Source organism: Globicephala melas, chromosome 14, assembly GCF_963455315.2.
Source record: "Globicephala melas chromosome 14, mGloMel1.2, whole genome shotgun sequence".
Taxonomy (NCBI): Eukaryota; Metazoa; Chordata; class Mammalia; order Artiodactyla; family Delphinidae; genus Globicephala; species Globicephala melas.
In genome coordinates, this window is record NC_083327.1 from 13511396 (window position 1) to 13583484 (window position 72089).

A 72089-nucleotide genomic window follows, 5' to 3' on the forward strand; every position below is an offset into this window, starting at 1 on the left:
AGAGGTTATGTAGTTAGTATGCAGACAGGATGTAAAGTCAAGTCTACTTCTGGTAGACCTCGTCTGAGCCTCTTTAGTTTTCCTGCCCCTGATCTCATCAAACAGCTCCTCTCCTGCCTGGGGATTTCTCTAGATGCTGCTCCCGTGTGCCCCATGGAGTTTCCCTGTCTCCCCGGAAGAATGAAGCCTGCATGGATAGAAACAGCATCTTGTTCACCGTGGTCTCCCCTAAGCCTAGGACTATACCTGGCATATAACAGACAATAAATATTTGATGAATGAATAAATTATACATTTTTAAATGCTGCCTCCATAGTTACTTATCTTACCATTTTATTAGTCCCCCATGTTATGTAACTATGGCTAATTCAAACTTCAAAAGAGTTATTTAGAACTCTGTGATACCTGAGTTCTCTCTCCAGGTAGGGGAAAGGCACTACAGGAAGCTAAACAAGACTTAAAAATCACGTTTAAGATATCACCTGCCGGGAGGGAGGGAGATGCAAGAGGGAAGAGATATGGGGACATATGTATATGTGTAACTGATTCACTTTGTTATAGAGCAGAAACTAACACACCACTGTAAAGCAATTATACTCCAATAAAGATGTTAAAAATATATATATATCACCTGCCATGTTGCATTTAGGGAAATACCATGCCTTTAGCTTTCCCAGGTAGTTTCCTGGCCTCCCCTGAGGCCACCCTGCGTGCAGTGGACAGGTAGCTGCAGAGCACAAGGCAGCCACCAAACCAGTCCACTGGCTGAAGAAAGTTTGCTGGGAAGGAGAAGTCAGGTAGAGCAGTAGCTAGAAGAAGCAGGGTAAAAGAGTTCTTTCTTTTGTTGCTGCTGTTGTTTTAATATAAGAAAGATTAAATTTAAATGCTTCTATGAAAACAGCTTAATGAGGAAGAAGCTGAAGAAAGAATGAGAAGTGACGACAGTGGGGGGAGGTTCCTAAGGTGTTTGGAGGGGAAGGGACCCAGAGCCCAGGTTGGGATCACTTTAGTTACAGGCTCAGGGACATCTGGTAGAAGTGGCAATGGAGAGGGCCTTGAGAGCCAAGGGGGAGGGAGACAGAGTCACCTACAACCACATCTGGTGAGGACACTCAACCACGACACACTATTAATGGTTCTTGATAGATCTGACATCTTCTAGTGTGTCTGCATATTGCTGATTCTTCAATTCACAGCCAGAAAGCCAAGTTCAATAAATCATTTCATGTTTAACCTCCTCCGATCAAGGCATAAAGTTTATTTGATGGAACCAAAAATACAATTTTCTAGAATCAGAAAGTTAGAAACAGACAGATAATGATTAATTCACTAATTTTAGAGAATTTGGTCTTTATTCAAAACATATGTTTCTTGACTGTGATTAACAGGGACAATTGTATTCATTTCAAAAATGAAAATCATACAGTGACAAGAAGAGCAGGGAAGACTTTAAGCATTATTACCACACAATGAATCATCATAGCACATCCAACCTTAAAACAGCTTCAGAATTTTAAGAACCTAGGTTACTTGCTTGAGATCAAAGAGCAAATTCAATTTTATCTGTTACTGTAACTCAGAATCGAAATGTTATGTTATCATGTCAAATGTAGACCCCATGTTTTGGATTGTATTTTCCGGACTTTTTTTTTTTGGTGGTGGGGCAGGGGGCCTGCAGTTTGGCTCAAAATTGCATGAATCAGTCTCTTATGGAACTGCAGTTGAATGTATAGGCCCTTCACCCACACAGAGAAAATCAGCCATTGTGCCATCGGGAGGTATTTTGTCACTTAACAACCTACAGTAGAAGTAAACAAGAAAGTAAATTTTTCATGTCTTTTTTTTCTTTTAAGTCTTTCACAGAGACCTACAAACCATTATATTGTAAATATATCCTTTGGCACATAACCAATATATTTCTTTTCTGTCTCTAGCTCCAGTAACTCCTGTCTTTGTTGAGAGGACAGCATGCTACCAGTGCCTTCTGGGGTCTATAATTTATCTATATGACATTTTGTGGTGCAGAGAATTTTCTATCAGTCTTTCCTCCAACTGATTTAGAGCAAAATAAGGGGTGTATGCAATGTGAATTTTAACACCGTTACTACAAAGGGAAGAGAAATGAACACAAAAGCCTGTAATTTTTTTTAATAAGACATTGAATTTATCTCAAAGTAGAGAAAGGAAGTTAGGAGTTGTCAACCCAGCATCTTAAAAGCAATGCAAAAGCAATGATAATCTAAGACAACATTTGTAACTGTTGTTTTATCAACTTTTAGCTTCAGAAGGAAACTGTTGGAGAGAGCACAGCATTCTGCAAAATGAAGTAGTACCTCCCTAAAAGGGCTGTTGAGCGGATTCAATGAGATTACATTTCTAAAGCACATATCATGACACAAGGAAAACACAGGATACATAGCAGCTGAGAGAAGTAGTGGCAACAGTAGTCAAAAGATCAGGATCTCAGTGTATTGTCTTTACCTACTGTTGGCCTTGAGCATGTCATGTAACATGTCTGATCCTCATATATAGAAAAAAATTATAATCCCTACTCAAGAGACCTTCCTCACATTGTTGTGAAATCAAATGAGAAAATCAACATCACACGCAATAGAGAAATCATTTCTAAAGAATCTCTGGAACATAGTCATTCAGATTATGATTGAATGTCAGAATGATTAATAACTCACTACTTACAGTTCCAGCCAGCTCAAGGCAGGCAGGGACACACACACCCACAGACATTGAAGCATTTGTAATTTCCGCCTTTTGTAAGTAACCCAGGATCCATCTTACTGGGTGGTCAATGGTAGCTAGAATTAGAAAAAAGGGCATGGGAATGCATCGCAAAGCCTTTCATTCTTCTCTGAGTCCATTCACAGACTACAATGTATGTAGTTTAAACATATGATTAAAAATAAAGTACATGAGAGTTAAAGGGAAGAGAAGTCTGTGAGCTATTACTGTCTTCCAAGTCTTGACTTTACAGGCAAGAATATCTGGGGGAGTTTGTTTGAGTCAGGAAATAATTGATGTTCCATTAAAATTTCTTATTTATTTGGTTAGTGCATGCTAGCTGACCCTAATGAAAATAATTTACTTTCTCTTTCAGGTATGTGTACCTTTTGTTAAAGTTGAAAACACAATAGTAGTATAAAATTAGATAATCAGATAGATTATAAAGCCATAGAGAGACAGAGAGAAAGAAAAAAGAGATAATATTTGCAAATGCTTTTAGAGTATGCTAATATTGACCAATCTCTGAAAGTTAGTTAAGACAACAGGAAACTGAGAAACTAAACCAACTCTTCATTTTCTTTGAAGTCTAAATGGCATATTGATCTGTGCATTGGGTTATAGGTTTAAAAGGAGACACACACTGATTAAGACTGTGACAGTGGAATAACTGTTCTTCTGTGCTCCATTATGGAGCTGTTTATACATGAAAGTAAGTGCCGCTCTTCACCTTAAACATAAATAATTACACTCTACCAGATAATCAAGAGGTACATACCAGTATACTGCTAGTGTGTTATTAAAACAGCCACTTAAATGTTGTACTATTTGACAGTTATATGGCATAATTACATGCTAGATGAGAACATTCATTTTACAAAGTGTCTGTATAAAAAAATTTTAAGTATTTTTAAAAACGTCAAACATTTTAAAATAATGCCCGAGTCAAACTAAAAACTGCAAATAGCAATGAAACCATGACAAGACTGATCATATACTCAAGGCTAAAATGACGATGTGCCTGTGAATTAACATCTCTACAAGAATAAACTTAGAACGACATCTACATTGATCTGATCCAAAAATGTTCCTAGCATCAGACTGGGTGTGTGATAGACAATCATGAAAGAATCTAAGACATTTTAGACAAAACATAAAAGGATCATTATTAAATATTTCTGCTTTATTATTCAGACTCAAGCAAGATATTAATGGAATTCACAGTTGAACTAAATGTGAAACAAACTGGAAAGTTTAATTGATGTTGATGTTAGAAAGAGTTGACCAGAGTTTTGAGAGAAACTTTTAAAATCATCATCGTCAAGTAAAAATGACACATGTATTGGTTTGAGGAAACCCCAGTATGCCCTCCAATAAAGCCTATCCCCACATATAACCTTGTTTAGAAAATGGCATTTACTAGAATTGAAATGTGGCTGATGAATAAAACATTTTGGAATACAGAAAATTAAAACCAACCTATTTGCTTTCCAGCTAACCTGGTTGGTGAGTAATAGCCTCAGATTAAAACACAAAAATGTAGCTTGCAATATAAAATGGTATGTATTTTTAACAACAAGGTTTATTGTAGAAGGAAATGAATGAAAACAGAAGTTCAATAGTCAAAATCACTAAAATTATATGACTTTTCCTTTTGAATAAGTTAGGTATGTTCAAATAATTAATTTATTTCAAAATTGCCTGAAAGGAAACAAAGTTGGGTTTAGCAATCTGACTGCTACTCTCTCTTTTTCAAATCTGGAAGGTATCACTGTTTTCCATCTGCAGCTGAGGGCCTAAGCAGTATATCACCACATATATTCAATATAAACACATGATAGAATCCTGTATATGAAGGAGGCCTGAGAGTTCCTTACTATGGCCTGAGGAATAGTTCAGCAGACTACAAAAGATCACATTATCCAAGAAAGGTGACTGCACGACCTTGGTAATCATTAGAGCATTTTCCTACTCCAGCCCATGTCAGAGGTCTTTGTTGTACCTGACCTTGCTAACACCTGGGCTTATTCTCCCTCATTGGAAAAGTCCAATGACAGGCAAAAGTCAGTAGTAGAACTGAAAAGATTTAGAAATATATGACCAAGCTTTCCATTCTCTCTGGGCTCCACCTAAATTAATAATGTAATATTTGACTTTCAGAGTCAAAAATTAATAGAGAAGCTTTTATCTCTAGAAGCAGGAAAAAGTTGTCTTTAGATTTTTAGATTCATATTCCTCATGCTCATTTGTCATTGGTCAACTTCATCGTAGAGTTGGTTGCATATTTTGGGGGAGAAATGGAATATTGTAATGAGTAGAATGAAAGCATGAAGTGTTATAACTTTTAAAGAGAGTTAAATCAATCATTTATGTGCAAGATTAAAGTTCCATGTTAATAAGATACTACACCGTATTGCGTTTATAAGCACCTCATCTTTTCCTCCCAAAGTGAGTATACACACACACACACACACACACACACACACACACACGCATGTGTATGTTGGAAGAGAAGGAGGGAAGATAAATTGGGGTTTTTGGGGAAAAAAACATAATCTATAAAAATTAAAAATCTATACCATTCTATGGAATTCGTATCTTATGGGGTGGGGGGGTAGCATATATTTCATAGAAGAGGGATCAGTGACTGAAAAACTAAACTCAAAGGCAGGTGAGACGGCGAAAGAACTGGGATTAGAAAAATTAGAGTTTGAATCTTGTAAGTGTAACCAAGTTCCCTTTATACTAGATTAGGTCCTCTTTGGAAAGCATTATTTCAAGTTAACAGGACAGCAACACTCCCGTTATTTAAAAAAAGTGATGCCCTCTAGTGGCTGCCTTTAAAATAGCATTAAATTAAATTTACAAGGTCATCTTTACTCCAAATGGTGAACACCAAAAAAGTCTACTTGGATACAGTGGGACAAGAATTATTGAACGACAAGAATCTAATACACCACCCCATTTAAAGCAATAGTGTTATCTGGAGGGAAGAACATTGGTGTGGAGGCCTCAGTCCTTGCCCTGATCTATAGTCGTCATTGAGCCATACTGAGTACATTCCTGCCATGAAATTCAAGAAGTAACTATTCAGATCGACAATAAGTAAAATCCATTAGACATTTATTCAAAAATCCATTGTCTATACTTTTTCACTAATCAATCTTCAATGCTTTTGACAGTCCTCTTTTCTCTTATTGATAATAAATCTAATACTCTCTTTATTCCTTTTCACCTTCTTTCTGGAACATTTGATCATATTAACAATTCTTTCTTTTTATAAACTCTCCCCAAATAAACTCTGTGGTGTGTTCTCTTGCCTCTCTCCCTTCATACCAAAACCAAATGGCACTTCTCCTCTGTGTACCTAAAGCACTTCCATCTCTGAATATCCAAAGTCTACATGTCACTCAGGACTTATTCTAATGTCATCCTCATGAGGTTTTCATTGCCCCTCCTAGGCAGTACTTTCTCGATTCATTGGAACTTCCATAGCACTCTATACATGCCTCTTTTAGAATATCTACAATTTCCTGCGAGCATGCACTTGCCGCCAGAAGAGTTTTGCATATGACCACCACCACCAGCACCAACTGTTTCCGAGTATCCTGGAATAAAAATGTAGCCACCTAGCACATCACACCTCCTTGCTGGCCCTAATGCACACTGTTCTTCCTTTGTACCACTGCTTCCACTAATTACCACCTGAATCCACTTTGGGACCCTTGAAGTACCTGCTGCCCGACAGTCCACCTCCAACTGAGAGAGAATTCTTCCAGCCCCTTTCATATCACACTCAAATACAGGGCCATCAAATTAGTTCTGAGGCCCCAATATCTTACCTAAAAAGCACCACACGTCGTGTCCCCATGTGGCTTATCTATGGACATGAGTACATGGTGGTCTGAGCCAGAAACGAATCTGACACATTGAAATCTCTCCTCCCACTGAATAACTAAGGCCTCACTACTAGATTAGGTTGTCTTCCACATAAAATGAGCTCATTTCCAAAAAGCCCCACAGTCCCTATTAAAATAGACTTAGAGCACACTCACCAGTTTGTCACATAAGGCTGTATGTATTTACAGTGTAGACTGAAACTGGATTTTGCTCTCCCATCCCCGCTCCACCTGTGCTAATTCCCAACTGCACTGTGGGCGGTGTGAAGGGGAGGCTCCGCGTCTGTATCACCATTATTTCTCCAATCAACTTCAGCACAGTGCTTCTCATATAGTAGGAAGAATTAATGATAAAATGCAAACCCAAATTCCATTTTTATCTATTTCTCATGAATTAATATACTGTTATATGAGAAATATCACACTCTACAACTGATTTCTATTAAAATCAGAATACATTTAAAGGAAAATGGAGAGCCAGGGGTTTTTGCTTTCCAAAGCCTTGTTCAATTTTAAATAAGTGAGAAGTTTAAATTTTTGTAAATAAATGCGTACAAAATATTTGCATTGAGGTAAATTTTCATTTCTTATGCTTTGAAGCCTCTATTTTTAGTCTCTGTAAGATGAGACTAAGGTAGAAAATGGTATATTTTCTAAGAGTTTTGCTTTGGGTGAGATTTTTCTTGGTTCCACAGAGGGGTAATATTCTTCTGGTAGATGTTTCCATATTAAATATCATTCACTAACGTTAAAATAAAGTACTCAAAAACTCCAGGATTGGGGAACAAATACAAGACACAGTGAGGAAAACAAGAAATAAATGTTTATGAGATAAGATTATTGGATTCTTTTCTCAATTAAACAAAATTGATAGGGGAAAAATCTGGTGTCTTCTGTGCAAGAGACTAACTTAAGAGACTTTTTTTGTCTTATAGCTGTTCTCTTCATCACAAACTAAAAATACAATAAAGACAATCAAAATAGACTTCATTATAATTAGTGGAAATATACCATGCATTTCATTACTCCCATGAAGTGTATTTGGACACCCAATAACTGATTATTATGGCCAGTAGTATCTCTAGTTGGGAATCATCATTATATTAACATTTTTATCCTACATCTAAAAATTTGCAGTAAATCAAGTTATTTTTGCAGGTATGGAAGAGTCTGCTAGATATTTTCCAATAACCACTTTCGTTTTCTTTCTTAGTTGTACTTTAATTTTATTTCAAGATATTGCTACCTGACATAAAAACTATCCTTTCCACTTCTTTGGAGCTAGGTGGCCATATCTTGTTCTATTTCTGTATGCTAAATTTATCACAGTTCAAAATTATATTTTTCCAAACCTTCAGACTTTTTCTCCTTGACTATCTGGTTAAAATACTATACTACATCCTGGCCTCTTGGAGTTTCCAGTCCAAGTTTCCAAAACATCTCTGGTGTGGGATATTGAAGCCAGAAAATTTTTCAGTGTTTCATATTTTGTTTGTATTTAACGTTGTCTGGTTCTTTACTTTTCTGTTTCACTTTCTTTCTTTGTGGCAATTTGGAAGTTCACTAGTTTCATGAATAGGAAAGCCTCAGTATAGAATGGGAACCCAAAACATATGTCCCATGAGATGAATTCTTCTGTGGGGGTGAGACAGGTAGAAGGTTGTTTTTTTTTCCCAACTTTATTGAGATTGGCATATCATGTGAGTTTAACGTGTACAATGTAATGAGTTGATATATGTATATACATTGAGAATGATTACCACAATAAAGTTAGTTAGCACATCCATTGCTCATAGTTATCTTTTTTTGTGTGGTGAGAACTTTTAAAACCTACTCTCCTAGCAACTTTCAAGCGTACACTACAGTATTGTTAACTACAGTAACCCTAGATCCCCCAGGACTTATTTATCTTATAACTGGAAGTTTGTACCCTTTGACCACCTTCCCCCATTTCCCCCATGCTCCTGCCCCTGGCAACCACCAGTCTACTCTGTTTCTATGAGTCTGGCTTTTAGATTCCACAAATAAGTGAGATCATACAGTATTTGTCGTTCTCTGACTTATTTTACTTAGCATAATGTCCTCAAGTCTCAATCCATGTTGTCACAAATGGCTTTTGTATGGCTGAATAATATTTTTATATACATATGTATTTCATATTTTCTTTATCCAATCATCCATCAATGGACACTTAGGATGTTTCCATGTCTTGACTACTGTAAATAATGCTGCAATAAACATGGTGGTGAGACATTTCTTTGAGATAGTGATTTCATTTCCTTCAGATACATCCCCAGATGTGGGATTGCTGGATCATATGGTAGTTTTATTTTTAATTTTTTTGGAGAATCTCCATACTGTTTTCCATCGTGGCTGCACCAATTTACAACACCAACACTGTACAAAGTTTCCCTTTTCTTCACATCCTTGTTATCTTTTGTCTTTTTTATAATAGTCATTCTAACAGGTGTGAAATTATATCTCATTGTAGTTTTGATTCACATTTCCCTGATGACTAGTGATTTTGAGTATTTTTTCATATACCTATGGGTCATTTGTATATCTTCTTTGGAAAAAATGTCTATTCAGGTCCTTTGCCCATTTTTCAATCAGATTATTTGTGGTTTTGTTATTGAGTTATATGAGTTCCTTATATATTTTTATATTAACCCTTTATCAGATATATGATTTGCAAATATTTTCTCCCATTCCATAGGTCACCTTTTCATTTTGTTGATTTTTTTTTCTTTTTGCTGTGCATAAGCCTTTTAATTTGATATAGCCCCACCTATTGGTTTTTTTACTTTGTTTGTGCTTTTGGTGTCATATCCAAAAAGTCTATCTCAAGACTGATGTCAAGGAGTTTTTTACCTATGTTTTCTCCTAGGAGTTTTAGTTTCAGGACTTATGTTTAAGTCTTTGTCCAGTTCAAGTTCATTTTTGTGCGTACTGTAAGATAGGGGTCCAAATTCATTTTTCTATACATTGTTATCCAATTTTCCCAAAACCATTTATTGAATAAGAAATATCCTTTCCCCACAGAGTTCTGGCTCCCTTGTAAAATACTCGTTGACCATTTAATGCAGGGGGTTATTTCAGAGCTCTCAATTCTGTTCCATTAGTCTATGTGTCTGTTTTTATTCTAGCACCATACTCTTTTGTTTATTATAGCTTTGTAGTATAGTTTGAGATCAGAAAGTATAACGCTTCCAGTTGTATTCTTCTTTCTCAAGATTGCTTTGGCTACTCAGTGACATTTGTGATTCCCTACAAATTTTAGGATTTTTTTTCTGTAAAACTGCCATTGGAATTTTGATAGGGATTGCACTGATTCTATAGATGGCATTGGGTAGTATGGACATTTTAACAATATTAAGTCTTCTGATATGTGAACATGATATATCTTTCCATTTCTTTGTGTCTTCTTCAGTTTCTTTCATCAGTGTCTTCTAGTTTTCAGCACACAGATCTCTCATTTCCTTGGTTAAATTTATTCCTAAGTATTGTATTTTTCTGGATAATATTGTCAATGGATTGTTTTTCTTTATTTCTCTTACAGATAGTTTGTTGTTAGTGTATAGAAATGCAATTGAATTTTGTATGTTGATTTTGTATCCTGCAAATTTACTGAATTTGTTTAATAGTTCTAATAGTTTTTTGGTGGTGTCTTTAGAGTTTTCTATGAATAGTATCATGTCATCTACAAACAGTGACAGTTTCACTTCTTCCTTTCCAATCTGGATGCCTTTTTTTTTCTTGTCTGATTGGCTAGGACTTCCAATAATATGTTTTGTTTTTTTGTTTTTTTGGTTTTTTTTTTTTTGCGGTACGCAGGCCTCTCACTGCTGCAGCCTCTCCCGTTGTGGAGCACAGGCTCCGGGCGCGCAGACCCAGTGGCCATGGCTCACGGGCCCAGCGGCTCCGCGGCACGTGAGATCCTCCCGGACCGGGGCACGAACCCGTGTCCCCTGCATTGGCAGGCGGACTCTCAACCACTGCGCCACCAGGGAAGCCCCCAATACTATGTTGAATAAAAGTGGTGAGAGTGGGTATACTTGTCTTGTTCCTATTCCTAAAGGAAGAGCTTTCAAACTTTCACCATTGAGCATAATGTTGACTGTGGGTTTGTCATATATGGTCTTTTTTTTTTTTTTTTTTTTTGCGGTATGTGGGGCTCTCACTGTTGTGGCCTCTCCTGTTGCGGAGCACAGGCTCTGGACGCGCAGGCTCAGCGGTCATGGCTCACGGGCCCAGCCGCTCCACGGCATGTGGGATCTTCCCAGACCGGGGCACGAACCCGTGTCCCCTGCATCGGCAGGCGGACTCTCAACCACTGCGCCACCAGGGAAGCCACTGTCATATATGGTCTTTTCATTATGTTGAGGTATATTCCCTCTATACCCACTTTGTTGATGTTTTTAATTATAAATGGATATTGAGTTTTGTCAAAAGATTTTTCTGCATCTATTGAGATAATATAGTTCTATCTTTCATTCTATTTATGTGATGTATCATATTTATTGTTTGCATGTGTTGAACCATCCTGGCATACCAGGGATGAATCTCACTTGATCATGGTGTATGATCCTTATAATATTCTGTTGAATTCAGTTTGCTAGTATTTTGCACCTTTTTTCATCAGGGATACTGATCTGTAGTGTTATTTTCTTGTAGTTTCCTTGTCTGGCCTTGGTATCAGTGTAATGCTGGCCTCATAAAATGAGTTTGGGAGTGTCCCATCCTCTCCTATTTTTGAAGACTTTCAGTTGCATTGGGATTAATTCTTCTATAAGTATTTGGTAGAATTCACCAGTAAAGTTATAAGGCCCTGGACTTTTCTTTGTTGGATGGTTTTTGATTATTGATCCAATCTCCTTAGTCATCATTGGTCTGTTTAGATTTTATATTTCTTTGTAATTCAGTATTGGTATTCTTATATTTCTAGGAATTTATTCATTTCTTCTAGTTTGTCCAATTTGTTGGCATATAATTGTGCATAGTAGTTTCTTATGCTCTTTTGTATTTCTTTGGTATCAGCTGTAATGTCTTCTTTGTCTACGATTTCATTTATACTTTTACTCCCCCCACCCATTTTAGGTTACTGATGTTACAATTTATATTTTTATATTGTGCTTCCAGTAACAAATGATTGTAGTTATAGTTATTCCATACATTTAGTTTTTAACTTTTAAACTAGAATTGTAAGTGATTATGCACAACCATTACAGTATTAGAGAATATGAATTTGACTATGAATTTACCTTTATTGGTGAATTTTATACATTCATATGTGTATGTGGGCAGGGCTGCAGATTGTGCTCTGCAATCATGCCTGGTCAAGTGAGCTCTCAGGTTTATGCTTCCTGACCAGATGGTGCCACGTGCTGGACTTCATGTTCAGGTGGAGCTGCATGCTGTGTTCTGAAGTTGGGCAAGGGCACAGGCTGGGCTTTGCAATTGTGTAGGCTGTTGGTTGGGCTCTACTGTTGGGGGAGGTCACTGGCCAGGATCTCTGGTCAGCAGGACTTCCTGCTATACCACGCAGTTGGGTGGGGCTGAAGACTGTGGTCTTGGTTGGGTTGGGATGCTACCTGGGATCCCTGGTCAGGTGGGGCTGCAGGCTATGCTCCACAATTGGGTGTGATCACTCATTGGACTCCTTTCCTGGGCCAGGCCATAGGCTGTGTTCGGCAATCAGGCAGGGCCTTAGACTGCGCTCTGCTGCTGGGTGGAGTGGTAGGCTGGGCTCCATGATGGCAGGACTATATGCTGGGCTCTAAGGTTGCTCAGGGTCACTGTTCAGTTTCCCTGGTTACATGCAGCCAGAGGCTATACTTATCATTTGGACAGGGCTTCTGACTTGGCTCCCTGCCCAGGGATGTATTCCACAGCTGCCAGGCATCCTGCCCAGGTTTCTCAGAGGGGCAAGACTGAAGGCTATGCTCAACAGTTGAGACTAGGAATCAATTACAGGAAGACAACTGAGAAAATACAAATGTGTGAAGACTAAACAACATGCCACTGAACAACCAATAAATCAATAAAGAAATCAAAGAGAAAATCAAAAATACCTTGAGACAAATGAAAATTAAAACACAATGATACAAAATCTATTGGAAGCAGTAAAAGCAGTTCTAAGAGGGAAGTTTATACTGCTATAAGCCTACCTCAGGAAATGAGAAAAATCTCAAACAATCTAACCATACACCTAAAGGTATTAGAAAAAGAAGAAGAAATAAAACCCAAAGTTAATAGAAAGAAGAAAATCATAAAGATCAAAGCAGAAATAAATGAAGTAGGGCCTTAAAAAAAGAAATAGAAAAGATCAGTGAAACTAAGAGCTGGTTCTTTGAAAAGATAAACAAAATTGATAAACCTTTATCTAGATGATCAGGGAAAAAAACAGAGACAGCCCAAATAAATAAAATCAGAAATGAAAATGAAAAGGAGAATTTAAACCTGGCACCACAGACATACAAAGGATCATAAGAAATTACTACAAACAATTATATGCCAATGAAATGTATGACCTAGAAGAAATAGATAAATTTCTAGAAATGTACAATCTCCCAAGACTAAATCAGGAAGAAATAGAAAATATGAACAAATCAATTATCCTTCTCAAACTGTTCCAAAAACTTAGAGAGGAAGAAACACTCCAAATCCATTATATGAGGCTAGCATAACCCTGATAGCAAAACCACATAATGACAACACAAAAAAAGAAAATTACAGGCCAATGTCACTGATGAACTTAAATGCAAAAATCTCCAACTAAATATTGACAAATTCAACAATACAGTAAAAGGATTATACATCATGATCAAGTGAGATGTAGCCCAGGGATGCAATCTTTTTCTACATCTATTGAGATTTCTGCATCTATCAAAATTCAACATCCATTTATGATAAAAACTCTCAACAGAGTGGATATAGACAGAACATACCTCAACATAATAAAGGCTGTATATAATAAATATACCCAATATCATACTCAACAGTGAAAAGCTGAAAGCATTCAGGAAAAAGACAAGGATGCTCACTCTCACCACTTGTATTCAACATGCTACTGGAAGTCCTAGCCACAGCAATCAGAGAAGAAAAAGAAATAAAAGGAATCCAAATTAAAAGGGAAGAAATCAAACTGTTTGCAGATGGCATGACACTATATATACAAAGTGCTAAAGACACCACCAAATATCTACCAGTACTAGTAATAAATTCAGTAAAGTTGCAGGCCACAAAATTAATATACAGAAATCTGATGCATTTCTGACACTAATTATGAACTATCAGAAAGAGAATTTAAGAAAACAATCCCATTTACAATTGCATCAAAAAGAATAAAATTCTTAGGAATAAATTTAACCAAAGAGGTAAAACACTTGTACTCAGAAACCTATAGGACATTGATAAAAGAAACTAAAGGTGACACAAACAAATGGAAAGTTTTACTATGCTCATGGATTAGAAGAATTAATATTGTTAAAATGACCATACTGGGCTTCCCTGGTGGCGCAGTGGTTGAGAGTCCGCCTGCTGATGCAGGGGACACAAGTTCATGCCCCGGTCGGGGAAGATCCCACATGCTGCGGAGCTGCTGGGCCCGTAAGCCATGGCTGCTGAGCCTGCGCGTCCGGAGCCTGTGCTCCGCAACGAGAGAGGTCACAGCAGTGAGAAGCCCGCGTACCACAAAAAAAAAAAAAAAAAAAAAAAAGACCATACTACCCAACCAAGGAAATCTACAGACTTGGTGCTCTTCTTATCAAAATTACAATGGCATTTTTCACATAACTAGAAGAAAGAATTCTAAAATTTGTATGTAACCACAAAAGACCCCGAATAGTCAAAGAAATCTTGAGAAAGAAGAACAAAACTAGAGGTATTATGCTCCTTGGTTCCAAACTATACTATACTATAAGTATTCAAAACAACATGGCACTGGCACAAAAACAGACACAGATCAATGGAACAGAATAGAGAGTCCAGAAATAAATCCACACATACATGGTCAATTAATCTATGACAAAAAAGGCAAGAATATACAATGAGGAAAAGATAGCCTCTTCAATAAAAGGTATTGGAGAAACTGGACAGCTACATGCAAAATAATTTTTTTTCTTTCTTACACCATATACAAAAATAAACTCAACATCTATCAAAGACTTAAATGTACAACCTGAAACCATAAAACTCCTAGAAGAAAACATAGACAGTATGCTCTTTGATATCTGTCTTAACAATACTGTTTTTTTGGAACTGTCTCCTCAGGCAAGGGCAACAAAAGCATAAAATAAACAAATAGCACTACATCAAACTACAAAGCTTTTGCACAGTGAAGGAAATTATCAACAAAACAAAGAGGTGGCCTACTGAGTGGGAGAAGATATTTGCAAACAATATATCTGATAAGAGGTCAATATCCAAAATATACAAATAACTCATGCAACTCTACATCAAAAGAACAAACAACCCAATTAAAAAATGGTCAGATAACCTGAATAGACATTTTTCCAAAGAAGACATACAGATGGAAAACAGATATATGAAAAGATGCTCAACATCTTTAAAATGTAAATCAAAATCACAATGAGCTACCACTTCACACATGTCAGAATGACTATCACCAAAAAGGCAACAAATAACAAGTGTTGGTGAGAATGTAGAGAAAAGTGAAGCTTCATGCATTGTTTTTGGGACTGTAAGTTGATAGAGCTACTATGGAAAACAGTATGGAGTTTCCCAAAATAATTAAAAGTAGAACTACCATATGACCCAGCAATTCCACTTCAGGGCATTTATCCAAAGAAATAATCACTAATTTGAAATATATATGCAATTTTCATTGCAGCATTATTTATAATAGCCAAGATATGGAAGCAACCTAAGTGCTGACTGATAGATGAATGGATTAAGAAGATGTTATATGCGCAGACACACACATACACACACACACACAATGTTACTCAGCTATTAAAAAAATGAAATCTTGCCAACTGTGACAAATAGATGGTTCTAGAGGGTACTATGCTAAGTGAAATAAGTCAGACAGAGAAAGACAAATATTGCATGATCTCCCCTATACACGGAATCTAGAAAATAAAACAAATGAACAAAACAAAATGAAATTTGATTCATAGATGCAGACAACAAACACGTAGCTGCCAGAGGGCAGGTTTTGGGAGGAGCAAAAAACAGATGTATGGGATTAGGAGGTACAAACCTCTTAATAAATATTATTTATATAATAAATAAGTCATGGGGATGGAATATTCAGCATAAGGAATATGGTCAATAATATTGTAATAACTTTGAATGGGGACAGATTGTTACTAAACTTATCATGGTGATCATTTCATAATATATGCAAATGTCAAATCATTGTATCATTCACCTGAAACTAACTACATCAACTATACTTCAGTATAATTTTTTATTAGAAATAAATAAATAAATAACATCCTAATACAGTACCAGTGCACTACCTTTTAAACATTAGAGATTCAAAGATGTTTGCCCTGAAAGATCTCACTGCCTACTGGGGATTCAAATATTAAACAAATAATTGAAGTGCAGTTCAGGAAGTGCTAAACCAGGACATATAAAATGATCAGGGAAAGAAAAGTCAACTTTTGTTAGGGTGGGTAGAGTATGGAAATCAGAAAAACAGGTACAGAGGAGAAAATACTTGAACCATGCTTTGAAAGATGTAAAGCAATTTTCCATGCAGAAACTGTAGAGAATATCATCTCAAGTAGAGAGACCAACATCTCTATAAAATAGAATTTTGTTTTTAGGAATTTTTCAAGGAGATATTTGGTTGAAGAAGTAGGCAAATTCATATTCCTAAACTTGAGTCATATTTGAAAAACCTATGAGAAACAGGATTATTGGCCAAATTAGACAGAGATTATATACCATCTGTGTTAGCATCATACAAAATGAGGAAAGCAAAACAGCAATGATTCCATTTCCCAAAAAGAGTGAGAGTCTGAAACATAGAATAAAATGTAACATGAAATTCAAAGAGAACTGGGAAAGTTTTAAGAGATAATTTACATTGTAGGAATGTAATTTCCTACGTGTGGCAAATTTCAATTTCTCTTTTGGATAATGAATGGAGAAGTGAGTTGGAAACATGGGTACTTGACATGAAGAGAAGGAATTTTGACTTTAGAAAAAGAACATAGATTTCACGGAGGAGTGGTATTCCCAATCTGCCTGACAAACTACAAATTTCCACAGCATAAGCCTGAATACCTTTGGAAGCTCAACCAACAAAATGCCTGTCACAGAGATTGGCATGGTACACAGCTAGAGATGGACAAAAAATAACATAAAAAAGATGCTTTGGAAATCACAGATAAGCTAAAGGCCAGCTGACTCCTGGTAAACAGCTGGTTATTAGTGTACTAAGCATTTTATATTTCCTGATGATGACAAGGATTCTAGTAAAGGCTGCTATGGGAAAGATCTAGAAACATTAAAAGTATACTTTATGTTCATAATTTTCTGATTATGCCTTAATTTTCAAAATACGTTTCCACTCCTATTCCACTGATTTTTCTCCCGGTAACCTTCCTACCTCTAACTAACTCTAAAGCAACGGTCCCCAAACTTTCTGGCACCAGGGACTGGTTTCGTGGAAGACAATTTTTCCTCAGACTGGGGGTTGGAGGGGTGATGGCTCAGGCGGTAATGAGAGCAGTGGGGAGCAGCAGATGAAGCTTCCCTCGCTCGCCTGCCGCTCACCTCCTGCTGTGCGGCCCAGTTCCTAACAGGCTCGGGGGTTGGGGACCCCTGCTCTAAAACATCCACTGCTTGATTTTTCCAAGTTCGTTTCCTCTTCTCAGTGTTATGGCTCTGTAACAGTGACTGCACGGAGGTGACAAAGGCTCTCAGCTACGACACCTCAACCTTCCTTTCTTTTTACCTATAGATGTCTTTATATCTCTATCAATTTTGTCTTCTTCCTCTTCTGTCTTAAGAGATGAAATGTCCTTGGTCCTTTCCAAGGCTGACCTTTCAATCTATCACTTCTGAGCCCATTTGACTCCCAGAACTTTCCTCATAACTTCGCTCTTTCTTCATCACCATCTCTCGTATCTTCCCCGTTGGCTTCTTTCTTCATCTACAAGCATGATAAAGGCTTTCTGATGCTAAATAAGTTGCTCCTCACCTCTACCTTCCCACGTTTTTCTTTTCATGCCTGTGAACACCCACAGAAGTAACTCTCGCTCAGTTTCTCCTCCTTCTATTGTTCAATTTCACCTTAACTTCTAGTCTGGTTTCTATCTACACCATTTCAATGAAACTCTTTCTTAAAAATCATGAGGGGGAATCTTCAGGATGGCAGAGGACTAAGATGTGCAGATCACCTTCCTCCCAACAAACACATTAAAAATACATCTACATGTGGAACAACTCCTACAGAACACCTACTGAACGCTGGCAGACCTCAGACCTCCCAAAAGGCAAGAAACTTCCCATGTACCTGGGTAGGGCAGAAGAAAAAAGAAAAAACAGAGACAAAAGAATAGGGACGGGACCCGCACATCTGCGAGGGAGCTGTGAAGGAGGAAAGGTTTCCACACACTAGAAACCCCTTCACTGGTGGAGACAGGAGGTGGTGGGGGGAAAGCTTCAGAGCCACGAAGGAGAGCGCAGCCACGGGGGTGCGGAGGGCAAAGCGGAGAGATTCCCGCACAGAGGATCGGTGCCGACCGGCACTCACCAGCCTGAGAGGCTTATCTGCTCACCCGCCGAGGCAGGCGGGACTGGGAGCTGAGGCTCGGGCTTTGGAGATCAGACCCCAGGGAGAGGACTGGGGTTGGCGGTGTGAACACGGCCTGAAGGGGGCTAGTGCACCACGGCTAGCCAGGAGGGAGTCCAGGAAAAACTCTGGAGCTGCCTAAGAGGCAAGAGACCATTGTTGCAGGGTGCATGAGGAGAGGGGATTCACAGAACCACCTAAACGAGCTCCAGAGATGGGCATGAAACACTAAGACTGCTGCTGCAGCCACCAAGAAGCCTGTGTGCGAGCACAGGTCACTATCCACACCTCCCCTCCCGGGAGTCTGTGCAGCCCGCCACTGCCAGGGTCCCAGGATCCAGGGACAACTTCCCCAGGAGAACACATGGCGTGCCTCAGGCTGCTGCAACGTCATGCTGGCCTCTGCCGCCGCAGGCTCGCCCCGCATTCTGTACCCCTTCCTCCCCCCGGCCTGAGTGAGCCAGAGCCCCCTAATAGCTGCTCCTTTAACCCCGTCCTGTCTGGGCAAAGAACAGACACTCTCTGGCGACCTACACACAGAGGTGGGGCCCAATCCAAAGCTGAACCCCAGGAGCTGTGCGAACAAAGAAGAGAAAGGGAAATCTCTCCTACCAGCCTCAGAAGCAGTGGATTAAATCCCCGCAATCAACTTGATGTACCCTGCATCTCTGGAATAGGTGATAGACAATGAATCATCCCAAAATTGAGGCGGTGGACTTTAGGAGCAACTGTAGACTTGGGGTTTGCTTTCAGCATCGAATTTGTTTCTGGTTTTATGTTTATCTTAGTTTAGTATTTAGAGCTTATTATCATTGGTAGATTTGTTTATTGATTTAGTTGCTCTCTTCCTTTTTTTATATATATTTTTTCCTTTTTCTCTTTTTGTGACTGTGTATGTATATGCTTCTTTGTGTGATTTTGCCTGTATAGCTTTGCTTTTACTATTTGTCCTAGAGTTGTGTCTGTCTATTTTTGTTTTTGTTTTTTTTTTATAGTTTTTAGTGCTTGTTATCATTGGTGGATTTGTTTTCTGGTGTGGTTGCTCTCTTCTTGCCTTTTTTTATATTTTTTTTTATTTTTAATAATTTTTTTTACTTTAATAAATTTAATTATTTATTTATTTATTTTTCCTTCTTTCTTTTTCTCCTTTCTCTTCTGAGCCTGACAGGGGCTTGGTGCTCTGGCCGGGTGTCAGGCCTGTGCCTCTGAGGTGGGAGAGCCGAGTTCAGAATATTGGTCCACAAGAGAACTCCTGGCCCCATGTAATATCAAATGACAAAAGCTCTCCCAGAGATCTCCATCTCAACGCTAAGATCCAGCTCCACTCAACAACCAGCAAGCTACAGTGCTGGACGCCCTATGCCAGAAAACTGGCAACACAGGAACACAACCCCACCCATTACCAGAGAGGCTGTTAAAAATCATACTAAGTTCACAGACACCCCAAACACCCCACTGGACACAGTCCTGCCCACCAGAAAGACAAGATCCAGCCTCACCCACCAGAACACAGGCACCAGTCCCCTCCACCAGGAAGCCTACACAACCTTCTGAACCAACCTTAGCCACTGGGGGCAGACACCAAAAACAATGGGAACTATGAACCTGCAGGCTGTGAAAAGGAGACTGCAAACACAGTAAGTTAAGCAAAATGAAAGACAGAACACACAGCAGATGAAGGAGCAAGGTAAAAACCCACCACACCTAACAAATGAAGAGGAAATAGGCAGTCTATGTGAAAAAGGATTCAGAGTAATGATAGTAAAGATGATCCAAAATCTTGGAAATAGAATGGAGAAAATACAAGAAACGTTTAACAAGGACCTATAAGAACTAAAGAGTAAACAAACAATAATGAACAACACAATAAATGAAATTAAAAGTTCTCTAGAAGGAATCAATACCAGAATAACTGAGGCAGAAGAATGGATAAGTGACCTGGAAGATAAAGTAGTGGAAATAACTACCGCAGAGCAGAATAAAGAAAAAATAATGAAAAGAATTGAAGACAGTCTCAGAGACCTCTGGGACAACATTAAACTCACCAACATTCGAATCATAGGGATCCCAGTATAAGAAGAGAAATAAAAAAAGGGACTGAGAAAATATTTGAAGAGATTATAGTTGAAAACGTCCCTTATATGGGAAAGGAAATAGTAAATCAAGTCCAGAAAGCACAGAGTCCCATACAGGATAAATCCAAGGAGAACCGCTCTAAGACACATATTAATCAAACTATCAAAAATTAAATACAGGGCTTCCCTGGTGGCGCAGTTGTTGGGAGTCCGCCTGCCGATGCAGGGGACGCGGGATCGTGCCCCGGTCCGGGAGGATCCCACATGCCGCAGAGCGGTTGGGCCCGTGAGCCATGGCCGCTGGGCCTGCGCGTCTGGAGCCTGTGCTCCGCAGCGGGAGGGGCCACAGCAGTGAGAGGCCCGCATACAGCCAAAAAAAAAAAAAAAAAAAAAATTAAATACAAAGAAAATATATTGAAAGCAGCAAGGGAAAAGCAACAAATAACACACAAGGGAATCCCCATAAGGTAAACAGCTGATCTTTCAGCAGAAACTCTGTAAGCAAGAAGCAAATGGCAGGCCATATTTAAAGTGATGAAGGGGAAAAATCTACAAACAGGATTACTCTACCCAGCAAGGATCTCATTCAGATTCGACAGAGAAATTGAAACCTTTACAGAGAAACAAAAGCTAAGAGAATTCAGCACCACCAAACCAACTTTACAACAAATGCTAAAGGAATTTCTCTAGTCAAGAAACACAAGAGAAGAAAAAGACCTACCAAAACAAACTGAAAACAATTAAGAAAATGGTAATAGGAACATACATATGGATAACTACCTTAAATGTATATAGATTAAATGGGACCTCATGAAACTTAAAAGCTTTTGCACAGCAAACGATAACATAAAAAAGACAAAGAGACAACCCTCAGAATAGGAGAAAATATTTGCAAATGAACTGACAAAGGATTAATCTCCAAAATTTACAAGGAGCTCATGCAGTTCAATATCAAAAAAAGCAAACAACCCAATCCAAAAGTGGGCAGAAGACCTAAATAGACATTTCTCCAAAGAAGATATACAGCTTGCCAACAAACACATGAAAGGATGCTCAACATCACTAATCATTAGAGAAATGCAAATCAAAACTACAGTGAGGTATCACCTCACACCAGTCAGAATGGTCATCATCAAAAAATCTACAAACAATAAATGGTGGAGAGGTTGTGGAGAAAAGGGAACCCTCTTGCACTGTTGGTGGAAATATAAATTGATACAGCCACTATGGAGACCAGTATGGAGGTTCCTTAAAAAACTACAAATAGAACTACCATATGACCCAGCAATCCCACTACTGGGCATATACCCTGAGAAAACCATAATTCAAAAAGAGTCATGAACCACAATATTCATTGTAGCACTATTTACAATAGCCAGGACATGGAAACAACCCCTAAGTATCCATCGACAGATGAATGGATAAAGAAGATGTGGCACATATATACAATGGAATATTGCTCGGCCATAAAAAGGAAACGAAATTGAGTCATTTGTAGTGAGGTGGATGGACCTAGAGACTGTTATAGAGTGAAGTAAGTCAGAAAGAGAAAAACAAATACTGTATGCTAACACATATATATGGAATCTAAAAAAAAAAAAAGTTCTGAAGAACCTAGGGGCTTGACAGGAATAAAGACGCAGACGTAGAGAATGGACTTGAGGACATGCAGAGGGGTAAGGGTAAGCTGAGATGAAGTGAGCAAGTGGCATGGACATATATGCACTACTAAATGTAAAATAGATAGTGGGAAGCAGCCGCATAGCACAGGGAGATCAGCTCGGTTCTTTGTGTCCACCTAGAGGGGTGGGATAGGGAGGGTGGGAGGGAGGGAGAAGCAATAGGGAGGAGATATGGGGATATATGTATATGTATAACTGATTCACTTTGTTATAAAGCAGAAACTAACACACCACTGTAATGCAATTATACTCCAATAATGATGTTAAAAAAAAAAAGAATGTAAAGGAGAAAAAAAAATTACTTAACCTCTCTATATCTCATTTTCTTTATCTGTGAAATGGACCTAAATAAATAAAAAAGAAATGAGACTGTTGAAGTTAATCATGTACTGGGAATATGTTCTAAATGACATGTACCCATTAAATATTAGCTTTATAGTATTATCATATAGATACATGTGATGTTGAGCTTGAAGTCAATAGATTCTTGACTGTAAAATCTAAAAGAAGTTTGAAATATTTACCAAGGAGAATTCTAAGTAGAAAAGTCTTAGCTATAAGAAAAGAAAAGCAAACATACATTTTATTAAACACATTATTTTCCAGACATTGTGTTAGCCACTCACATGTTATCTCCTTTGATTCTCAAATCAACCCTGCATAGGTTGCATGTATCATGACTACACAGGAAAGAAAACAAACTTGAGACTTTCTGACATTTTCACAGGACTACCCAGCTTATTTGAGGCAAAGATGACTTCCTAACACAGGTAGATCCACCCTCCACATTCACATGCTTTCATCAAACCACGATGCCTTCACAATATATTCAGTGAACACTTCCCACCACTAATTGTGTCAGTTCCAATGAATCAATATGCCCAGTGTGAAAACAAATCAGCTTAAGTTATTATGAAGCATTTGTAACAATTGCAGTAATTTCAACAAAGAGAATATACAACAATTAACATACCTAACCACCAGGGAGTAAAGATAAAGAGTTTACTCATTTTAACTGTTATTAGACCCATCAGCTGTCATTCTGACCTTTACTACTTAGAAAAATACCCTTCGCAGGATAACGCAAAAGGAACATTAAAGAAGCCAACCTTTGTAAAACGCTTTTTTTCACAAGGAGGAAACTTTATTGGTCTCAACAGATGCAGTGATGTGCCTTCAGGTACATGAAAACCCTGCTTGCCAGCTGTTGTTCTGAGGTTAATATTTTACTATTATATAGCAACTTTTCCCTTCTGAGGGTTTCTAAGAGCTTTATAACTTTACAAACAATCTAACATCTCTGCAGTCAGTATTCTTCGTTTCCTAAATGAATATAAATTCTGCTCAAATTCATCAGGGAAAAAGCACAATGACCACTCCATTGCTTCATTAGCACTGGCTATGCCAGCCACTGGACTGGAGCTGCACTTTTTTTTTTTTTTTTTTTTTTGGAGCTGCACTTTTTAATGTAACTGCTATAGCTCTTGCCACATTGTCACATAATTATTAATTCATACTCCTGTCTCATCAAATAGCCCGTGGGCGGGCTTCCCTGGCGGCGCAGTGGTTGAGAGTCCGCCTGCCGATGCAGGGGACGCAGGTTCGTGCCCCGGTCCGGGAAGATCCCACATGCCGCGGAGCGGCTGGGCCCGTGAGCCATGGCCGCTGAGCCTGCGCGTCCGGAGCCTGTGCTCCACAACGGGAGAGGCCACAACAGTGAGACAGGCCCGCGTACCGCAAAAAAAAAAAAAAGAATATGGCTCTCTACAACTAGGAAATCAAACCAGGATTGTGGAAGAACAGAGCAGTGAATCAGAACTTGGGCTCTTCACTGCCACAGTCTCCTGCCTCACCTCAAAATACATTCGTAAAACTAAATTAAAAGAGTAGTTATCAAGTGCTTGTAAGACAGGAAAATCCTGCCCTGAATATTCTGGTCAGGAAGAGAACACATGCAAGACATTTCTTTCTCAGTTAAGGAAAGGCCTCTCTTGTTTATTATCTCATCAATAGGCCTGAAGATGGGATTTGTTATCCACAGGAAAGAGAAACTTTCTCTTACAAAGAACATTCAAGCTCAGTGCCAGCTAGTTATCTGCCCGATAAGAATAAGCACAGAGAAAATGCCAGCAAATCAGAAGCAATACTAAGATACAATTAGCCCTAGATTCCATTAAGGCTCTTAAGTAAGGCTCTACCTGGAACTCAGTGCTCAAAACATTTTTTAAATGAATGAAAGAATGTATGTATAAGCTGTTCCTGTGTATGCAAAGGCCAGTTCTGAGCAGCTCCACAGCCCTGAATATTAATAGCCTATAAGGAAATTAACATTAATTGTGCTATTTAAACTCTCACACATATTCCTGAAAGTAATATATTATTTTCGCTTGCTTATAGGAGAGGAAACCAAGATTAAGAAATGTGTTCAAGATTGCATAATAATGGCAAAATTGGGATCAAACCCAGTTCTGACTGCTCGTATACTCTACCATGATGCTTCTATGATTTCCCAGTAGCTAAGCATGATTTAATGCTGACCTTGGAATGTTATTTCCTCTCTGACTCAAGATTCCAAGCAGATAGCCATTTGATTACACTACAGGACACAAGGCCTGAGCATCCTCGGAGACGGTGTGGGGCTGCCATCAAGGAGGTCTTCCAGGTAGGTAAATTAAACCAGTTCTTTAAAATGAGTATGACGGTTTTGTGCTGCAACATAATCGGGCATGATTTATGAGCAAGTGACTTTAATGACTGGAAATTATTAATATTTTCACACACTCTCACCAAGTATCTAAGGGGTTAATTATTGGAAGGAAAGAGGAAAATGAAACAGGAATAAAGCTGCTCTGACTCCCTTCTAAAGACCTACCTGGATTGAGGCATCTGATCTCATCAATTCTCCATCTGTGTCACTCCCTGCCCAGCTGACAGCTAGAAGGAAATACCCAGGGCTACCGAGGTTTCTTTCCCCTTGCCTGTCCCTAGAGCCCATACATGTAGACTTCTGAGTGCTCAGTCACGAATTATCACCCCCGTTTTGGCTGAAATCACAACATGCAGTAATTAATCTTGTTTAGTAAGCAAGTGTCCCTGGTAGATAGGAGGTACCAGGCAGTTACAACTTAGAGTCAGTTTATTAAAGCAGCTCCCTCCTAATTCCGTGTTGGAATGAATATACTATAAATGTGGTAGTTCTAATAGATGGAGAAGAATGGATAAAAATTTTGGAGAGAAGGGTAAAGCAGAAGGGATTGTCACAGGGGAGGTAGCCAGAGGGCAATGAGAAATTCAGAAATCCTAGGTTCTTTCTCCAATCTTGACAATGGCATCCGTCTTACAAGCGTGCTAAGGCAGGAATATATTGGGTATAAGAAGCAAGTACAATGGCACTGCCTAGGGAAGAAGATACACATATTGGGTTACAGCTAAGCTTCCCAATCAATGTGCTACCAATACTAAAGCCCTCAGGTCTCACCCTCAGGGAGAGCAATTGGGGGTATGGATTGTTGCTGGGGCAGCTGGAGCCCTGATGTGAAGGATGTTGGAATACACTGAGTTAGAGCATGGGCTTTACAGTCAGGAAAATACAGCTTTACTAGTTTACCTGCTGTGTGATCTCAGGTAGGCAAGTTACCATCTCTGAATGTTCCAGTTCCATGCATGTAAAAAGAGAATGCTTGTCTAGGGTCACAGGTATTGTGAAGTTAAATATGTAAAAGGCTTAGCAGAGTTTCAGACTCATATAGGTATTTATGGAGGAATAATTGGCTAATTCAAACTATTACATTTACTATAATACATCCATGAAATGTAAGACTATTCTAGCTGTTCATACATTTGTTGACTTTTTACCATGTAAAATTCTAAGGCAGATCTGGAAACTGCACCGAGAGATAACCTAGAGTGCTGTGAACAGAAAACAAAGATTTAATGGCTAATAATCTCCAGAGAAAAATGGTTGCCATGCCGTGTAGATGTGAAGAACAGTGTACGTGTCAGACATGCTCCTAGAGCTGCTGTTTCTGGTAGGGACAGGATGTAACTATTCCTTTCCTTGATATTACTTAACATCTGGAATGTCTACCAAAGCAGGGAGCCCATAAATGCTCTTGCTGATGGCTACCTTAAAATCCTTGCCAGCAGGCCTTGGGGGGACCTAAGTTCCATCCAACAGGAGTTAATTGAAGGGATGCAAAAGGTAAAAAGGCAGTTCGAATTGTATTCTGGTCAGTACAACAATCTCATTAAAGGTTGAAAAATGTGTCTGTCATCTAAATAAAACATGTATGTGTACTAATCATTGCTTCTGTTGCAGAGGTTCAACTCTTTCCCTTTTTCTGATTTTAATATCAAAAACCAGAATTCTGATTGGTTTCCTGTAATAGATTCTGAAGATAGTTCTCTAAGCTCTGGTCAGCATTAGTGGCCTAAGGAAGTTGGGAGGTAGCTTTCATCATTCCTTCCATGCCTTTTATCCTCAAGCCCTACTCATACTGTGCTTGTGGGGTTAGAAGTGCAATTTTACCCAATTATAGAGGTGCTGGAAGGAGAATGGGAAAGTTGAACTAGTTCTCTTTTAAGGGAGGCATAATAAAATCTTAATTTGAAAACTGCCTAAGAAAAGCCTTCTCAGTCAATGTAAGGAGAAGAAAATTCATCTAACTATGCAAAACAGTATGAAGAATTCACAAGTATTGTCCTTATTTTAGATATATCATTTCAGCCCTCAGGAAAATTCCACTGTCGTCCATGGTTATCAAAATGATTTTGTTTCTAGAAGCTGATATTAACTATTCCAAATCTTGGAAGAGTTTTCCTATGCCAGATTTGTATACAAATTCTTAGAAAATCTCAAAATAAACCAAAATATTCCCCAGCAACATTTCCTGGAGTGCTTACTGCTCCATGAGGTTTAGAAGAGACCCTCTAGAAATCCTAAATTCTGTCTTAAAGAGTATTTGTACTAGGTAGTTCCCTATCAAGTACAAGGAGCTGCTGTTGCTTCCATAGAAAGTACATTTGTTAAAAATGGACACCGTATTTATAAATTCCTAATGGGTTAGTCAAAACTCTTTCAGTGACTGCAAGGATATAATTTTAGTTTGTCACATATTTTGTGGATGAAAACAAGTGCTATTCTCAGTTTTAATTCTGGAGAGAGTAGATGAGGGGGTAACTTTTAAACAGCTGTACAGTGGGCAGGAACAAAAGATGTGCAAAGGAGTAAAACTTCTTTCCGTTTTTCCAAGTGATACAATAAAGAAGCATATTTTAGGCCAGACCAATATTTTTCTTCACAAAGTAAGCTGATAAGAATGTTGGAAAACTTCAAAGCACGAGGCCACATAAATCAGAAGGTGTTTAACTGCGGACAAAATTTCAATTTCTTTAGTGTAACTCCCTAAACCCCAGCTAGAAATATGACTTGAATACTCTAATGGAAGACCAAAGGATTACAAAAACTTAATCCAGAGTTTCTCCTTTAGCTGAACACTGGGAGACAGGCAAAGCCCTGAGCCACAGGAAAAGCACTCATTCAAAAGGACTAATTCAAAAGTGTATTAGCATTATGGATGTGTCTAATAGCCATTTAATAAAGAGAGCCTCTTGGGAATGAAAAATAATTCATCCAGTTATTAAGGTGCACCAAAATACAATATATTATAAATTCATTCCCCCGAAGCTGTGACAGTTGGCTAATTCTGCTCCTTGCATAAGAAGGATATTGAACAACTGGAGACATAGCACAATCTATGAAAAATGAAGAGCTTTCAAAATGTGAAAAAATAAAAGAATGAATATTAAAGACTAGGATTTCTCTGGTTTTCCTCCCAAACATCAAAGCTGGACTGCCTCCAAACTTAACCAGACTGCCTTTAAGATGTACTTGAGGGCTTCCCTGGTGGTGCAGTGGTTGAGAATCCACCTGCCGATGCAGGGGACACGGGTTCGTGCCCCGGTTCAGGAAGATCCCACGTGCCGCGGAGCGGCTGAGCCCGTGAGCCATGGCCGCTGAGCCTGCGCGTCCGGAGCCTGTGCTCCGCAACAGGAGAGGCCACAACAGTGAGAGGCCCGCAAAAAAAAAAAGAAAAAGAAAGAAAAGAAAAGAAAAGAAAAAAAAAAAGATGTACTTGAAATTTAATCTATTTAAAGGTGTTGAGGGGGAGGGGTCCCAGAAAACAGGAGATATAATGGATTGTGATCTGAATGACAGCAGGAAAGACTAACTTCACCCAATTTGCCTCTAAAACCATCCTGGCATAGAAGCTAAAACACTCATTCACAGCGTCATTTCTTTGATTTAAGGTTTGGTCTCCGAAAGCCATCTAATGAAATATAATTCCTTGAAACAGAATACACAATAAAATCTACTGATAGAATAACTTGTAAGTCCATGTCTCCACTAGCAAAGACATGAGTTGACTAATGGAACAGGGAAAAGACTATTTCAGGGGTTAAGGACCATAGCCTTAAACACATGAACTGAAGATAGTTGAGAACAAGGGGATAGACCATGACACGTGGAAAGTCAGACCTTGAGACGAGGGTTGAAGAGGGGCAGACAAATGAGAAAAGAAAGTCTTAGACAATTTTTTCCCTTTTCACCTTTTTTTCCTAGGGATGGTCCTAGGTAGTGAGAGTCAGAGTTCTCTCCCTAACTTTCTCTCCAGCTCCACAGTGCAACTTTGTCTTCTCTCTTCTTTTCTCTCTTCACTTTCCTGTTACTATCGCCCTACCCCAAACAGGCAGTTTTATATAATAATCTATTTCCTACACTGAGTTCTTGCTTTGTGCCAGGAATTGCTCTAAGTGTTTTTCATGTTATATATTATTTAATGCTCATATGAACCCTCAGAAATTATCATTTTTAAAAATTAGGTAATAGTATGATATTATTTGACAGATGAAGAAATTGAGGATATCCCATATCTCACAGGTTTCTTAGGCAGATTAAATAAGATGACACACTAAGAAAGGTGCTCAATCAATACCATGCCCCTCTGTTTACCTCGCCCTCACTTGTGGCTTGGGTCTCACCTTCGGTGACTGGGAAATCCATTGTCCAGCTGCTTATCAAGTCAGGCTGACTCCTGGATAGCATAGATTTTTCTGTGTCTAACTGGTTCCATCACCTTCCATTATCCTCTTCAGTTAACAATCACTTCAGACCCTCAGCTTCACCTTTTGGTGACTACGTGTGCTGCTGCTAGAAAATCGCTTACTCTCAGGAGACAATCTGAAAGCACCTTTAGCCGTCCCCCCTCCCTCCATTATAAAACATCCCTGACTCATTCTGTGTCCCAGGGTGCTCTTTGGAATATGAAATGATTACAGACGGCCTATCACAAGGAAGATCCACCATCATGGAGCTCCAGTCGCCCAGTGTTTAGTAGGCATGCAACGAAGATTTCTGAGTGAATAAAGGAATTAAAGAACTCCATTTCATTTTTAAATCAAAGAAAATAGTTTAACGTTCTTTGTGCTGATAACTCTGTTCAAAATCGTACATTACGTAAGGTTCAGAGGCAAATATGGCTAGTTTCATGTCCTCCACCTGTCATATTCATTTTCTGAAGAAGAATTTTTAGAGCACTGGGAAATCTCAGGGAAGACGTTTTAATTAAGTGAGTTATAACGATGCCTTATTTGAAGTTCACTACTCGGTGGAAGATAATTTAGCTAAATCAGAGCCTTGAAGGATGGCTCTCAGTGATATGGGCCTTCTTCCAGTCCATTCATTCCTTCATTGGGCAGAATAAAGACCTCAGCCACCCCAGCACTAAAGTGAGTTGATTGTGCAAAGGCTTCTCTCATTTTACATTCATAGGAGACTGGAAATAAATCTAGAACTTGCTGACTAATTCTCCTGGCAGATATCAGCTTTTAACATGTATGAGATATTCCCACTGTCATTTGTCTGAAGGGCATCAGAGGAAGAGAGGGAAATGTACTTCCTCAGAGTGAGCTTAGTCTAAGTTCTCACACAATCAATATTATTACATTTTTCTTGGATTCCAGGCACAAGGAATTGTGACACATAACTAATAAAAAAGAAAAAATCTGTCACTATTTCATCATCACATCTCAGTAAACATCAAAGTGGAACAGCTCAGATGCAGTCAGCAATTTCTTCTACTAGGATTCAATGGCTTCAATGACTAGACACCTTCTGATTGGATAGACTCAGTTCGACAGTTTTGGTGTATCCTAGTCCTCTAAGTATAGCATCTTCTTGCTGATATAAGCACCTATGACCATGACAGGACTTGAACTGCTCACCATTACTCACCATTTACAAAGGGAAACTAGAGCCATTGCTTATGTTCATTGGTTGTCTCATTAATTACCACCAACAAATCCAAGTCATTTGTTTTCTCTCTAAATTAACTTAACCTAATAGGTAGCCCACTCCAGTTGTTAGAAAAGCATAAGGCAAGGTAAGAGATACATTTTAAAAAAAAAATTCTGAATGAGTTAGCACTACCTAACAGAGCATAAAAATACTTACTAAAAAAGAAGTGGGGGCAGTGATGAGAAGGTATACATCAGAGTCTCCAAAATTTCAATACTGATAAGTTACCAAAACAATCTCAATAACAGCACACTCTGCAAGTAGAAGAGCCTTTCAGCTTTACAAAGAAAAGTAATTTCATTTCATTACTCTGTGTGACCAGCATGAAATGAGCGATAAGCATACAGAAACTGGAAGAAGCAGAGAGAAAACAAAAAGAACATAAATGAGAAAAAGACAGAGCCAGAGAGAATAAAAAATTAGCAGAGGAAGACAGACGGGAAAGAGACACAGCAAAAAAATTAGCAGAGGAAGACAGACGGGAAAGAGAGCAAGAAAGAAGTATGCACTGAGCAGAAGATGACATGGTATAAACAAATCTTGGTTTGTACCTTCTTCCCCCCAATCCTATGGCCTGTGAATGTTAACACTCATCTCAGGACTTGTGCAAATGGTGGGGCTTGCGGGGAGTAAGAGGCTTCATTGATCCCAACTTTGAATGTCTCCAAAAGAAAGCTGAAGCCACCCCAACATTTTACCCCTTTTAGGTAACAATCTTTTTGCTCAAACATCCTACATTTCTTCCTCTATCTTTGAAGTTCTATGAGAAGTAAGAATTAATCCATGGAAGACCAATCCCCTGCAGGTTGGCCCCCGAAAAAAGTGTTGCCCTTCTACAAAACTCCTTGGAATTCAGCCACAAACAGTGCTATGGAAATCAGTCCTGGTCAACTTCAAGGCTGGGGGCACAGTGTCCTGATCACACCAGAGTAAAAGCTGAGGTAATGAATTTTGCTACTAGTTCATTATGTCACAGGCGCAATTGCAAGGCTTGACTCCAAATCCCATATTACATCAGAGGTACATAGGGGGCTCCCCTAACCATGAATGCTAATCTGGCAGATTAAGGTGGGAGCCAAGATTTTGCCACAGTGAAAGACTGTTGATCTTGATCAGTCAGAAGGCAACCAGTGCTTCCTTAACCATACAATTTATAGGCTCCCCTGTTCAAGGGTTCGAATCCCAACCCTGGAATCTGACATTTAGTCCTGCCACATCTCTGTGCACTGACTCAGAACATAATCATTTCTCCTGTCTCCCTGAGTTTCCTACCAATAAACATCACTCCATAAGCCTAACAGGCATGCTGCAGGGTTATGTGACATTGTTTGTATAATAGCTAGTGGTTTTATAAAGTGTATCTTATTATGGAAATTTTACCCAGATTTTAACATGACGGACTACAAAGTCTATGAAACTATTTGAATTTAATACTACCTACACTGCTACTCTATTCCCCACCTCCAAAAATATATATATTTTTTATCGCTAGGACATGTAATTAATGGGATTAGAACCAACCCAAACCTTAGTTTGAAGCACAGAGCCTCTTCACTCCTGCCTCACCGTGTCTTGCGTAAGAAGCCAGTCCATTCCTCTCTGAATGACTGCCCTGTGCACTCTGATTCCGAAGCACTTCTCATGGCAACACAGAGAGATGGTTAGAGGAATGTCAGGAGAGGCAGTTATTCATTTCATCTCCAGGTGCAAGGTAGTTGTGATCGCTTCCAGACACTAGGTTGCTATTTTTACTGCAGTCAGCCACACGTGACACAAGTAAAAGAACAAGAAAAAACTGACACAACCTAGTAACCCTACAGAAAAAGGAAAAAAAAGAATGCATGGTGGTAATATTGGGTAATCAGCATATATAATCTTTCTACAGAGCAATCAAAATGCCAGCATCACTGTTTGGGATTAAGGGATATACTGAGCAACAAAATGGGTTTCCCATGCTAAGGGAGGAATATGAGTTCTGCTTGAGGAAGAAAACACCGATTTCCACAATTATAACCCATAACTCTCATAGCCTCCCGTCCTCTAGTTAGACAGGAGTCTCTCTGGTTGTGATAACGCATCAGCACATTAGCAATCTCTTTGTATTTGAACAATTTAAGGAAAATAATAAGAGACTGGCTTAAACAGCATTGAGGACCTTCTTAGTCTCCGAAAAATATAACCTCATATAAAAGTGGATACCTGGCTAATTTCAAAATGGAATTGAAAATTCATTTCGGTGTTACTTTAAAATTTTTGATAGTCCTTTGAAATTGCATTTTTAAACTACTTCTTGTTCTGTTCTCAAAAGACTTTTTCCTCCTATTTCTCTCTGAAAATTTTCCCTCAAACAAAAATTTTATCTGAAGTTCTGAAAAACATGCTGCTCTGTTCTCTTTTTTATTTTGAATTACTTCTCCCTCACTCCCAGCTTGTTTTTTTCTCTTCTGATTTGAAAGCAGAGTTGGAAATTCTATGAGACATGGAAACTTTGAAAAGTAAAAAAGGCTTGTGTAGCCTTCTCTCCATCAGTTAATAAAAATAAAACCTTTTTTCTAGGTGCTTTTTGCTTGTGGAGGCTCACTTACACTGAATTAGGTTTTTTATTTCACTGAGCAAACAAAAAAATCTGTCAGCAGGCATTTCTCAGTGTAAGAGGTCTCAAAAAGGCAACAGCAAATCTACTTTCTTTGCTGGAGATATTTCTGATGTTGATTCTTAGCCTATTCCAAGAAGTAGGTCCCCCAGGGGACTGATTACAAGCTGCTGTATCTTTCGTGACTAAATAGTCAGCTTGAATTTGACACATCTTGGCACCAAACCTATATCCATGCCAGCTGAAGACCTCTTACAATCTTCTCTCCCAGGCGACACTACTAAGAGGCTGTGTGCTAGAGGTTAGAGTACAGGCTTGGGGATCCTAGCTCTACCCCTTATCAGCTGGACAAGTTTCTTAATGTCCCACTGCCTTCATGTCCCCATTTGTACATGGAGATGATGCTGATGAAAGCACCTAATTCACCTTAGGAGAGTCCTTGGCACAAAGAAAGCACTCAAAAGCATCAGTGATTGCTCTGAAAATCACATGTTCAGAGGGCAATGAATTAAGCTGTCTTACCACAGTTCCTACAACTTCATTTTTATGAATCTCTTTCTGATATTAATTACTGCACAGAATCACTCCTCTATAATGTTTTGATAGAAAAATCAGTTATGGAGTGAGAGCAGGTTCCAGAGACGCTCTGGAAGGCTCTCGTTCCCCTTCATCTGACAACAGCTCTTTTCAGAGAACTGAGAAACCAGCTCTATGAGGCTATGGATTCAAGAGCTCTTGATTCAAAAGGGCCAGTTTCAGAAATTTCCCAGAGTCAGAAGTCTAGAGCCTGACCCTATTCAAGTGAGCAATTCCCTCAGGGTACCTCAGCAATGACAGGTACGTTCCCTAGACTAAGCTTCACGCTCCCACCCAGTATACTAACCCAGGCATGTCTAAGTTATCTCATCCACAACCTGAATCCCTGATTCAACTAAAAAATTCAACCTATATAGATAAGTCTCCCAGCAAGCCAGGCACATGGCAGTCCGCATATGTTTGCTTAGAGTTTCATGACTCTGTTTTAGGATCCTTCTCTACCCTGTGAGACTTTGGGCAAACTGCTCACCCTCTCTCAGTCTCAGCTTTTATGTACAAAAGGATGGGGATAAGAAGAGCCACCCTACAGCATTTACCATGGGAATTCAAGATAAAATACTTAAAGCTTCCAATACGGTCCTTAACAAAGAACAGATTTAAAATACATGGGTATTTTATTATTGCTATTATATTCTGATAAAAAAATATAGTATATATGACTTCCTTATGCATAAGGAACTCTTGGGTGGATCTGATCTTAGTGAAGCTGGGGAGCAGGAGAAGGAAAATAAGAGGGAAAGTGATCAGAGTAAAAGCTGAGAGAGAAATTAGAGAGGACAGACCTATGGACTTGTCTTTTATGTAGCTTTACATCAGAGGCCATAGACCTGAATTAGGTGCTTTCATACAGCACCTGTATGAGAATCTGATAAAACCTAAGGATCCTATCCCTAGAAAAACAAATCCATAAATTTTATGGCCCCAAGAGCTCCAGGATATGAACTACGAGAGTCTAAACCAGTATTTTCCAAACTGTACATCACAATCCACTGTGGGTAAAATCTAATCAGTCTGACCAGCTTATTTTAAAGAAATACATTTCCTATCTATGTCCATAGAAAATAATATAAGAACATATTGGGAGGTATCACATATAATAGTATTATTACATAAAATCTTTGTTTCAGCTGTGTACATGTGTGTGTCTGTGTGTGTGTGTGTGTGTGTGTGTGTGTGTGAATTCATAAGTACACCAGATCACAGGGTTAAATACATTTCTTCCATATTTTATGGTCAAAACGTTTGCGATACACTGCTTAGCTAGAGTGATCAATACAACTAATTACCTCTAATACAAATTTCTCTAACAAGAACCCACCCTAATTTGAACTCACCTGTGATGAACTGCTTAAGAAATATCCAAACCTTCTTCTCAAACCTTAAACATAGTAAGAATACAAACTCAAAGGTAACCATGCCTATTATTAAATAGTAGGCATGTTATCAATACAATAAGAAATATAGTATTGTTTCAGTGAATAATATAGAGCTACAACTTGAGGACATCAGGGTAACAGAAATTATTTTTAAAATTCAAAAGAAGCTCCAAATAATGTGCTGAACACAATGCAATTGCTGTGTTACAACAAAAAACTTTTGAAATTTAACATACACCCTTCTGTTTCATGTGAGGAGCAAACAAGTTAGCACATAAGTAATCTAGATCGTTACCTAGAAGTAATGTAGATTCTATCTTTGAGAAGAGCCTGAGGGAGAAGAGGCATTGAGCTCTTTTCAAACGTGTGAAATGTGAAATCACTCTAGCAAGGGGAGCCTCTCATCTGTATGAAAATGAAGAACAAACAGGCAGAGAGAACACGTCTCTTCAAGTAAGTACCAAGAATCAACAGGTAAGGCTGGATACTAGGAGGCATGTTATGGAAATACACAACACAAGAGGAACCATTGTGTTAAGAATGGGCCACCAATAATCAGAGCTGCTTTCACTTTTACATAATAACATAAGAATCCACCCAGGACAAAAGTCTGCCACCCTTTCCCTTATTCCCCAGACCTTTAAGAGAATCTCACCTATGTTCATGCCCCTCTCCATCAGTCATTTAAAACTCAGCACACTCATCCTCACTACAGAGCCTCACTCTTAAGATGCATATCATGTACTCTTAACAGCAAAAATGTTATGGAATAGGGATTGTGGATAAGAAAAATCTTTAGTCTCGATGCTTGTCCTAATACTGTTACCGAAACAATGAAAAAAATATATTCCTTCAGAATTCCATATTTGTGTTTCAGGGACAATTTGCAGAGAAAGAGGAGAAGATGGGATGAGAAATGGCCTGACCTATTTTGAAATTCCACTATCAAACCCATGATGTATAAGGGAAAAGTTAAAAGAGGAAATGACAGGGCACTTTGCAGTGTGGGAGTTTGAGGTGAAGGGATCCCAAGGTGGTAGCAACTTCTCAAGAGACCTGCAGTGACAGAGCATTTTTTCCAATAAGCAGAGGCAACAAGTCTCCTCACACTTCTGATTATCTTCATCAATGTCTTCTCAATAGAGTAACAATGAAAAAAATCTACATCACTTTATAAGAACTTTAGACAATGTAAATTATCCTAACTCTTTAATGTGATTAGTCTTTTTTATTACTCCACTTGAGTCAGCATTTTATGGTTGATACAAACCTAAAAAACTAGTATTGCAGATGGTGGAGAGAATATTATTAGCTCAATATCTGGGGTAGAGTATGGTCATAGTTACTCTAAAAGTGGCAGCTCTTCTAAACCTAAGGGGCACTCAAAGATGGAATACTGGCAAGAGCCACCACACCAGTTAATAAATGCATTCTGAATCAACAAACAGCACACAACGTCACCAACTTACAAAACACCAAGAAGTAATACCCAGGCTCTGCCCAGGAGAACTGGAAGAATGTTTTTTCAAAATGAAATGACAAACTCAAATCCGGCAAAATAGAAACACCTCCAAATACAAATTGGCTCAAATAATCACAATTTTAAAATAGGATAAAGGTTCTTCATAACATCAATGTATTAAAATATTAAAGTAACGACAGAATAAAAAACAATCAACACTTCCAACAATAGAATAACATGAGTAAAAATCATGGCGTCACACCCCACCACCAGCCTAATGAACATAAAATAACTAGTAACAGATATATATTGCTAGGAGAAGGGCAAGATCATGATAAATGGCCCTCGCTGAGGCACGATGCAAAGGGAAAACCTAAAGATAAACATGGAGCAGGCATTTAGAACAATCCCCTGGAAAGAGAGCCCCCGGCAAACAGAAGGTAATACTGAAGGATATTGAAACCCACAGATCACTGAGAGTAATGAAGGAACAACAAATCCCAAACCCAGCTCAGTCCTGGACGAGATTGACTCAAAACCCCACACTGAAGTCCTGGTCGAAAGACAGGAGTGCCCATATACGGGCACAAAAACTACTCACTTCAATCTCTACTATTCCACACAAGATGCACGTCTTTCAACAGTAAATTAAGAAACACACAAAAACGAAGAGAAAAACAAACAAACAAACAAAAAGCACACCATCAAGAGACAAAGCAATCAATATAACTAGACTAAGATATGACACAGATGTTGGAACTACCAGATTATGAAATAATTATAATATGTTAAAGGCTTTAATGGAAGAGACAGACTCCATGCATTTGTCAAAATTCATGGAACAGCACAGTAAAAAAAAAAAAAAGTGCATTTTACTGTATGTAAATTAAAGGACATATAAATATTTTTAATATGGGTTCAAAGAATTTTAATACTGTGGAAGAAAATGTTTTAAAGCCAAACCTGAGAAACCTCTTTCATGGGCCCAATTTTATAATTATAAAAATATTACATTGAGTAAAGCTCCCAACAACCTAAATGGGAGAATTTGAAAAAGAATAGATATGTGTGTATGTATAACTGAATCACTTTGCTATACACCTGAAACTAACACAACATTGTTAATCAACTATACGCCAATATAAAATAAAAAGTTAAAAAGTATACATGTGTATGTACATAATTCAAAGAATAAAAACTGGGTAAAAGTACAACAAAATACTAATGGTTGTCTACATGGGGCAAAATTATACAATATATTTTCTTCTTTATATTTTTCTGTGATTATCAAAATAAGTATATACTAACAGGAAGAATATTCAAAATGTGTCATGGTTTCAGACTATTATAGCATATTATATATGTTATATTATATATACCATTATAAAACAAGAAAACAAGGTTTGCCCTGTAAGTTTTACAAGGTTCAATTTGGATGGTTACACTTTAAAATCTTAGTTTTTAAATGTATATTAGAAAATCAACCTTAGTTTCTACACCTTTTAAAACACAATAATATCCCCAAGTAACATTCTCTGGGTACTTAATTCGAAAAAGTTATTCAATAACTACATTTATTTCACACTGAAAAAATAAACAAGCCTCTCTAAGGTTTTCTACTCACCATGGACCTTTTGGATCACAAAGCACCCAACAGTGCTTCATATCCTCATTTCATCAATAAAACATTTTACATTTGTATGGTGCTTCTCATATTTTAGAACACATTTTTACATGTTGTAATCTATTTCTCTTCACTCCATATATTTTCGATCTCACGATATCTTATCCTAGGAACCTATTGACCATCAAAACCCCAGTTCACTCCTACTGGTAAAGTGAATAAATATGCATAATTGTTATTTAACTTTAAGAATAGTCTCTCACAATCAAGTTCTGAAGGATCTATTCCAACTAATATGTAGTTATAAAAGTCAAGGAGGGGACTTCCCTGGTGGCGCAGTGGTTGGGAATCCGTCTGCCAATGCAGGGGAAACGGGTTTGAGCCTTGGTCTGGGAAGATCCCACATGCTGCGAAGCAACTAAGCCCATGCACCATAACTACTGAGCCTGCGCTCTAGAACCCATGAGCCACAACCACTGAGTCCACGTGCTATAATTCTGAAGACCGCATGCCCAGAGCCCACGCTCCACAACAAGAGAAGCCACCACAATGAGAAGCCCGCGCACCGCAATGAAGAGTAGCCCCCGCTCACCGCAACAACTAGGGAAAACCCACGCACAGCAGTGAAAACCCACGCACAGCAGTGAAGTAAATAAAATAAATAAATTTATTTAAATAAATAAATAAAAGTCAAGGAGGGTGAAATGGAGTAATGTAGAAAGACATGAAAATGCATTGCTTTGATTTTTTAATTAAATAAGCCATTTGAAATACCCCACATTTACTTTCTTCTTCCAAAAGGGAAAATTTTACTTAATAGCTAGACAAAAAAACCAATTGATATACTACTACTATATCAGAGTAATTTGGAACAATTTTTTCAAGCTATAATACTAACTTTATTAGTAAGTAGATATTCTCCACATGACATAACCCTAACATTTGCTATGTACGTGTGAGATCATTATCTTTCTCATATAAGTTTGCCAACAACTAAATTGATACAAAGTATTAAAGAAAATTGACTAAGAATTTAGGAGAGCATATTAAAAGATGATTGCAGAGAACAATCTATTCAAAGAAATCCAAATGAATGCTTTTTATAAGAAGGTATTGCTGATCATGACTAAGACAGGACTACCTCATATTATTGAGAAATGTATCTTACAATAAATGAATAAACAACTGACAGTAGGAAAAACAAGTAGAGCATTATCTTTACTTAATAAGTTCATATATAGAGACAAGGGTTGGTCTGATAGTTCAACAATATCAAGATACACATATTTTCCATCCATCTTATCAACCATCATCAACATGTTAGCATTTTTACATGATTTCAGGTATCATGACCACGTTCAGAAGCAGGAGGAAATTGGTAGCCTGGCTACTCTCTCCTTTTTTTTTTTTTTTGCGGTACGCGGGCCTCTCACTGTTGTGGCCTCTCCCGTTGCGGAGCACAGGCTCCGGACGCGCAGGCTCAGCGGCCATGGCTCACGGGCCCAGCCGCTCCGCGGCATGTGGGATCTTCCCGGACCGGGGCACGAACCCGTGTCCCCTGTGTCGGCAGGTGGACTCTCAACCACTGCGCCACCAGGGAAGCCCCTCTCTCCTTTTCTAACTTTCTCTGACAGCACAGTGAATTCCCTTTGTGTAGCACTGGGTAGAACTTGGTCAGATAACCCTCCTAACAAAAAAGGAGCCTGGGAGATTGAGTCTGTGGCAAAGAACATTACTGTCATGATTGGCTTAGACAATGGCATGCTGCTTCACAACAAATTCAGGATTATATAAGAAGAGAAGAAATTGTTGTTGCTTAGTGTCTGCCACACATATGTAATTATACAGCCAGTCATACATTGAAGCAACAGAAAGCTGGATGTGATATTTCTACAAAATTCCCTGCCTGCTAAAAATATAATTTTACAGATTTTTGTCCTTCCCTATAATCAATGCCTTCAAGGTTACGTTGTCAATATGGTCTGGGCTATGTATATAGCATTTCCTGCATTCTGCCTGATTATATAATTTCAGTTTTACTGATATTGATAATTCCCTCAGAAACATGCAGGCGAACAAGTAACTAAAACTCCCTTTCAGGTCTTAGCAAAGTAAGAGAGGTTGCTTTTACTAACACTCTCTTCAATAACCTTATATGAAAGGACAACTCCAAGATGGAGATTAGACCACAACTGTGTGGCATGCAGACCCTAGCAATGGTGCTAACAGAAGCTAAGCTGATCCTAAGCCTTTTCAGAACTAAAGATCAGTTGTTCCTGCTGCCTCCAGACTAGAGAAAGTTCTTAGAAATCCCAGCAGCACTCAGGGGGACACAAGCTAATCTAGGTAGTAGCCCCAAAGGCTGAACAGGATAGCAGTCCTTGGGCAGTCTCCTTGAAGTCTATGGGACTTCTCCAAGACTCTGAAGGGTCCCAGAAAGTACTAGGACATCTTTAGGTTCCCATCCTCCCATCCTTCCTTGAAGAGTCACTGGTTTAAAAGGAACCAACCCTTCTCCCATAATCTGGACGTGCTCCTCCAGAAAGAAGGAGAAGAAGTAATGGGGTAGGAGAAATGAGAATGTAGGGCAACAGAGGCAAGAGGTAACTCAAAGTGGAAGAGGTCATCAACACTGTGAAATATTACAGGGTGATGGGAAAGGGAGATGCCAAAGAAAAAGCTGTTTAACATTTCAAACTTTTAGAGGGAAATTTCTATATAGTAGTAGAAGTTGACACCGGGACCTAAGAATAGAATGGGAAATGAAGAAAGGAGAGAGCTTGTGAAGACTACTTTTTCTAACTCTTCTGCTCAAGACCAGAGAAAATAGAGTGGAAGTTCAAGTGGATATCACTGGCAAAAAAAGTTACATGGAATGGATATTTTCCTGGACTCCAGATCACAGACAGCTCAGCCAGGCATCTGATTCTCTTCTAAATATTTTAAACATATAAATTACCATCAAATGTTCATTCTTAATAACAATCATCTGGTAAAATACTTCATAGACAGTTGAACACTATGGAAATGGTCTTTTCCTAAAAGCTTACATTCCTTCTTAGTTTCTTAAAGGAAAAAAAAAAAATGTGTATGTGAGGCAAAAGTAAAGAGAAGCAAACAGACAGCGATTCCCTAGAGGAAATTAATGGTTCAAAAGTAAGATGACTATATCGGGAGTGATGCTGACCTAAGAGGTGAACAAGAAAACTCCATTAGTGTGGTTTTCCTTTCCTCTGAGCTGTAGTGCTCTATCCCTTGAGAATGTTAAGGGAATTTTTACAACATAAGGGCTTCTCATTTATTGTGGTGATTCTCCAGAGTTGCAGAGCTTTTTCAGATAAAGACCCTTCTGCTGTCTGTCATGGCATAGTTCAAATGATTCAGTGTTTCTTACCCAGGTTTAAAGCCAACGTCTCTCAGGTTACTGCAGGGGCCTGTAGTATTTCACCTGCTGTTAAGCTCACCTTCAGCTCAGGCAGTGGGTTCAGAGAGCCGGGGCTGCATGGGTTACCTGCAGGGTACTTAAGTCTTAAGTAGCGTGTCCAAGTGAGATTCCTCTTCGTTTTCCAGCTTTCTGGACTAACCCTTTTTCCTTGGTCTCCAAAAGTCTGGAGAAACTACATGCAATCATGCAGATATGACACAGCCTTTCTTTCTTAGAAGAGCCAAGCCACTAAATATTACTGAAAAAAAATACATTTTTACAATCCCTGGCATAGCAAATGCTCAAGTAATAAGTAATTGCTAAAATAAAACTGCACTGTCAAAGAACAAATCTGCAAAGACAGCTTCTTCTATGAGCATGTTTCGCTGGATACCCAAAAAGCCTACTGCTGTCTGTATCATTTTTATTAAGTGTTATTTGGTAGCAAAACTCTGATATAGATCTGCAAATAGGATAACCAGGTATAACTAGTAACAGCTACCAAAACTGCCATGCAAAATCTTAAGCTTTTGGCAAGACATTGCATAACCATCTTTTCCTAGCTTGGCAGATGGTGGTTATGTATTTACTGGAGGCTAGCAGGTGGTTGAAAGAGCAAGCTCTGATTCAAGCTGCCTGAATTTGTATCACATCTCCACCACTTACGAACTATGTGACCTTGGGCAAACTACTTAACGTTTATTAGCCCCAGTTTCCTCATCTGTGAGTGGGGATAATACCTTCCTTAGAAGAATGTTGTAAAAATTAGATAAGGTCTTAAGGGAATACCCAGCACATAGTAAAGTTTTCAAACTGTTGTTTACTTATTAGTAGTAGGAAAATACTTTTCTCCCATTATTTTAGTAATTTCATTCTTGGCACCTTCCTTTCAGAACTTAGTCTTTATACTCTCAGTCCCAGTTTGGACTTGCCCTTGAAGGAAATGCTAAAAGTCAAATTTGGTCTCCCTCAACAACAAAAACTAATAAAAGGACGAATTATCAAAGAATGTACCTTTTTTTGGTGGGGCACAGTTTTTCTTTAAGCCAACAAAAAAGTGAAACATTCAGTCCGTATATCTTGGATTACAATACCCTGGATTTGGTCACCTCTGGATTACAATAGCAGCAGCAAGTTAGAAACTGGGTGAAAGGAAACACTAAAACAAGAGAGTATTTCCTCTTTTCTAAATGCCACTCATGGTGATTCAACATTCAGGTCTCATATGAATTCTGATTTGCACAGTAGTTTGGCACTTTAAAAGCACTTAATTATGCAAGATCTCATTTTTTTTAATATCCACAACAATCCCTGTGAAAAAGAAAAATAAACTATCACATATCTTTTCCTAGATAAGGAACTTGAGGCCTCTGGAGGACAAGTTTTCATCCATGCTCACACTGTTAGTGGTTGGAGAACTGAGGCTTTCTGTCTCTATTACTGATGCCTTTTGTTTTTTGGGTTTTGTTTTTTAAACATCTTTATTGGAGTATAATTGTTTTACAATGGTGTGTTAGTTTCTGCTGTATAACAAAGTGAATCAGTTATACATATACATATATCCCCATATCTCCTCCCTCTTGAATCTCCCTCCCACCCTCCCTTACTGATGCCCTTTGAAATATTCCAAGCTTCCTCCAAAATACAATGATTACCAATAATAATAACAGATTCACTAATCTTCTAAGTAAATTTTTTGGAAACATTGAGACAAACAGTAGTGACCAAATCAACAGATGCTTTTGGAGCATCCTAGGTCATTTACGGAGGGAGCCTTGAGTCAGTTCCTTGTTCTCTGTTTTATTGAGTTCTCAGAAAAGGGAATTAATGATCAGGTCCTTTAAGTATTTAAAAAGTGCTTCTAGGAGCACAAAGAAATATGAAAGACTATATAGCTTTTAAATCTACCACATGCACTCAGTAATCACTCTCACACCCTCACCCAGAGCCTGTAGGTAGGGCAGGTGGCTTTACTATATCAAAAATTCCATCATCCAAAATACATTACAACTATGCCTGAAGGATCAACTGGTCCAATTAATAATATTAAGGTCTGACATCATTTCAGATCAAGCAATAACTAAGAAATAAGAATTTACTTGGGTTGGAGTATACTGACACTGGTTTTCTGAAGGAAACTCATATTACATATTGATCCTATCTGTTTAAAAGTTCGTATTTTAATTTACTTTGTTTGGTTACTGGCTAAGGATGCCAGGGTAGAATGTACCATCCTCATCCACTCTGAAGAGGCAAAACGATGTCAAAGAAATAGTCTGAGGTTTGGAGACAGAGAGCCTAGGCCTATATCCCAGATCTGCTATTTACTAGCTGAGAGCTTTGAAAAGGTCCTACTATATCTCAGACCCTGCATTGTCCAGAAAAGGGCAATAATGATGACATTTTACCAGCTAGTTGTGAAGATTAAAATAGATCATTTATGTAAAGCGCTTATAGTGTTTATTATTATATTTTCTGATTATCCAGCACTTTTTGAACACCTTTCCAAAGTTTCGGAAATTTCCAGCCTTATGGCCCCTTCTCCTGAAACTAGAAGCCAAGAACCTCAACCGTCCTTACATCTAGAGTGCAGACATGTGACCTAGGCTTCCTAGCCAGTCACACGCCCCTCCCAGTGGGCACACCCAGTGTTGGCAGTATGGATTGGAACCTGTACCCTGCAACATAGCGAATAGCATTATCCTGGAACAATCCAGCAATGTGATTTCAGCTAATATCACTTCATAAACCAATGTAACTTAATAAACTTTTTTGAAAGACTAGCTGGAGTGTTTTTTTTTTTTAGCAACAAAGAAACCCTGATTAAAGCAGCAACAATTCTAGAATATGACAGGAAGTACACACCCAACAGATGCCAACCATCCTTCTGTGTAGAGTCCACTATATTAAAGAGCACAACCTAATAGTTAAATTTTGTGAGTACTTACTATGAGCCAGAAAAACACAAAAACTAAAGCAGAAGGATTATATCAATTTGTGAAGTTCAAAGGGCTAGTAAAAACAATAGAACCTGACTGGATCATCGTCATCTTCATAAATAAAAATGAATTTTATAGATAAGAACTCCCCAAGGTCACAGAGCTCAGAAGCTAAGCAGCCAGGGTTTCATACGGTACTACTACATTTTCCTCTATTTTCAATCAGAGCAACAGGGCTTATCCTTTTTTTTTTTTTAACATCTTTATTGGCGTATAATTGCTTTACAATGGTGTGTTAGTTTCTGCTTTATAACAAAGTGAATCAGTTATACATATACATATGTTCCCATAACTCTTCCCTCTTGCGTCTCCCTCCCTCCCACCCTTCATATCCCACCACTCCAGGCAGTCACAAAGCACCGAGCTGATAACCCTGTGCTATGTGGCTGCTTCCCACTAGCTATCTACCTTACGTTTGGTAGTATATATATGTCCATGCCTCTTTCTTGCTTTGTCACAGCTTACCCTTCCCCCTCCCCATATCCTCAAATCCGTTCTCCAGTAGGTCTGTGTCTTTATTCCTGTCTAACCTCTAGGTTCTTCATGACTTTTTTTTTTCTTAAATTCCTTATATATGTGTTAGCATACGGTATTTGTCTTTCTCTTTCTGACTTACTTCATTCTGTATGACAGACTCTATGTCTATCCACCTCATTACAAAGAGCTCAATTTCATTTCTTTTTATGGCTGAGTAACATTCCATTGTATATATGTGCCACATCTTCTTTACCCATTCATCCGATGATGGGCACTTAGGTTGTCTCCATCTCCGGGCTATCGTAAATAGAGCTGCAATGAACATTTTGGTACATGACTCTTTTTGAATTATGGTTTTCTCAGGGTATATGCCCAGTAGTGGGATTGCTGGGTCATATGGTAGTTGTATATGTAGTTTTTTAAGGAACCTCCATACTGTTCTCCATAGTGGCTGTACCAATTCACATTCCCACCAGCAGTGCAGGAGTGTTCCCTTTTCTCCACACCCTCTCCAGCATTTATTGTTTCTAGATTTTTTGATGATGGCCATTCTGACTGGTGTGAGATGATATCTCATTGTAGTTTTGATTTACATTTCTCTAATGATTAATGATGTTGAGCATTCTTTCATGTGTTTGTTGGCAGTCTGTATATCTTCTTTGCAGAAATGTCTATTTAGGTCTTCTGCCCATTTTTGGATTGGGTTGTTTGTTTTTTTGTTATTGAGCTGCATGAGCTGCTTGTAAATTTTGGAAATTAATCCTTTGTCAGTTGCTTCATTTGCAAATATTTTCTCCCATTCTGAGGGTTGTCTTTTTGTCTTGTTTATGGTTTCCTTTGCTGTGCAAAAGCTTTGAAGTTTCATTAGGTCCCATTTGTTTATTTTTGTTTTTATTTCCATTTCTCTAGGAGGTAGGTCAAAAAGGATCTTGCTGTGATTTATGCCATAGAGTGTTCTGCCTATGTTTTCCTCTAAGAGTTTGATAGTTTCTGGCCTTACATTTAGGTCTTTAATCCATTTTGAGCTTATTTTTGTGTATGGTGTTAGGGAGTGATCAAATCTCATACTTTTACATGTACCTGTCCAGTTTCCCCAGCACCACTTATTGAAGAGGCTGTCCTTTCTCCACTGTACATTCCTGCCTCCTTTATCAAAGATAAGGTGACCATATATGCGTGGGTTTATCTCTGGGCTTTCTATCCTGTTCCATTGACCTATCTTTCTGTTTTTGTGCCAGTACCATACTGTCTTGATTATTGTAGCTTTGTAGTATAGTCTGAAGTCAGGGAGCCTGATCTCCGTTTTTCGTTCTCAAGATTGCTTTGGCTATTCGGGGTCTTTTGTGTTTCCACACAAATTGTGAAATTTTTTGTTCTAGTTCTGTGAAAAATGCCAGTGGTAGTTTGATAGGGATTGCATTGAATCTGTAGATTGCTTTGGGTAGTACAGTCATTTTCACAATGTTGATTCTTCCAATCCAAGAACATGGTATATCTCTCCATCTATTTGTATCCTCTTTAATTTCTTTCATCAGTGTCTTATAATTTTCTGCATACAGGTCTTTTGTCTCCTTAGGTAGGTCTATTCCTAGATATTTTATTCTTTTCGTTGCAATGGTAAATGGGAGTGTTTTCTTGATTTCACTTTCAGATTTTTCATCATTAGTGTATAGGAATGCAAGAGATTTCTGTGCATTAATTTTGTATCCTGCAACTTTACCAAATTCATTGATTAGCTCTAGTAGTTTTCTGGTAGCATCTTTAGGATTCTCTATGTATAGTATCATATCATCTGCAAACAGTGACAGCTTTACTTCTTCTTTTCCGATTTGGATTCCTTTTATTTCCTTTTCTTCTCTGATTGCTGTGGCTAAAACTTCCAAAACTATATTGAATAAGAGTGAGAGTGGGCAACCTTGTCTTGTTCCTGATCTTAGTGGAAATGGTTTCAGTTTTTCACCATTGAGGACGATGTTGGCTGTGGGTTTGTCATATATGGCCTTTATTATGTTGAGGAAAGCTCCCTCTATGCCTACTTTCTGCAGGGGTTTTATCATAAACGGGTGTTGAATTTTGTCAAAAACTTTCTCTGCATCTATTGAGATGATCATATGGTTTTTCTCCTTCAATTTGTTAATATGCTGTATCACATTGATTGATTTGCTTATATTGAAGAATCCTTGCATTCCTGGGATAAACCCCACTTGATCATGCTGTATGATTCTTTTAATGTGCTGTTGGATTCTGTTTGCTAGTGTTTTGTTGAGGTTTATTGCATCTACGTTCATCAGTGATATTGGTCTCTAGTTTTCTTTCTTTGTGACATCTTTGTCTGGTTTTGGTAAAAGGGTGATGGTGGCCTTGTAGAATGAGTTTGGGAGTGTTCTTCCCTCCGCTATATTTTGGAAGAGTTTGAGAATCATAGGTGTTAGCTCTTCTCTAAATGTTTGATAGAATTAGCCTGTGAAGCCATCTGGTCCTGGTCTTTTGTTGGTTGGAAGATTTTTATTCACAGTTTCAATTTCAGTGCTTGTGATTGGTCTGTTCATATTTTCTATTTCTTCCTGGTTCAGTCTTGGAAGGTTGTGCATTTCTAGGAACTTGTCCATTTCTTCCAGGTTGTTCATTTTATTGGCATAGAGTTGCTTGTAGTAATCTCTCAGGATCCTTTGTATTTCTGCAGTGTCAGTTGTTACTTCTCCTTTTTCATTTCTAATTCTATTGATCTGCGGCTTCTCCCTTTTTCTCTTGATGAGTCTGGCTAATGGTTTATCAATTTTGTTTATCTTCTCAAAGAACTAGCTTTAAGTTTTATTGATCTTTGCTATCGTGTCCTTCATTTCTTTTTCATTTATTTCTCAGCTGATCCTTATGATTTCTTTCCTCCTGCTAACTTTGGGTTATTTTGTTCTTCTTTTCTAATTACTTTAGGTGTAAGGTTAGCTTGTTTATTTGAGATGTATGTTTCTTAAGGTAGGATTGTATTGCTATAAACTTCCCTCTTAGAACTGCTTTTGCTGCATCCCATAGGTTGTGGGTCATCATGTTTTCATTGTCATATGTTTCTAGGTATTTTTTGATTTCCTCTTTGATTTCTTCAGTGATCTCTTGGTTATTAAGTATTGTATTGTTTAGCCTCCATGTGTTTGTATTTTTTACAGATTTTTTTTCCTGTAATTGATATCTAGTCACATAGCATTGCGGTCAGAAAAGATACTTGATATGATTTCAATTTTCTTAAAATTACCAAGGCTTGATTTGTGACCCAAGATATGATCTATCCTGGAGAATGTTCCATGAGCACTTGGGAAGAAAGTGTATTCTGTTTTTTTTGGATGGAATGTCCTATAAATATCAATTAAGTCTATCTTATTTAATGTATCATTTAAAGCTTGTGTTTCCTTATTTATTTTCATTTTGGATGATCTGTCCATTGGTGACAGTGGGGTGTTGAAGTCCCCTACTATGGTTGTGTTACTGTTGTTTTCCCTTTTTATGGCTGTTAGTATCTGCCTTATGTATTGAGGTGCTCCTATGTTGGGTGCATAAATATTTACAATTGTTATATCTTCTTCTTAGATTGATCCCATGATCATTATGCAGTGTCCTATTTTGTCTCTTGTAATAGTCTTTATTTTTAAGTCTATTTTCTCTGATATGAGAATTGCTACTCCAGATTTCTTTTGATTTCCATTTGAATGGAGCATCTTTTTCCATTCTCTCACTTTCACTCTGTATGTGTCCCTACGTCTGAAGTGGGTCTCTTGTAGACAGCATATATACAGGTCTTGTTTTTGTATCTATTCATGCAGTCTATGTTTTTTGGTTAGAGCACTTAATCCATTTACATTTAAGGTAATTATCGATATGTATGCTCCTATTACCATTTTCTTAATTGTTTTGCATTTGTTATTGTAGGTCTTTTCCTTCTCTTGTATTCCTGCCTAGAGAAGTTCCTTCAGCATTTGTTGTAAAGCTGGTTTGGTGGTGCTGAATTCTCTTAGCTTTTGCTTGTCTGTAAAGGTTTTAATTTCTCCGTTGAATCTGAATGAGATCCTTACTGGGTAGAGTAATCTTGGTTGTAGGTTTTTCCCTTTCATCACTTTAAATATGTCTTGCCACGCCCTTCTGGCTTGCAGTTTCTGCTGAAAGATCAGCTGTTAACCTTATGGGAATTCCCTTGTATGTTATTTGTTGTTTTTCCCTTGCTGCCTTTAAAATTTTTTCTTTTTATTTAATTTTTGGTAGTTTGATTAATATGTTCCTTGGCATGTTTCTCCTTGGATTTATCCTGTATGGGACTCTCTGTGCTTCCTGGACTTGATTAACTATTTCCTTTACCATATAAGGGACGTTTTCAACTATAATCTCTTCAAATATTTTCTCAGTCCCTGTCTTTTTCTCTTCTTCTTCTGGAAACCCTATAATTAAAATCTCGGTGCGTTTAATGTTGTCCCAGAGGTCTCTGAGACTGTCCTCAATTCTTTTCATTATTTTTTCTTTATTCTGCTCTGCAGTAGTTATTTCCACTATTTTATATTCCAGGTCACTTATCCGTTCTTCTGCCTCAGTTATTCTGCTATTGATCCCTTCTAGAGAATTTTTAATTTCGTTTGTTGTGTTCTTAATCATTGTTTGTTTGCTCTTTAGTTCTTCTAGGTCCTTCTTAAACGTTTCTTGTATTTTCTCCATTCTATTTCCAAGATTTTGGATCATCTTTACTATCATTATTCTGAATTCTTTTTCAGGTAGTTTCCTATTTCCTCTTCATTTATTAGGTCTGGTGGGTTTTTACCTTGCTCCTTCATCTGCTGTGTGTTTCTCTGTCTTCTCATTTAGCTTAACTTACTGTGCTTGGGGTCTCCTTTTCACAGGCTGCAGGTTCGTAGTTCCTGTTGTTTTTGGTGTCTGTCCCCAGTGGCTAAGATTGGTTCAGTGGGTTGTGTAGGCTTCCTGGTGGAGGAGACTAGTGCTTGTGTTCTGGTGGATGAGGCTGGATCTTGTCTTTCTGGTGGGCAGATCCACGTCTGGTGGAGTGTTTTGGGGTGTCTGTGGACTTATTATGATTTTCGGCAGCCTCTCTGCTAATGGGTGGGGTTGTGTTCCTGTCTTATTTGTTGCTTGGCATAGGGTGTCAAGCACTGTAGCTTGCTGGTCATTGAGTGGGAGCTGGGTCTTGGCGCTGAGATGGAAATCTCTGGGAGATTTTCTCCATCTGGTATTACATGGAGCTTGGAGGTCTCTGGTGGACCAGTGTCCTGAACTTGGCTCTACCACCTCAGAGGCACAGCCCTGATGCCTGGCTGGAGCACCAAGAGCCTGTCATCCACACAGCTCAGAAAAAAAGGGAGAAGAAAAGAACGAACGAACGAACGAACAAAAGAAAGAAAGAGAGAAAGAAAGAAAGAAAGAAAGAAAGAAAGAAAGAAAGAAAGAAAGAAAGGGATAAAATAAAATAAATTTATTAAAATAAAAAATTATTTTAAAAGTAATATAAAAAGAAAGAGCAACCAAACCAAAAACAAATCCACCAATGATAACAAGTGCTAAAAACTATACTAAAAAAAGAAAGAAAGAAAAAAAAACAGACAGACAGAACTCTAGGACAAATGGTAAAAGCAAATCTATACAGAGAAAATCACACACAGAAGCATACACATACACACTCACAAAAAGAGAAAAAGGGAAAAAAAAAAAAAAAATATATATATATATATATATATCTTTGCTCCCAAAGTGCGCCTCCTCAATTTGGGATGATTCGTTTTCTCTTCAGGTATTCCACAGATGCAGGTACATCAAGTTGATTGTGGAGATTTAATATGCTGCTTCTGAGGCTGCTGGGAGGGATTTCCCTTTCTCTTTGTTTGCACAGCTCCCGGGGCTCAGCTTTGGTTTTGGACCAGCCTCTGCGTGTAGGTCGCCTGAGGGCATCTGTTCTTCGCTCAGACAGGATGGGGTTAAAGGAGCAGCTGATTCGGAGGCTCTGGCTCACTCAAGCCGTGGGGGAGGGAGGGGCATGATGCGGGGTGAGCCTGCGGCAGCAGAGGCCAGCATGATGTTGCACCAGCCTGAGGTGCGCCGTGCGTTCTCCCAGGGAAGTTGCCCCTGGATCCCAGGACCCTGGCAGTGGCGGGCTGCACAGGCTCCGAGAGGGGAGGTGTGGACAGTGACCTGTGCTCGCACACAGGCTTCTTGGTGGCGGCAGCAGCAGCCTTAGCGTCTCATGTCCATCTCTGGGGTCCACACTGATAGCCGTGGCTCACGCCCGTCTCTGGAGCTCCTTTAAGCAGCGCTCTTAATCCCCTCTCCTCGCGCACCAGGAAACAAAGAGGCAAGAAAAAGTCTCTTGTCTCTTTGGCAGCTCCAGAACTTTACCCGGACTCCCTCCCGGCTAGCTGAGGCGCACTAACCCCCTGCAGGCTGTGTTCACGCCGCCAACCCCCGTCCTCTCCCTGTGCTCCGACCGAAGCCCGAGCCTCAGCTCCCAGCCCCGTCCACCCCGGCGGGTGAGCAGACGAGCCTCTCAGGCCGGTGAGTGTTGGTCGGCGCCGATCCTCTGTGCGGGAATCTCTCCGCTTTGCCCTCCGCACCCCTGTTCTGTGCTCTCCTCCGTGGCTCCGAAGCTTCCCCCCTCCGCTACCTGCAGTCTCCGCCCGCAAAGGGGCTCCCTAGTGTGGAAACCTTTCCTCCTTCACAGCTCCCTCCCAGAGGTGCAGGTCCCGTCCCTATTCTTTTGTCTCCGTTGTTTCTTTTTTCTTTTGCCCTACCTAGGTACGTGGGGAGTTTCTTGCCTTTTGGGAGGTCTGAGGTCTTCTGCCAGTGTTCAGTGTGTGTTCTGTAGGGGTTGTTCCACACATAGATGTATTTCTGATGTATTTGTGGGGAGGAAGGTGATCTCTACGTCTTATTCTTCCGCCATCTTGAAGCTCCCCCCACCTTGTCAGTTTCTTAACTTTGTGCTTGTCTCATTCCCGGAAATACAATAAACAGAAAACAAAAGAACCAGAGACACAGAAGCAAAAGCTGTTCAAAGTGTTCCTATTCACACCAGAAACAGGAAACCATAAAACCTAAGAAAATATTCTTAGTCTCATTTCAACCCTAACCAGATCTGAATGATCTGAGGGATGATTTGACTACACACGAACACTTGATGCTCAGCTGAGACATCAGATTTCTTTTGACATCTCCAAGACAGGAGTGACACAGCTGTGCCCACAGTTTTGAAAATGAAAACCTAGGCAATAATCTCAATGTTTGAGAAAAAGAGGTTAGACTCAGTTTTTTACTGCATCCATTTGATCACTTGTTTTGGGCTCATTGCTCTGCAACACTTTTTTTAGTTTAAGAACAAAAGGAAGCATCAAAAAGGCAGCATATCTCTTGGAGTCATGTTGGGACAAAAGAAGTACATAACTGAAGATTGGCAATTCAGGAGAGGGGGCATTTCAGGCAGTGAGCAGCAAGCGTCAAACTGAGGGAATATAGGGCTTCTGCATCTCCTAGAGAAAACACAGCTCTAGGCCTGCTGTCCCTTGGCTTGTAACAGCAGGGACTGATCCTTGAAGTCTGAAGGCAAGCGTGCACGTGACGGTATTACACTACCAGAGATGCCCAATACTAAGGAAAGGGAGACAAGATGCCGGAGCAACAAGGCTGGGAACACAGCATGGGATCTTGGGGAACAAAAAGATACCGGAGGCGCATGAAAATGCCAACCAAAAGGGAACTTTGTTTCCTTGGCTCTGTGTGTGATCACCCACGGCTAATCATGCTAAACACCAGAGATCTAACATCTTCTCTGCAGACCCATTAGAGAGATGTCAGAGAAAACACTGGTAGGATGTTTGTAAGGCTGGATCTCCAAAGTAGCCTCAAAGGGAATTGTAAGATGTGAGAACACCAGGGGAAATCAGTGCTGTATGCGCAAAGGAAATGTTCAGCTGTACCTAGATATCTGTTCTTTCGTATACTTGTTCCAACACAAGATTCATCAAAGCTTAATTGAAACTTACACAGTTACATAAGAGGACATGTTTCATGAAAGAGTAGACAACCAGGATTTAGATAGGATGTCCCAGTGTTCCTTGGTCAGTGACAACTTGTTCTTAGTAAAAGGAATTTAAAGTCTGCTTATTCCCCTGCTTTTCCTCCTTCCTCCTAATTATTAAACCAAACTCCCAGGTACTAAGGTAACATTATTTTGATTAATTTGGTATTAAACAGGAAGTAATATACTTAAACTTCTCAAAGGAAATTTTTCCCCCATAAACACTCTTGTTAACCAAGATCAATCACCAATGGATAGACAACTCTCCCTTCACTCTCCTAACAGCAGGCATTTCAGACTAGAGGGACTTTTTGTCAGCAATCTTCAAAATATACCTCGGAGCTGACTACTTGTGACTAAGCCTAACACTAGCTGTGATCAGTACATTGGATTTACACCCTGAATTCCCTCTGGTGCTAATTAATATTTGCAAAACGGAAATTTTTGATAAAATTTTTGTCACTAAAGTACAGTAAGAACCAACATTTGTAAAAGATTTTGAGCTTTGCTGAAAAATAAATGAGGTTAAATATACCTTTTTATCACCATGTAAAATTTAGGGAAGTTTCTAGTCTAATGTAATCACATATTTTTGTAAAATATGTAAAATTAAAGTTTTAATAACTAAAATCAAATAAAAATGCATATATCAAGGATTCTTTTTTTAAAAATACTAAAAATAAAGTCTATAATATTGCATCTTTGTATGTACAATATTTCATCCATCTCCCCTGGGAAAGCTAATTTTAAGAATAATAGAAGCTTATAAATGTTAAATTTATATCATAACTATTTAACTCTATAAATATGTTCACTGAACAATTTAGACAACTTTAAAATGCCCAACTCAGAATGATACAAGAAATATTACAAGATAAATGAATACCAAAAGAGAACTCAACCTAGTATATTTTAGATACTCATTTTTAAGTAATAGAAATCTTTAAATAATCTCAAAAGGTGAGAAATTTTACATTGTATATTGAGCCAAGAGCTAGGATAATAATCAGGGATCTACTAAGTTATAGTTCTAGTCATCATTTCCTGTAACAAGTGTAATTTTTTTGTCAACATAACTGGACCACTAGGTACCCAGATGCTTGATTCAAACATATTCTCAGTGTGCCTGTGAGGCATTTCTAGATGAGATTAACATTTGAATTGGTAGACTGAGTAAAGCAGATGACCCTCCCTAATGTGGGTGGACCTTGTTCAGTCAGTTGAAGGTCTCAGTAGGACAAAAAAACTGATCCTCCCTCCAATAAGAGGGAATTTCTCCTGCCTGCCAGATCGCAAACATTGGTCTCCTCTGTCCTTTGTCTTAGACTAAAACATCAGCTCTTCTTGAGTTTCAAGTCTGCTGGCTTCTAGACTGGACCTACACATTGGCTTTCCTGGGTCTCTAGCTTGCTGATTATAGATTTGTGGACTTCTCAGCCTCCATAATCACCTGAGCCAATTCCTTATTATATATTTTATAGGATATAGATATAGATATATCCTATTGGTTCTGTTTCTCTAGACAACCTTGACTAACACGCTAAGTGTAGTGGACAATGTTGTGATAAAAGAAACTCACTAACCCTGCAGGTGACCCAAGCTTCCCTTTTCTGAATAACTTCAAGGAAGTTAATATTTGTTAAAAACAGAATGGGCTACTCTTCCTAATGATCAAATGAAACTATTTTTTAAACACTGAAAACAAAATATGCGTACAAGACCAAAAAAATTCTTGAAACTTTTTTAATGGGTCAGCAGATTCAAAACAAACATGAGAAATGTACAAACAAGCTAACAAGATCTGAAATTCAGTCAATGATTTCTTATATTTAAAGAAAAAAGCTTATTAGGTATTTTATCAAAGAATACAGTATCATAGTGTTCATTTAAAAGAAAAAAAAAGAAAGAAAGCTGGACTAGAAACAGAACCCAAAAGAAGAAGAAAGTCATCAAAAAAAAAAAAATCTAAAAGGAAGGACAGAAATTCCCCTTTGTCTATTTACCATGATCTAAAGGAAAAAAAAAAAAGAAGAAGAAGAAGAAAAGAAAAGGAAAGGGAAAAGGGAGCAAAGTTTGACCAAAAGCAACTCAATGGCTTTTCAATAAGAAGAATAAGCTTTCAATATTTGAGGTGCTTACAGAAAACTGGAGTATTTTCTTCTCATTAAATTCATATCAACTTCTCTTAAATCACCACTTACTCCAAATTTCCAATAGATTTTTTCAATTCAAAATATCCTAGACATGTTTAGTCAAGTGAAGATTTGGTAACAAATCTTCAACAGAATTTGTTATAAACCAATTTACCAAATATTTAGATGGAATAATAAATTCATTTAAAGGTTCCTCACTACTGGGGAAAAAGACATACTATTCAGTAAAGAGACTTGCCATATTTGAAGGGAAAATATAGTAAATATCTGCATCTCACACCAAATATACAATAAATTTCAGATACACTAAAGAGCTAAATACAGGGGTAAAAACATAAAAGTGCTAGAAGAAAATATAGAATATCTTTTTATAGTCTTCTGGTGGACTAGGTAAGACCCCAAACTGAGAAGTCATAAAGAAAAAGACTACTAGGTTATAGATGGGTGGGATAGGGAGGGTGGGAGGGAGGCTCAAGAGGGAGGGGATATGGGGATATATGTATACATATAGCTGATTCACTTTGTTGCACAGCAGAAACTAACACAACATTGTAATGCAATTATACTGCAATAAAAATACAAAATAAAAAAAGAAAATGACTACTAGGTTAGATTATATAAAATGCTAAATATCTGTGAGGCAAAAATACTTATTTACTGTAATAATAAGCCACAATCTTCAGTCCACATTCCCATCCTAGTTAATTAACATTGACTCTTTGTAGGAGATGTTATCATTGGCAACATTCTAGAAAATTTCTCACTCAGTACAAGATTCAAGCAGTAACATCCATCCCCACCCCACCTTCCCAGCCAGTCACTTCTTGCCTTGTTACTTGTTACTACAGGAGCAGATTCAGATTCTGTGGGCCTCACAGTATATATAAATTTATATATAAAACTTCATGAAAACTAATATCATATTAAAATATAAAATTAGATACACAAGTTAATCTTTATTGAAAATGAGAAAATAAATCACCTTTAAAATTTTAAAAATTGACATGCAACATAAAAATTATAAAATCTAGAAAAATAACAGTATTCTTATTAACTGTACAATACTATACATTTTCTACAGTTTTGCCTCCTATTCTTCAATCCACTTTTATGATAATTGTGTACTACTATTTTCTAGAGAGGGTAAAATGATAATTCAGTCTTTCTTCTACAAAAGTCGATGGAAATTTATTTTGTTAACAGATTTACAAATATTTTTTCTAGCTTCACAACAATAAGCACCAGAGAACACATTCACATTCACTTTGGTCGTGAATCTGGATGAAGTAGTACCTTTCCTGGAAGCCATTCCTACACCAGATGGCCTAACAATAGTTTAACTATATATAGAAGTGACTGAGAGTCATCTACAGCCTACTAAATCCAGACTAAATGACGATCCATCTCATTTTCCCCTTAGCCAGATCCCAAAAATATCCACAATAATTCCAAATCCACCTGACAAGAGAAGAAATGGGATGGAGGGGAAACGTGATGGAAAAAAAGAGAAAAGTTTTAACTGATGGTGATTAAAGTGTCTTACTTTGCAAATTTTACAAACATATATAGCCATATAAAAGCATTACTAGATTCCCTCCCAGAGCCTTCAAAGGTGCCCTTGCCAGTGAGGGGTTGTGAAACTTAAGCTGTATTAGATTAACAGTAAATCCATCTCTAGTTTCTTCCCATGACAGGCAAGTGAAAAGGAGCTGGAAGGATGAGAGGCAAATGAATAGAGAAAGCAGTGATATTAAGAAGTCCATAATCACAAGTCAGCATACAACCTGGCCAATTCTAGGCAGGTGGGGAGTGGGGAGGGGGCAGTTGTTGGTGTGAAGTAGAGAAGGGAATACAATCAAAGTGAAATGCATTAGAATGTATCACTCAGTCAGAGCAGGAGCCATGTGAGCACTGAATGTACTATACCATGCTGCAGATTCACATGTACAGAACATACATGCAACGGAGGAGGTCTACTGACAGGGAGCAAAGAGAGAGGAGGAGACTGGCACTGGCTAAATACTTCACAGACATGATTTCATTTAACTCTCACAACAATCCTAGAGAGTGGGTATTATCATGCTCATGCTCTGAAATTAAACATCAGAGATTATATAATCTTCTCAAGGTCACAAGCTAAAAATTACTAACCCTGACCCCCACTACCATTGTGCCCTACTGCCCACCCTCACTGGCAGTAAAGAATCTTTCACGCAACTCAGAAAATAAATGCCAAAACATAAGGACTTTTCAGTACAAGGTCACAGCCATTCATACGGGCCTGTGAAAGTGACTAAATCCGTAGTTAGAGAAAACAAAGCAAGTGATTTAGTCTGTGGTCAATCTTGTGTAAAGTCATTGAAGACAACTGAGAAAGGACTTCCCAGCAGATGGCAGTTCAATAACGAGGCTGTTTTGCAGCTTTCCATCAGACTTTCTACTTAAATGCTATTGTAGGTATCTGTACTTCCTCCTGTAAACTGAGATGAGTGGAGATTATGAGCTTGAGTCAAGAGGGCATTGAATGAGAGGTGTCCATTCGCCTGACAGGGGCTTTGCCAGCAGTGTCTCATGAAATACAGGTTCCAAGCTGGGAAAATTCAAAGTGTGACTGGCATGGGAAAATTGTCAATAGAAATAAGAAGTGGGCTACATATATGAGAACTGGACAGACAGTACACATATAGATATATAGATCAGAAAGGAGAGTTCTGTGAGGTGAGTTTGGGGGGTTAAGATGTCAGTATTTGGAAATCACAAAATTAGTGTGTTCTTCATCGTTAGAAAATACAGGCAGGATTAAACAATGACTCATTTACACCTTAGATAACTTAGGCCTATTTTCTCCTATTTTCTCCTTTATAGAAATAATACTTTCAGTGATATAATCTCCAGAAAGTGAGATTACACGTGTATATATATTTTTTTCCAAAACATATTCTTTTGTACATTACCAATACATGGTGATATTGTAAAAGAGCTAAGAGAAAATATTTTAAAGGCAGCTGATGAAGGGGGGAAATTAATCCTCAACAGAATTTTCAAAAATCAGTGAAAGTAGAAGTAAATGATAAGTGAAATTGTATATTTCAATTGAAATTGTATGTGTATAGGCACATAAAAGAAGATAACTTTTGAAAGACTGAATTTCCCTCTTCATTCTGGAGAGAAAAAAGTGAAGGTTTTATTTTACACGGATGTTACAGAGTGGAGCATTTGCTGTCCCAAGCATTTGGAAGTGTAACAGATCTCAAGATTGGGCTGGAGAACCTCCTTTAAAGGGTATCATATGTATGAAATCCATATAGTCACATGGAATGAAAGCTAACACCTTGGTTTTCACGGATACAACTAGTCCTTTAAATAACTTCTCAGATTAGGGTTACACTAAGGAAAATGAGAATCTGCCTAGAAAACTACCCCATTTAGAAACACAATTAACAGACAAATTCCATCCCAGCTCAGGTTTTTTTTCTCCAGCAAATTAAAAGCTAGTGAAAGTTAAATATTTTGAGTTTTTTTCTTTCTTTTCTAAATAGACTGCATTTTTTAGAACAATTTTAGGTTCACAGCAAAATTGAGAGGAAGGTACAAAGATTTTCCACATACTTTTTACCTCCACTCATTACCAACTTCTTCACCAGAGTGGTACATTTGTTACAACTGATGAACCTACTTTGATACCTCATTATCACCAGAAGGCCATCATTTACATTAGAGTTCACTGGGTGTTGTACATTCTATGGGTTTGGGCAAATGTGTGGTGACACACATCACACATGTAACGTATCCACCCATATAGGAAATACTTTGAGATTTTTTAAATGTCACTTATTCATATTTTAACTAAAACTATGGGATGTGCTTTCTCCAAATCATCTTTTCTTTTTCCACACATCATAATCTTTAAACATGATAGCTAGTGGTTTTGTTCTGTATGGTATTTAGATATAGGTCAAGGTACTTTGGTTAGGTAATCTGTCTATTAAAGAGAGAATCACTGTATTTATGATAATAACTAGAACATAATAAAGTATAACTAAATATAAAACCGCATAAGACATAATTGAATACTTTTATTTTAATTGTAATTTGGGCATGAGGAAATCATCATAAACCCCAGTTACCTCTCTGCAGGGTAGCTATGGCAGTAACTGAGACACCTTATTGACAGAGACCTTGTTCTCACATTAACTTCAATGAGCCGAGTTGACTAATCAGATAGCTAAGCAAGTGTAGGGTACTTGTCTCTAAACTCCCAAGGACAGATTTTCAATTGATTTGTAACTACTAAAAACTGGTGTATTATTAGAAGAAATGCTTGTATAAGTGAAAATGGGGGTGGGAGGAGTCAAGGAAGGCTCAGGGAGCTGTCAATCTCTATGCAAATCTGAGGCAAGTTTGAAGGGAAGCATCCTGGAACGCTGTGCTATCTAAGCAAGGACATCAGGGAGGCCTCAAGCCACAGCTGACTGTCAGAGAACTTCTTTATCCTACATGGAACTAAGTATTCCTGCCATACTCAGTCACTGACTCCAAGTAGCCCTGGGGAAGAGCAGCCTCAGTGCTTCACATAATATATCCGTTCCAGGATGTTCACTTCCCTCAGCCTCTGTCTTCCCACCTATACAGTCTGCCAGGGCAACCTGGGCGGTTCTGTTTCACTGAGAAGTGGTCATATTTCCATGTTTCCATTAGCCACCTCAATAGCAAGTTTGCCCCAGCTTCTGGGGTCTTTGCTAGGGTATAAAGTCTTGTGACCCAAGAAAGTGCTCCCAGGTCAAAAAGACCTAATGAGACCATTAAAACTCCCATTGAGTCCCCATTTCCTGGCCTCAAGTGTACCCAGCCTAACTATTGCAACTATCATATGATGCTTAGAGGAGACAGAAGCAGGTAAGCAGGGCCTATTACGGAAACAACAAGGGCTCATTGGCAAAATTAACATTCCTAATTAAGCATCATCCTCAATACCATACTGAATATACCACTGGATCCCAAACTTGGCTGTCCATCAAAACAACCTGGGAAGATTTTTTTTTTTTTTTTTGCAGTACGCAGGCCTCTCACTGTTGTGGCCTCTCCCATTGCGGAGCACAGGCTCCGGACGCGCAGGCTCAGCGGCCATGGCTCACGGGCCCAGCCGCTCCGCGGCATGTGGGATCTTCCCGGACCGGGGCACGAACCCGTGTCCCCTGCATCGGCAGGTGGACTCTCAACCACTGAGCCACCAGGGAAGCCCCTGGAAGATTTATTTTTAATACCAATTCTCAGCCCTCCTCTAGAATTTATTGAATTTAGACTCTTCAGAAGTACAGTTCAAGTTGAAAACAAGATACATTGAAATTAATCCTTGTGTGAATTAACTGGCTTTGAGAGAAATTTCAGGGAAATAAAAGGCATCTCAAAAAAATGTTTAAGCTACAGCAAAATTTTGAATAATGATTTGACTCTCTTTTACAGTTATATTTTATACTAGTGTTTTGTTTTGTTATCTCAGTGAGTAAGGAAGAACTTGCTTTCCTGGTAACAGATGCCTGAGTAGTCTCTTTCAACTGTAAAAAATAGAGGTTTAACATCCTGACCTCCATGCCAAGAGACAGTCAAGACCACAGCATTAAAATCAAATGCTAGTAAAGTAATAGAATATACAATTAATCTAGTGCCCACTGATGCAAGGACTTTTAAGGCTTTTACTCAAGTAAGTATAATTACTCTCGTGATTATTCTGCCTTTTGTGAACATACTGACTGCTTGTAGATGTTTTAAAATAGGATAAATGAGAAAAACAGTCCATATAAAATCAAAATCCCAGCAACATAAACATACACATTTTATTTCTCCAGTCACACAAGTGCAAGGATTTACCACAAAGCCCAAAACGATCATTATAATGATATTTCATGATTAAACACACATTTTTCTGAAACAGCTTCAGGAAAATGTGACACAATTTTTAATACATCCCTAGGCATAGAAATCACCTGTATCTTCATTGAATCACCTCTAAATTCAACAGCAATCTAAATGGAGATTCATACAGACACAAAAAAAGCAAAGAAAATAAGTAGAATTCCAGTAATTCATGAGGTACGTGATGAAGGAAGAAACGTGTGTATTGGTGATGAGAGAGAACCACATGCCTCATACATGACTTAAGGCCTTTGTAAATAGTCTAGTTTGTGTAAATAATCTGAATGGCTTGTCAGATTTTTGTATTAAATTAGTATCTGTCACTCACTCTTTATTCAACATATGAATGCTGATAGATGGGCAGATGGATGGATGAATGGATAGATGGTGAAAGTAAAATGAAAAAATTAAATGGCATATAATTTCAAAGAAACTATGTGGCATCACAGTTAAAACATGAGCTTGGAGCCAAGCATACAGGGATTAAATCTCATATCTATTTACTAGCTATGCAATCGTAGGAAGTTACTTAGATCATCTGAGCCTCAAAATTTTTTGTCTGTGAATTAGAAGTACTAATATCTACTTTGTATGCTGTCTGGGAGGATTGAATAAGCTAATCACATACACACACACACACACACACACACACACACACACACACACACAAGTACTACACTTTACATGTAATAAATCTTATTACCAGTCTCCCTCTTTTCTCCTGAGAAGTATAATGCACCTAAGTCTAGCTACAGCAAGTCTTTGGCATTCACCATTGATCCATAACATAAAAGACTTTTTCCACTAGACCTACAAAATGTATTAACTATTAACTTCTTGGTTTTCACAGAAGTGTGCTTGTATAAAAGAAAAGTAAGTACATGAAGCTGTAGACAGGAATCCTCTAAGTCTAAACACAGGTCTTGAATAACATGAAATGACATATAAGTTGTCAACGTGAGGTTCATATACTAGCAAAAATCTATACTTAAAAACTTTTGCCACCTGCCTGTAAGACAAGTTTTTTAAATACTCCTATCCTTCTTATGGTTTTAAATTATTTTGTTGTTCTTCTTTGCAAACAATTATTATTTCATGTTTTTAATATACTACAGAATATGTAGTATTTAACATCCTTGTAATTGGCAACAGGTTAACCATGAGCTTCCCTAAAGCAATCCTGCAAGGGAAGTAAAATTAAAAGTGCAAGTATGAGAATAATGGAGCCTATATCAGAAACGTGAGGAGATAGCTCTAAGAGGAGGGACCTGAATGACATGATTTGAGAGGCAAAACTAAGGGTCCCCTGCCCAAAAGCTGTCTTCCCACTGCCACTGTCAATATATAAATCTAAATGTTTCATTGTTTTCAGGGAATTTATGTATTTTTTAATAAACCATTTGGTTGAAGTATACATATAGAGAATCACATGGGCAGCATAATGAATTTTGGCAAAATATACCCAGCCATGTAACCATCACCCAGTTCAAGTAATAGGACTTCATGGGCACTCTGAAGCACTGTTCCTCTCCCCCAGGGCTTCGATATCAATATACCTCCTCCTTTCCAGAGTTAGCCATTATCCTGACTTCTATTACCATAGATAAGTTTTTGAACTTCAAACAAATGGAATTATACAGAAATATTCTTTTAACTCTATTAATAAATTTTCTGCTTTCTAAGATTCCTCCATGCTGTGGTATAATTATGACTCATTCATTGTCATTGCCATGTAGAATCTCATAGTATAAATTTACCACAATATAATTATCCATTATACTGTTGACAGACACTTGGATTTTTTCCACTTATGAATTTGTTCATAGTGCCACCATAAAAATTATTGTGCATGTCTTTAGGTGTACGTATGTTATGTGTGTCCACCTAAGAGGAGAATTGCAGGGTCTTTGGATATGCTTACATTTAACCTTAGTAGACATTGTCATTTTCATCCCTGATATTGATTATTTTTAACTTCCTTTTATATTATTTATAAACTTTGAAAATAGCTTATCAATTACATTCATCTTTACACGGAACAAACGTTTGAATTTCCTTTATTATTTATTATTATTCAATTTTTTATATTTGATAAATTTCTTCCCTTTATCCTTTCCTTCCTTCAATCTTATTTGCGTTTAATTTTCTAACTTCTTAAGTTAAATATATAGCTCAGTGTTTTTCTGCCTCTTTTTTTCTAATATACGAATGTAAGATTATCTAAGCTCAGATTTACCTACACTTCACATATTTGATATATTGTATTATCATTCTTATGTAGACAATATTTTTATACACTACAATAATTTTATAACTTTATTGCAATATATTCTTTGACTATAAGTTATACGCTTGAGGATATCAGTGAAAATCGTGGAGTAAGGAACTCCAAAATTCTGCCCCTCCATAAAAGTGATGGAAAAAACTGTCAGTATCAAATTTTGCAGAACTCCAGAACTTAACCAAAAGCTGCAGTAACCCAGAGAGCATTTATTCAAGAAAAATACACCATTTATTGAAGAGACTGTCCTTTTCCCATTGTATATTCTTGGTTTCTTTGGCCTAAATGATTGACCATGTATGTGTGAGTTCACTTCTGGTCTCTCTATTCTGTTCCATTAATCTGTGTGTCTATTTTTATGACAATACCGTGCTGTTTTGATTACTGTAGCTTCTGTAGTATAGTTTAAAATCAGGGCACATGATACCTTCAGCTTTGTTCTCTCTCAAGATTGCTTTGGCTATTCAGGGTCTTTTGTTTACACAAATTTTAGAATTGTTTGTTCTAGTTCTATGGAATAAGCCATTGGAATTTTGATAGAGCTAAAACTGAATCTGTAGATTGCTTTGGGTAGTATAGACATTTTAATAATATTAGTTCTTCCAATCCATGAGCATAGAATATATTCCCATTTATTTGTATCTTCTTCAATTTCTTTTATCAGTGTCTTATAGTTTTCAGTATACAGGCCTTTCACCTCTTTGGTTAAATTTATTCCTTGGTATTTTATTGTTTTGATGTAATTGTAAATGGGATTGATTTCTTAACTTCTCTGATAGTTCATTATCAGTGTATAAAAATGGAATAGATTTCTCTATATTAATTTTGTATCCTACAACTGAATTCATTTATTAGTTCTAATAGTTTTTTGGTATAGCCTAAAGGGTTTTCTATATATAGCCATGTCATCTGTAAATAGGGACAATTTTACTTTTTCCTTTCCACCTTGGATATCTCTTTCTTTTTCTTGCCTAACTGCTGGGGCTGGGATGTCCAATACTTTGTTGAATAAAAGTGGTGAAAGTGGGCATCCTTGTCTTGTTCCAGATGTTAGAGGAAAAGCTAGGTTTTCACGGTTCAGTATGATGTTAGCCATGGGTTTGTCATATATGGCCTTTATTATGTGGAGGTGCATTCCCTCTATACCCACTTTGTCAAGAGTTTTTATTATTAATGGATGTTCAATATTGTCAAATGCTGTTTTGACATCTATTGATATGATTATATGATTTTGTTTATTCATTTTATTAATGTGGTGTATCACATTGGTTGAACTGCAGATGTTGAATCATTCTTGCATCCCTGGAATAAATCTCACTTGATTATGGTGTATGATCCATCTTGATTATAGTGTATCCTTTCTGTACAATATTGACTTAACTTTGCTAATATTTTGTTGAGAATTTTTGAATCTATATTCATCAGGGATATTGGCCTATAATCTCCTTTTTTGTGGTATCTTTATCTAGTTTTGGTATCATGGTAATGCTGGCTTTGTAGAATGAGTTTGGAAGTGTTCTTTCCTCTTCAATTTTTTGGAAGAGTTTGAGAGGTCATATATTAAATTTTCTTTGAATTTTTGGTACAATACACCAGTGAAGCCATTTGACCATAGGCTTTTGGTTGTTGGGAGGTTTTTTTTTTACTGATTCAATCTCCTTACTAGTAATTGGTATATTCAGATTTTTTGTTTTATCATGACTCAATCTTGAAAGACTGTATGTTTCTAGTAATTTATCTATTTCTTCTGATTTATTCAATTGTTGGTGTGTAACTGTTCTTAGTAGTCTCTTATGATCTTTTGTGTTTCTGTGGCATTAGTTGTAACTTCTTTCATTTCTGAGTTTATTCATTTGAGCCCTATCTCTTTTTATCTTGGTGAGTCTAGCTAAAGGTTTATCCACTTTGTTTATCTTTTCAAAAAACCATCTCTTTCATTGATTTTTCTGTTGTTTTTTAGTCTCTATCATTTATTTTCATTCGGATCTTTATTCTTGTCTTGCATCTAATAACTTTGGGCTTCATTTGTTCTTCTTTTTCTCTTTCCTCTGGGTGTAAAGGATTTGAGATTTTTCTTGTTTCTTGAGGTAGGCCTGTATTGCTATAAACTTCCTTCTTAGAACTGCTTTTGCCACATCCCACAGATTTTGTAATGTTGTATTTCCAATTTCGTTTGTCTCAATGTATTTATAGATTTCCCATTTGATTTCTTTGTTGACCCATTAGTTGTTTAATATCCATATATTTGTGCTTTTTCCAGTTTTATTCCTGTAACTGATTTCTAATTTCATACTATTTTGGTTGGAAATATGCTTGATATGATTTCTGTCTGCTTAAATTTATTGAGACTTGTTTTGTGGCCTAATATGTGACCTATCCTGGAGAATGTTCCATGTGCACTTGAGAAGAATATATATTCTGCTGCTTTTGGATGGAATGTTCTATACATATGTATTAAGCCTATCTGGTCTAATATGTCATTTAACATTGATGTTTTTCTTATTGAGTTTCTGTCTGGATGATGTATCCATTAATGTAAGTAGGGGAGTAAAGTCCCCTACTATTATCCTATTGTTGTCAATTTCTCCCTTTAGTTCTGTTAATATTTGCTTTACACCTCTAGGTGCTCCTATGTTGGATGCATATATATTTACAAATGTTATATCCTCTTGTTGGATTGGCCCCTTTATCACTATGTAATGCCCTTCTTTTCTTTTATTACAGTCTTTGTTTTAAAGCCTATTTTTGTCTTATATAAGTACAGGCACACCATCTTTCTTTTTGTTTCTGTTTGCATGGAATATCTTTTTCCATCCCTTCACTTTCAGTCTGTGTGTGTCCTTGTATTTGAAATAGGTCTCTTGTAGGCAACATATGAATGAATCTCCCTTTTTTATCCGTTCAGCCATTCTATGTAATTTGATCAGCGCATTTAGTCCACTTACACTATTGATAGATATGTACGTATTGCCATTTTGTTGGTTGTTTTCTGGTTGTCTTTGTAGTTCTCTGTTTCTTTTTCTCTTTGTCCCTACCCTTGTGGTTTGATGACTTTCTTTAGTGTTATGTTTGGATTCCATTCTCATTGTCTTTTGTATATCTACTATGTTTTTTGGCCTATTGTTACCACAAGATTCACATATAACAACAACCTATATAAATAACAGTCTATTTTAGGTTGACAGCAACTTAAGTTTGAACACATTCTAAAAACTACATTTTTACTCCCTCTCTCTCTGTTTTATGTTTTTGATATCATATTTTACAGCTTTTTATTTTGTGTAAACCTTAAATAATAATTGTAGTTATAGTTAATTTTAGTCCTTTTGACTTGCAGCCTTCATATTAGCTTTATAAGTGGTTAATCCACTACCTTTATTATATATGTGCCTTTACCAGTGATATTTTTACTTTCATACATTTCCTTGTTGCTAGTTAGTGCCTTTTTTTTTTTCAGCTTAAAGAAGTCCCTTTAACATTTCTCATAAGGTCAGTTTAGTGGTGATGAACCTCTTTAGCTTTTGCCTGTCTGGAAAGCTCTTTATCTCTTTCACTTCTGAATGATAACCTTGCAGGTAGGATATTCTTAGTTGGAAGTTTTTTCCTTTCAATACTTTGAATATATTGTGCCACTCCCTACTGGTCTGCAAATTTTCTGCTGAAAAAATCAGGGGATAGTCTTATGGCAGTTCCCTTGTACATAACAAGTTGTTTTTCCCCTGGTGTCTTTAAGATATTCTCTTTAACTTTTGACATTTTAATTATAATATGTCTTGGTATGAATCTCTTTGGGGTCATCTTATTTGGAACTCTCTGTGTTTCCTGGAGCTGGATGTCTGTTTCCTTCCCCAGGTCTGAGAAGCTTTCAGCCATTTTTCTTCAAACAAGTTTTCTGCCCCTTTCCATTGCTTTTCATTTCTACCTGAATTACCATGTTTCTGTATTGGATTTTTTTCTTTTTACTATTTAGTATTTCTTTTAGTGCAGATCTGCTAGAAACAAGTTTTTTTTTCTGTTTTTCTGTTTTTGTTTGTTTGATTGTTTGACTTCAAACATCTTTATTTTATCCTTCAAAATATTTGAATGATATTTTTACTGGGTAAAGAACGCTAGGTTGGAAGATATTTTCTTTTAGAACACTTTTTACTTTTTCATTGCTTTCTGGCTTTGATCACTTCTCTTGAGATGTTAGTTGTCAGAGTTGTCATTGCTCCTTTGACAGTAAATTTGACTTTTTTGTCCCTGACTGCTTTTAGGTGTTTTTCTATTCCTTTTATTTTTTTGGTCTTTGTTTATCAGCAGTTTTATTATAATGCACCTAGGTGTGGTTTTCTTTGTATTCATACTGCTTGGGGTTTGTGATGCTTCTTGTATCTATAGATTGATGTCTTCTAGTTTGCATGAAAAATACTCAATTTCTCATTGACTACTGTATCTGCTCTATTCTCTCGCCTTTCTCCTTCTGGGACTCCAATTACACATACATTAGATGTTTTAACAGTGTTTTATATATCTCTGGTGTTGTTTCTGTGTTTTTCTTTTCCATGCTTCAGTCTGAATATTTTCTGCTGACTCATCCTCCAATTCACTTATTTTTCAGCTGTTTCTAATTTGGTGTTAAATTCACCATGAGTTTTTAGTTTTTTTTTTTAATTTTTCAGTATTTTTTCTATTTTTTTGTTCAAATTCCCTATCTCATCATTTATATTTTGAAAATATTAATAACAGTCATTTTTAAGTCCATGTCTGATTCATCCAGTACCTGGATTGCCTAATGGTTTATTTGTTTTTGTCTATTTTTTCTCTTGGTTTTTCATTTTTTGAGCCTGATCTTTGGTATGCTTAGTAAGGTTTTTTATTCAATACAAGCATTTTGAAGGAACATTGGAGGAATAAACTGAGGCTTTAGATGTTATCTGCTTCCACAGAGTATTTACTTATGCTTCTGTCGGAAAGAATAGAGGCTGATTACCTTAATTCAATCATGATTGATCTATCAATATTTCAAAGCAGTTTCAGTCATTATGATGGTTTCTTTTCCAGTTTGCCATTATTCTTAGAATATAGTCCTTCAGGATTCCCAAATAAAATCCTTCATGATTTATCAAGGCTCTTGCTCTTTAATGGGCATTAAATTTGAACTCCCCAGTGAATAGAAATAACTGAAAGTTCTACTTAGATTTTTAGTCCTTCAATCATAATTTTTGCTCAGTCTCTCAACCTCTCAACTGCTGCTTCCAAATTAGTAAATCACTCAAAGGACAAGCATTGCAGAATACTGGACTAATCTCAATGCATTTATATTTCTTTTGGAAATACTGGCATCAAGCCTTGTTGCTTTGTAGCTCTCCAATATCTTCAAACAAACATTTCCCCCCAAAATGTTTGGGATTTATCCAGCATTTCTAGTTGGTCTCAATGCAGAAGTAGGTCTGATATATTCTACTTTCTTATCTGGAAGAGGAAGTTGGCCTATTTATTTGTAAAAGGACTCTTTCAAGGTATGTTGATACAATAATTGATTACCTAGTTTTTAGAGTAACAATGAAGTGTTAGTTTACTTTTTTCTGGGAAAATATATAACTGTTAATATATTTCACATATACAAATATAATATAGGTTTATGTAGAACTTTGAAAGTTAAAAAAGCATAAAGAAGAAAATAAAATCACCTGTAAGCTTACCACCAGAGATAAATCCTGCTAGACATCTGATATATATTCTTCTGTTGTTTTTACTCCACAGTATTTTTTCCCCAAAATATGATTATAGTATATACACAGTTTTGTAACCTTCTAACTTAAAATATATTGTTAAAAGATATATTATCTTTTATATTTATATCTAATAATATATAGACATATAGTTAAAATATACAAAATGTATTATTAAAAGATATAAAACATCTTTCTATGTCATTGAACATTTTTCTCCTGCATATTTTTGTTTTAGACAGTTATCAAAATTTAATAAATTATCATTATTAGATAGTAGGTTGTTTCTCAATTTGGGATTGTTATAAACAGTATTTAGATAATTATCTTTATATACATTTATGAATTGTCTAAATATAAATTCCTATAAGTGGGATTGCTGTGTCAAAGAGTACAAATACCTAAAGGTTTTTGATACATATATATAGCTAAATTGCCTTCTAGAAAAATTATCAGTTGACTTCCTTCCAAGAGGATATGAGAATGCCCATTTCCCTACACCGTCTATCACTGAATAAAATTCATTTTTATTGCCAAATTGATAGATAAAAATGGATCTTGGGGCTTTCCTGGTGGCGCAGTGGTTGAGAATCTGCCTGCTAATGCGGGGGACACGGGTTCGAGCCCTGGTCTGGGAGGATCCCACATGCTGCGGAGCGACTGGGCCCATGAGCCACAACTACTGAGCCTGCGCGTCTGGAGCCTGTGCTCCGCAACAAGAGAGGCCACAATAGTGAGAGGCCCGTGCACTGCGATGAAGAGTGGCCCCCACTTGCCACAACTAGAGAAAGCCCTCACGCAGAAACAAAGACCCAACACAGCAAAAATAAATAAATAAATTACTAAACTCCTACCCCCAACATCTAAAAAAAAAAAAAAAAAGGATCTTTTTTACTTGCACTTTTGGTTGCTGGGAAATTTTGCTTAATAATTTAATTGTTAATTAGCTGCAAAATTCATTTGCTAACCATACTGGAGAATTTCCTATGGATCTGATAATGTAATAAATAAAACACTGCCATGATTTGGAGATTTCTGATTATTTATGTTTGACTACATATGCTATGTAACTGCAACTAAAAGGCCATTTATTCAGTACCATCTCATTATCTTCTCTTCCTAAGAATGCACCACTAACATGCATAAATACAGTTTGCACAAATGCATGAAGGAAGCAGAGGAGACTGGCTAATTATGAGAAGAAGGGCACAGGAAAAGATAACCGAAGTGGCACAAGAATGATAATCTTTAAATAACTTATAACCAAGTAACATCAAATCAACAGATATTTATTAAGATGCTCCATCTTTTACATTCTTGATTCCTGTATTATTCTGCATTTTTGGCAGGTTGCCGACAGGCAATCTTCTCTCAAAAGTATTGTTGGGCTCTAATATGTCTGTAAGAGCTGTCTTCAGACTCTCCTATTGCTGACTGGTATCAATTACACAAACTTATATAAACACCTACTCTATAGAGATGCAACAGGCAAAATCTTCCTGCCTGGCACTTTAATGCAGTCAAATTCAGCACCACGATAGCAGTACTTACCAATTCATTTCTAGTATAGCAGCCAATAAGGAGGCCTTAATTTCTCTCAGAACCTAGGTAGCATGTAATAAATTCTCCATATCTTCACAAATTTTTAAACGAAATATTTTTACTCTTATTCTAACCTTCAAAAATGCACTATAACCAGAACACAAAGACTAAAATCAAATGTAATAACATCATATGACAATAACACTTCATTTTATTTAAAAAAATTATCAATATAAATTGATATATAAATTATAAAATTATAACTAAAAGTTGAGAAAGCAACTACCACAGCACAGTGGTACCAGACAACTTGAGTTCTAACCCTGCACCCACCACGTACTAGATGTGTGGCCTCTGCATATTTCTTAACATCACTGTGCTTCATTTTATTTGAGTGTAAAATGAGAACACTAGTAAATACTTTATAGGGTAGTTGCAAGGATTATATGGATTCCTACGTGTAAAGCCCCTAGTGCCTGACACATAGTAAGCACCATAAATTGTGTTTATTATTGTTATTACTACTATCGTCAAATAATAAAAAAAAGACTATCCATGAGCTTTCAGGGAAAAGAAAGTGATGATCATCAGGAGCCAAAATGTGTTCACAGTGAGTTACCTTTCTTTTATCTTACACAACTGCCAATTCAAAAGATGTACAAAACTTGCCCATCTTTCTTTTTTTGAAGTTTCAGTTTTTATCTGTGGAAAATAAGTAAAAAGAAAGACTACTTCCATAATTAAAGAGATTTTTTTAAAGATATATAGGAAGATAAGTTATTAATTCAACAATTAGGGCTTCCCTGGTGACGCAGGGGTTAAGAATCCACCTGCCAAAGCAGGGGACATGGGTTCAAGCCCTGGTCCAGGAAGAGGCCACATGCTGTGGAGCAACTAAGCCCATGCGCCACAACTACTGAGCCTGTACTCTACAGCCCATGAGCCACAACTACTGAGCCCGCGTGCCACAACTACTGAAGCTTGCATGCCTAGAGTCCATGCTCCACAACAAGAGAAGCCACCACAGTGAGAAGCCCGCGCACCGCAACGAAGAGTAGCCCCCCTCTCGCTGCAACTAGAATAAGCCATGCAGCAACGAAGACCCAATGCAGCAAAAAATAAATAAATAAATATTTTAAAATAATAAGATATTAGAAAAAAAACAGTTAAGCAGTCTGAAGCCTTTAGCTCTGAAGCACCTTGTTTCTTGCTGACTTACACCATACAAGTTATTAAAACAATCAGACTAGCAAGAAAGTGCCTCCAGAGTTTCATAGAGCGAAGACCCTACAAGGACTCAATACTCTAAGTGAAGACTAAGAACAGGCCAGCAATATTAACACTGTAATAAACGGCAATT